This window comes from Triticum urartu, chromosome 1A (genome assembly GCF_056163025.1).
Source record: "Triticum urartu cultivar PI428250 chromosome 1A, HENAU_Tu73, whole genome shotgun sequence".
NCBI classification, from domain to species: Eukaryota; Viridiplantae; Streptophyta; class Magnoliopsida; order Poales; family Poaceae; genus Triticum; species Triticum urartu.
The window spans coordinates 97,523,520-97,595,608 of NC_141873.1; the positions used below are offsets into that span (position 1 = coordinate 97,523,520).

Genomic DNA, 72,089 nt, shown 5'->3' on the forward strand with positions numbered 1-72,089 from the left:
TCGATGACATTGTGGTGATGTCTCGTGAGGCAAGAACCCTGATACAAGACCTGGAAGAAACCTTTGCGAGCCTCAACGAAGTGGACCTACGGCTCAACCCAGAGAAGTGCGTGTTTGGAGTCCCCTCGGACAAGCTCCTGGGTTTCCTCGTGTCCCACAGGGGCATCGAGGCCAACCCGGAGAAGGTCAAGGAAGTTGAAGACATGAGCCCGCCAAGGACCCTCAGAGAAATGCAGAAGCTCACCGGGCATGTAGCTTCCCTGGGGCGCTTCATCTCCAAGCTAGGGGAACGAGCGCTGCCCTTCTTCAAGCTAAGGAAGAAAAAGGGCCCCTTCGAATGGACTGAAGAGGCCGACAAGGCATTCCAAGACCTCAAGAGGTACCTTACCAGCCCACCAGTGATGGTAGCTCTGCTTCCTCGGGAGCCCCTAGTGCTCTACCTTGCGGCCACCCCCTACTCCGCTAGCGCAGCCCTGGTGGCGGTCAGGGAGGAGCGCCGTGACAAGGCTGCATCGACCGTCCGAACTGAAGCAAAGCAGAGCCGGGAGGGCCTCGCGAAGGCCGCAACCGCAGACGGAAAGGAACAGCCACAGCAGGAGAACGCACCCGGAGTAGGAGAGGCCTCTTCAGGCGACCAAGCACTGGGGGCTCTGTCGTCTCAAGAGACGCCTCGACCTCTGGAGGACGCAAGCTGCGCCAGCACCCTCAACCTCGTCGAGCATCCCGTGTACTTCGTCAGCATGGTGCTACGGGACGCAAGGGCACGGTACCCCATGCCTCAAAAACTCCTCCTCGCGCTACTAGTGGCCTCACGCAAGCTGCGCCACTACTTCCAAGGCCATCCCATCAAAGTCGTCTCAGCATACCCCTTGGAAAGAGTACTCAGGAGCCCCAACTCAGCTGGGAGGGTCGCTGAATGGAACGTTGAACTACAGGCATTTCAGCTAGAATTCAGTACGACCAGAGTCATCAAGGGAGCTGCACTTGCGGATTTTGTGGCAGAATGGGCAGAAGCGCCGGGTCTCGAGGCAGGCGAAGACCGATCACTTTCCCCGGGAAGTGAAGCACCGGACGGTTGGGTCATGTACTTCGATGGGGCATTCTCCCGACATGGTGCGGGAGCTGGCGCAGTGCTTGTATCCCCTACCCGGGACAAACTCTACTACACCGTACAACTCTGCTTCCAGCATGGAGAAAAGGTCTCCAACAACATAGCGGAGTACGAAGGCCTAATAGCAGGCTTGAAGGCCGCAATTGCCTTAGGGGTAAAGCGCCTCATCATCAAGGGTGATTCGCAGCTCCTCATCAACTTCTCCAACAAGATATACGAGCCAAAGGACAGGCACATGGAAGCCTACCTCGCTGAGATTCGCAAGATGGACAAATAGTTCTGGGGGCTGGAGTTGCAACACGTGCCCCGAGGCACCAATCAGGAAGATGATGACATTGCCAAGAGGGCATCTCGGCGGCTGCCTCAGGAGCCTGGCATCTTCGAGGAACGGCTCTTCAAACCCTCGGCGGTGCCGTCACTGTCGAGCATGGCGCAACGAAGGGAGGAGCTCCCTCAGCCGCCTGCCTCAGGAGCCCCGGTCTGCGGCCTGGCCTCAGGGGCATGCCTTCTCCTGGCGTTAGAGCCTCAGGAAGGGTGTTGGATCCCGGAGCTCAAGGACTACCTAATGCAAGGGACTCTGCCGGAGAACGAGGAGGAAGCGGAGCGTGTGGCGCGGCAGGCCACAGCTTATTACATCAAGGATGGAGAGCTCTACAAGAAGCGACCAAATGACGTGTCCCTACGTTGCATCTCCCGAGAGCAAGGGAAGGAGCTACTGGCGGACATACACGGCGGAGACTGCGGGCACCACTCGTCGTCACGAACCCTATTCGGCAAGGCATTCCATAGTGGATTCTACTGGCCTACGGCGCTCATCGACGATGTTGAGTTGGTGAAGGCTTGCGAGGCCTGCCAGTTTCATGCTAAGCAGATCCATCAGCCCGCGGGGGGTCTACAGATTATACCCCTCTCATGGCCGTTCGCAGTTTGGGGCTGGACATTCCAGGCCCGTTTCCTCAGGCGCCAAGGGGCTATCGCTACCTCTATGTCGCTGTGGACAAGTTCACCAAGTGGGCTGAGGTGGAAGTTGTCCGCACAATCCCGGCAGGCTCCGCGGTCAAGTTCATCAAGGGCCTCGTGAGCCGATTTGGGGTGCCCAACCGCATCATCACCGACAACGGTTCGCAATTCACCAGTAATCTCTTCAAAACATATTATGCTAACCTTGGAACGCAGATATGCTACGCTTCGGTAGCACACCCTCGGAGCAACCGACAGGCCGAGCGAGTCAACGCGGAGGTCCTGAGGGGCCTCAAAGCCAGGACCTTTAAAAAGAAGCTGGAGGCCTGTGGCAGGGGCTGGTACGACGAGCTGCAGTCCGTGCTGTGGTCAATCCGCACAACTGCGAGCAAGCCGACTGGCGAGACCCTGTTCTTCCTCGTCTACGGAGCAGAGGCTATTCTCCCTCATGAGGTCAGGCGTCGCTCCGCACGGGTCCTGGCGTTCGACGAGACGCAGCAGGACACCATGCGGGGGATGGATCTCGTGCTGGGGGAGGAACGCCGCCGAGAAGCCGCGCTGCAAGTGGCAAGGTATCAACAGGCGCTGCGACGATACCACTACCGCAACATCTGCCCCAGAACTCTTGAGGTAGGGGATCTTGTACTCAGACGGGTTCTCTCCAGGGAGGGGCTGCACGAGCTCTCTCCCATGTGGGAGGGCCCATTCAAGGTTGTTCATGTCTCCAGGCCTGGCTCCGCGCGCTTGGAAACCACGGAGGGGGTAACCATCCAGAACGCCTGGAACATTCAACATCTCCGGAGGTTCTATCCCTAAGCGAGGCCTAGCCCCTAGGAAAGGCCCGGTGCCTGTGAAGAAGGCAAATGCCTGTGAAGCTGCCGTGTTTTCGGAAAGGCCCGGTGCCTGTGAAGAAGGCAAATGCCTGTGAAGCTGCCGTGTTTTGGCAAAGGCCCGGTGCCTATGAAGAAGGCAAATGCCTGTGAAGCTGCCGTGTTTTGGGAAAGGCCCGGTGCCTGTGAAGAAGGCCAATGCCTGTGAAGCTGCTGCATTTCAGGAAAGGCCCGGTGCTTGTGAAGAAGGCCAATGCCTGTGAAGCTCGCCTCCCGTGACACTCTCACGTAATAATGAGTGGGGCTGTACACGCCCCGGAGTCTCCGGAGTGCCGCCCTCGGGCCTCGGGGGCTCCCGCCCACGCCCAGTGGCAGCACTTAGCTCCGCGCTGGTGAGAAGACGTCAAAGACTAGAATAGGTGCCGGACGCGGCTTTCCCATTTGCTTTCTGCAGTTGGCTTGTTTTTTCCTGTTTGAAGTTTTATTGAAGCTGTTGACGTTCCTGGCTTGTGACTCTTTATCTTTTTCACTCGCTTGCCTCGTTTTCTCTCACACAAGTCTCACGAGGGAGGTTGGTGGGCGCCCTCGCGAGTGTTTTCTGCCCCGATCATTTGGAGCTTCCCTATCCGAGTCCTCTGCAGGAGCACCCCTCCTAGTACGTGCCCCACGGGCATCACGACACGAGCACAGGACCCGGCCGATCGCCCCCATAACCGAGACCGAAAGTTACCCCTCCTACTAATCCTTGCAGGGCATGAAGCGCACGGCGGGGACACGGCCTCGGGAGGCGAGGACCGCGTCAAGCCCCACCGAGCTAAAACAATTCTCGCACATGGGTGCACGGTGCGGAAACACGGCGCAGAAATAGCGGAAGCAGCGTGATGGTTAACAACAGCAGTTCTAACACGCCCCCGCGGGGCCCTATACTACCTTCTATTTCTGCGCAGGAAAAGAAGGAAAACAAAATGGGCGTGACTCGTCCTGCACCAACCCACAGCGAGCGTTCGAGCTCCTCACGGGGCTCAGGCAGATCCCTCCTCTCGCTTCACCGGGGTGCGACGGCGGGATGACCCACTACCTTCACCCAGGCGGGCGTGGCGGCGCGGAGGCTGGTCGCGGCCACCGCTGGAGGAGTTGTTGCCTGAGAGGGAGTCGCCGAAGCTCAGTGAACCCCGAGAACCGCTGCCTATACGCCTGTCGCCGTCTTCATCCTGGTCAGCGTCAGGGCTGGGCAAGCGGCTGCGATCGTCGTCTTCGGGGCAGCACCCAGCACGGCGACCGTCTTCCCCGAACACCCTCACGTAGAGGGTGGCGTCACCATCAAACTTGAAGTACAGGGTGCACCGCCGGCCCAGGCCGCGCGCGCGGGCAAACGTTTGCCAGGCGCGGGTCAGGGCCCCATTCCAGGAAACGGAGACCTCCGCAAAGCCCAGGAGGCCCTGCTGCAGCAGTCGTCTGCCTGGAGCCAGAGGCCGCACCGAGCGCTGGCCGGCAGTTCACCTACGAAGAAATGGGGGAGCTGGAGCTGGGTGCTGGTTGGGTCCGCCGACCACACGACGAACTCCGGCAGCACCTCCGCGGAGCGAAAGCGTGGCCTAGGGGGGCGCACAGCCACGGAGTGCCCCCCATCGGCAACAGGACGCTCACCACTGCGCAGGGAACCGCCTCCATGGCCGAGGGAAGCCACTACGGGGGGCGTGGAATACTTACAAGGGCGGCCTCGGTCGCGCTTGGTCGGGGGGGGGGGGAGTCAGGCCCTGCTTGGCGGGCCTTTCCTTTCTCCGCGACCGAGAATCTCTTTGGGGCCATGGGAACGGCGAGTAGCCAAGAAGAAGAAAAGAGCAGCAAGAAGGGATGGGCTGAAGGGGCTCATGCAGCCCCGTACTTATAGCCGGAGGAGGCCAACCGCCGAGAACCACGATCACGGGTAATCATGACCAGTCTCTCTGCATGCAGGGACTTGTTAAGTCCTGCGGCCGCCGAGGCGTCGTGGGGAAGCGCAGACGCCCACGTCCAATCAATTGCCACGCGCCGCCCAAGGCCGCAGGCTGTTGGGGCCCGTGGCGCTTCGCGCTTGACCCTTTGCTTCCCTGCCAGGCCAAGCCCGGGCACGCCTTGGGCCCGGGGGCTACTGTCGGCGTTCTGGGAACGGGGGTCCCCAGACTTGCCTGCCTACAACGTGGCTCGAGTGGGGGCCCAGCGCAGCCCATCTTCATCAGCTCAAGCTCAAGATCCTCGCGAGGGGCCAAGCCTCGCGGGGCGGACGACAGAAAGCTTCCTCAGAGGCAGCCTCATCAGGCAGGCTCGTGAGGAGGCGGAGAGATCAAGGCAGCGGTACGTCACGAGGATCCCGTGACGCAAGCCATGACGATCGAGACCAGGCGGGCGCCTGCCTGCGCAGTGTCCTTGTTTCCCCTTTGGTGCAAAGGGGGCAAGCACAGGCCGAGGCATCGGGCAAAGGTTACCATTCCAGTGCAACGGGACCAAGATCAATCGAGCGGTAGGACGGAGGTCACCGTGGAGCCCAAGACGGCGTCGTCACCAGTGCTTTTGGCAGCCGAAGACCACCTTTGGTCAGGATAACTTGTACTAGATGTTCCCCTTCAAAACGGCCAATTGTTGGCGCCCTTCCTGCTCATTATTTGGGGAGAGGCCCAGGGCCTATATAAATAGAGCTAGCCACCACAGAGTAGGGGGACATCTAGAGATCTGATAGAGCCCTAGCAGAGAGAGAGAGGCGACTGAACTCACCCAAGCAGTTCATCGCACCGGCTCAAGAACACCTCTCGCGAGGTTGTTCTTCCTTTGTACTGTTCATCATCAGCCCCTGAGGCAATCCACCACACCACACACTGGAGTAGGGTATTACACCACAACGGTGGCCCAAACCAGTATAAATCACGTGTCCCTTGTGTTGGTCATCGTTTCCAGCTTAGATCACGCGAGGAGATTGGATGTAGATCGGTAGGGGAGCGATCTCCGCGCGCACCCCAGTGTTCGAACCGCAAGGGTCTGCCGGAACCCGAAATCCGACAAACGCCCCAATAATCGTAAGATATGTATCCGACGGTGACAGCTATTGCACGTACATAGCAGTAGAAAACAAGTACCATGGCATATTACAAATTGCTACACCATAGCCGAGAACACGTGCCCACATTACGCCATCCGGGAATAGTGCCACACTTCGAAACTAGAACCGTCAATAAATTTTGAGCTTGTGTCTCGTCACATTGCAAATTACTACCACGCTATATTTAATTGCAAACCTATTCACACCGATCACAACCTAAAAGGCTTCCCACTTAGGAGCATATTAGTACTCGGTTATAAATACTACTATGCCAAGATGACTGCACATTCCTCCTCAACTCCTCATCCACAAAAACAAACAAGTCATTCAGCATTGTTCCCTTTTATCTGCCATGGCCAGCGTGAGTTCTGGGTCGAGAGATTACCACCAGGGAGAGGCGAGCATGGAAGCGGAAGCATGAGAGATGTCCCGCCTCGCCACGAAAGTAGCCGACATGTCCCGCCACGTGGCAGTAACAGCACAGAGGTCCCGCCGCGCCGCCGAAGCAGCATGGAGGTCCCGCCGCGCTATCAATGCAACAGACTGGTCTGGCCGCGCCGCGGAAGCAGCAGAGATGTCCCACTACATCGTGAATGCAGCTGAGATGTCCTCCCGCGCCACGGTGGCCTGGGAAAATTTCTCGCGGGTGACTCTTATAGGCGCATGCATGCGATGTCCATAGCCAGATGGATCAGATCTCCGGCTGGGCGAGGTTGCAGGAAGACATGAAAGCCTCATTTGAAAAGGCTACCGGTGTCATCCGGCAACTAGGGGAGGGAAATGCAAAGCTCCAGGCCGAGCGTGACCTACTGAGGGCGAAGATCGCCGCAACAGAGGAAACTGCTGCATTGGTTAAGAGGACGAGCGTCATTGTCAAGAAACTTATGGACGAGAATGCCATGCTCCGCATCGAGCGCAAAAGGCTGGTGGAGGAATCTGTGGATGCTACCAAGCAGCGTATTAAGGACATGAAACTGATGAAAGAGATCATCGCCGCTCACCGCGAGAACTAGTCTCCGCGACCTGCAGCGCATCAAGAAAGTAGAGATCAGCGAGCCAGGTCATTGTATGCATCTTCCTTCTTCTTTTGCCCTTGTGTTTCAGGCGTAGCCACATGTGGATTTTTTAATTATCTTCCTAAATATGTAAGGCAGTTATTATCCATTGTCGTTGTAATTATATATTCATCAGTCTTGCTATAAGTCTTACATCAAGATCCGTGCAAAATTTACTTTTCAGATTTTATTTTTTTCTCTCTTAAATCTTAGTCGAGTGACACATAGCCACGACAACAGGGGATCGGGCGCCATTAATGGAGACCTAGGGAGAGAGGTGGGCGGCAGTTGGAGGTCAAAGGGCTCTCCTACCGATAAGCACATGCAGGGGTCTGATCGCACGCCTCCCGTACTCAAATAACTACAGGGCATGGCGCCTCCTAGCTAATAAAAAGGGGCCACGTGGCGGCACATAAATGGTAAGTAGAACGCCCATGGTTTCAATAATACTTGTGTTTCCGATTCTAACGTGACAACACTTGTTCCAAAATGACTTTGTTGATTGTTAATGTGTGCGCCTTCACAAATCGGACAGCGGCATGTTGGTGCCATGTCATGACACCAAGCAAAGTTTCATGTTTTTCATGCATGTTTTGGATTTACAGGAATTAAAAAACCAGGTTTCTCAATGTTTTTGGCCGAGCCACGATGCCCAGATGTTTGAATTTCATTCCCATTTGTTGCATGGGACCTACAAATTTACCCGAGGACACACATGTGATTTTTCAACTAACTTTGGTCCACTGGAGCATGTGCTTGTAGTTCAAATTTGAACTATGCACATTAAATGACCAGAAACTCAATTAATGTATGAAAAGGCCAAACGAACCTAGAATAATTCCAAAATTTAACACGACACTCATACAGTTCTATGTTGCCTATGTAAAGAAAAAAATTAAGGGGTGGCATCGCATATCATTTCACACACAAAGGTGACACGTTCCCTCTCAGAACCACGAGGCTTCTTGAGAGAAGCTTCGGTTTGCAAGAAGCTTATACCAAAACTTGTTCCAATTCATCCTATTTTTTTCCACAACATGTTAGTACCATGACATGAAACCATGCCAAGTTTCATGGTTTTTTAGGCGTGTTTTGGATTTACAAGAATTTTAAAACCAAGTTTCTAATGTTCTCGGCCGAGCCACGATGCCCAGATGTTTGAATTTCATTCCATTTCTTGCATGGGACCTAGAAATTCACCCGAGGACACACATGTTATTTTTCAACCAACTTTGGTGCACTTGAGCATGTGCTTGTAGTTCAAAATTGAATTATGCACATTAAATGACCAGAAACTCAATTAACGTATAAAAAAGGCCAAACGAGCCCCGACTAATCCCAAAATTTAATACGACACTCATATAGTTCTATGTTGCCTCTGTAAAGAAAATCAATGGGGGCAGCGTATATCATTTCGCACACAAAGGTGACACATTCCCTCTTAGAACCACGAGCCTTCTTGAGAGAAGCTCCAGTTTGCAAGAAGCTTATACCAAAACTTCTTCTAATTCGGCCAAGTTTTTTACCACGACATGTTAGTGCCATGACATGGCACCATGCCAAGTTTCATGATTTCCAGGCGAGTTTTGGATTTATAGGAATTTAAAACCAAAGTTTCTCAATGTTCTCGGCCGAGTCACGATGCCCAGATGTTTGAATTTCATTCCCATTTCTTGCATGGGACCTAGAAATTCACCCAAGGACACACATGTTTGAATTTCATTCCCATTTCTTGCATGGTACCAAGAAATTGTGTCAATAAAGATTTTTTTAATAATATTGTTTGCTGATGTTTTTGGATGTGTGTATGAAAGATGCTTTTTTTCTCCCATTGCAAAGCACGGGATGTATTGCTAGTGTATAGAAAAGGCGAAACGAACCCAGAATAATTCCAAAATTTAACAGGGCACTCATATAGTTCTATGTTGCCTGTGTAAATCAGGGAGAGGCAGCGTATATCATTTTGCACACAAAGGTGACACGTTCCCTCTCGGAACCACATGGCTTGTTGAGAGAATCTCCGGTTTGCAAGAAGCTTATACCATAACTTGTCACAATTCGGCCAAAAAATATACATATGAAAACAGGGTTTAGATTATCCCGAACATCTCTCTACCTAGACCAGTGTACTGTGATTTGAATTCAACATAAAATGGATCCAAATATTTGAATTGGAGATCGTATGGTATATGTAGTTCATAGTGAAATATGATTACTGCTATATGCATGTCTTTTGTTATCAAGATAATATTTAAATGATGGTATAACTTGACAACAACAATTTTTCCTGGCACATTACTAAATCAGCTGGCACTAATTCACTTCTTTTTAATAGATAGGCCTTTTAATGTCGAATCGGGATTCACTAAGACAGAAATAAAGCATTGGATTGTATTCAAATAAGGAAAATTGATTCAAATTTAGTCCATATGGTAGACGACAATATATATGTTCATAGGGTGGAGTAAAATGTTAATATAAGATGGAAGATCAAAATGTAGGTCTACATCCATTATAAACCGCAAGGTCACCTAACGGTATATTCGAATCCAACATAACGTGGATTCAAAAATTGAAATTCGAGATCCTGGCATTTGTAATCATATAAAAAGGGACATGACTCTTTCTTGTGGTGGGAATTGATTTGTTTTTTGTTGTTGTTGAGGGAAGTGCGAATTGATTTGCTACTGTACATGGTAATCTTGTTCTCCCGATTTCTTTTACATTTTTCCTGTAGTTTTTTCAATGGCATTTATAGCGATATAGTAAAAGGGGACATGACTCTCTTGTGTCTTGTATGAATTTTTTTGTACATATTAAGTTTGTTCTACCGAACACAGAATCCGCACCTTGTTATCCCAAAATTTTCAAGCTTGAGTATCTTTTGTCTCTTCTGCTGTGAAACTCCCGCATCTTTAGCCCGCGTTGTGCCTTGTTATCCCAAAATTTCGACGCACGTGGAAACTCCCTCCTCAACCGAAATTGGTCCCATGGCACAGACACGTGAAATCTCGCCTCGACCCCTCAGCCGGAAATGCCGCCTCGACGTCGCGTGGTCAACACCGGTGGGGGTACATTCGTAACTTACCCTACATTTCAGACAAGCGCGTCCTAAGACATGGCTCCCCACTACCTTCCCCTTCGCCCCCCCATTCGTACACCGAGGCCGCCAAAATCCAAGAAACCCCACGCTCCTCAGTCGGCCTCCCGACTGCCCCCCAACTGGAAACTCTTCCCCGACGACGTCGTCCACCGCAACAGCTCGTCGTCCCTCATCCACCGCACAGGATGAGGATCCGTTGTCGATCTTGTCGTCCCACCAGATCAGCCGCCCCGTCCTCCACCTCCAAGGAGCTGCCCCGACGTTCGCCTCGTCCATCGCGCCACCTCCATCCCCACAGCACCGTCTTGACCTGCCCCACCGGAACCGCAGCACCCTCACCAATTCCTCCGATGAAGCCAAGGCCTACTCGGTGCTACCAAGGAGGTTCTGCACTCACTTCTGCATTTTATATTTTATTCGATCTCATGGGGCTGCCGGTGCTCAATACCGAGCAGCCATGGCGGGTCTCCATCGACGGCGCCGTCGTCGGCCACTTCATCCATGGCGTCTCTCCTCCATGTCTTTGCTTCCTCGGCGGCGACTTCCAAACTGACACTAGCTGTTGCTGCACCGGCTCTCGCTCACGTTGTTGCTGCTGCTCCAGCTCTCGGTCGCGCTGCAGCTTTGTTCTTGCTGTCAGTCGCACTGTTGCACTGCTCTTGCTTTCATTCACGTTGCTGCTCTACTCTGTTATTGTTGTCAGTCGCACTGCTGCTCCGCTCTTGCTCTCGTTCATGATGCTGCTCTGCTCTTGCTCTCGCTCGCGCTGCTGCTGCTGCTGCACGACCTCCGGTGGCTACAGGAGTTGCTACTTTAGCACTCGCTCGTAGTGCTTCTGCATGACTTGCTATCTGCTAGTGCGTTCCCTGCTCAAGCGGCTGCTGATTTAGATCACTGCTTATCTGCTACTAGTGCTCGAACGCCCTAAACTTCTATTGCAATGCTCTGCTACTAGTTCAATCAGTTTTGACAGTAAAATTCAATTTCGACTGTGAAGTTCAGTTTCTTCAGTTAACTTTAGAGTGAACAATATTTACAGCATCTGTCGGAGCGCCCGTGGTGCGGCTGATGCATTTTACATCTAGCACTTTTTGGTGATGTATTTTACATCATCTATTGCAGATGATATTAGAGTCCCACTTCAGATTAACGTTGTCTGTCTTGTCCTGCTTCAGCCTCGCCGTCGTACACCTCATCGGAGCTGCTCCAACGACGGAACCATCCATCATAGCGGAGCATTACCCTCGGCGCCGTATCCAGAGGCCTTAGATCTTCTTACCCGCATCTGACATTCACACCAGCATCACCATCCTCCACATCCAACCCAATGATGCTGAGGTCGACAAGGCTATGCCAAAGTGGTTGTACACTCATCGCATCACTTTGTTACTCTGCATTCATGTCGATCCCTCAGGGATCCTTTGGTTCAAAGCAGTTGCAAATCTAGAAATAAATGAATCGTGGTCACAAAGTTAATATGGAGAAAACTAAATGCTCTTTTGAACCACAATTTTAATCGGTTTAGCAAGATAGCCATTATATGATACTAATGTGGACCAAATCTAAGCTCACAAAATATTTCGAGGGCAGGCTTCAGCCTGTTGAAGACTGCCTACTAGAATCGCCACCGGTTCAAAGAAAAAGTGAAGGAAAACATAGGAATTGGAAACTTTACTATGGTACTACTATGTGTGCATTTGGTTAGAAGGAATGGAGCAAAGCAAAACTGGAGGATTTTTTCCTTTGGTGTCTCCTTCAAAGAAAAAATGTAGGAATTTTAATATCCACTTGGACGTCCTTTTCAAATTAATATGCATGAAGAACAGGACTAATTGCATTACTGGCATAATGAGATTCTTATTTTTTTTCATTTTCCCGTGGTTTGACTTTAATTTGACCATGTTTCTCCATTCCTGTGTTCTTCCAATTCATGTGAACCAAACACCCAGGTTGACAGAAATCCTATGTTTGCAAATGCTCTATTTTGCACGTGCATTCCTATCCTATTCATGTGTTTTCCCTGTCCCTGCGTTTTTATAACCCTCCAATTCTAAGGAGCCCTTACAGATTTACTTCATTTTCAGATAGGTGTCAAAGAAAACTCTGTGTGTTATGTCCTGCTCCTGCCGTGCCGTCATCCACCCCACTAGAGGTGCACCATTGACAAAAGCATTCACTGCAGTAGAGATTCCCCCTACAGACTTTCTTTCGCCGCCTCAGATCATCTTCCCCGTTGCCGGCAGCCACGCTAACTGCATTACCATCATCGACTGAGCAGATGAACCTGAGGACTACACAATTCTGGAAGAGAGGTCGCACTCTTTTGTGTCTGCTTATGTTATACATCGGTTATTATTACCTGCTACTTTATCGTCTTGTTCACCTCTTACACTCTGAGTCAAGTCCAAACTAATGTTCAAACTTGAGTTTTAAAATGCATGTGGGGCACATATCGAGGCAAGAACGAATAGTATCTGTCTACTACCTGGTTCATAGGGGGTCTTCTATGTGGTTCATGTTGGGTGGGCAACAAACAGTAGATGTTCCATTGTCTATCTTTTTAAACTGAAGCTATAATCTACCTGCTATCATTAGTTTTGGATCTATCCACTCGTTTGCTACCATCAGTTTTGATTTATGCATGCACCCCTTAGGCCTTACATGATAAAACTATGTTTTTTTATTATGCATGTCAGTTATTGTAGACAATCATACTGAACATGTAGAGAAAAAGAGAAGACCGTTGAGTGGGAATATAATGTCATGCAGACACCGCTCCATGGTAGGCGAAGTACCCCCCCCCTCCCGCCATTCCAGATTGTATTCCAGAGGAAGATAACTGTTCAGAGGGGGATTCAGAGGGAGCCGACCACTCCTATTTACCCCCTGAGGTGTTTGCTCTAACCTGGCAAGCTGATGTTGGTCATATCATGCATATGGCTCCTCGCATTGCTTACATTATACACCTTATATGTCATCAGCTTAGTTTAGATTTGCTTTGTGTGAATGCCACCTGTTTGGTTTCTATATCATACTCCCAACGTTCCTAAATATTTGTGTTTTTAGATATTTCAACAAGTGACTACAGACGGAGCAAAATGAGTGAATCTACACTCTAAAACATGTCTATATACATCCGTATGTGGTAGTCCATTTCAAATCTCTAAAAAGACAAATATTTAGGAATGGAGGGAGTATATGGTAATTATGCAATGCCATCTTCTTTAGCCAGGCATCATATACGTGAATCATGCAATGCCATCCTATTTAGCCAGTCATCGCATACGTGAATTGTATCATGCCATATTTTTTCATAATGTATTCCATTTGTCAACAATGCTTATACATTCATCTACTCTTCCTATGCATCAGCCATTTGAGTCGGTCATGGGAAATTTGGAGTGAAAACAAGGTCTTCTGAGCAGTCAGTGCTACCTGTCGATGCAGATTTCTTACTGGTTACAGATAGCTCCTCAAAGGAGGATTCGGAGATAGATGGCCAGTCATATCCCCCCCCCCCCCCGAGGTGCATGCTCTAACTTGGCAGGGTTATATTTCTCATATTATGCATATGGTGTCTTGCATTGCCATGCCATCTGCTTAGATTAGACATGCTTTGTGTGAATGCCTCATGTTTGCTTTCTATATCAGATATGTGAATTATGCAATGCCATGTTTTTCAGCCAGTTATCATATATGTGAATTATGCACCGCCATGTAGCCAGGCATCATATATGTGAATTATCTCATGCTATCCTTTTTTCATTACATATTCCATTTGTCGACAATCTATGTATATTGAACTACTCTTCATGTGCATCAGCCATTTGAGCCAGTTACGGAAAAATCAGGAGTGAAAACAAGGTCTCCAGAGCAGGCAATGGTACCTGTTGAAGCATATATGTCGATGGTTACAGGTAGCTCCTCGGAGGAGGATTCAGAGACAGATGACCAGTCATATATCCCACCTGAGGTATATGCTCTAATTTGCAATGTTTATATTTATCATATCATGTGTATGGTGTCTTGCATTGCTTAGTTTACACATCATATGCACAATATTCAATTCCATCTGCTTAGTTTAGAGATCATACATGTGAGTGCCAGCTGCTTAGTAGATGAATCAATTATGTCAATTATATCATGCCATCTTGTATACTTAGACAACATGTATGTGAATTATTTCATCCCAACCTATTTTAGAAAGACATCATATAGTTTTTTCATGTCATCCTGCTTAGATACTCATCCAATGTTGAATTATGCCACTATATCATGTTAAGTTATCCATCATATATCTGAAACTGTGTCATGCTATCATGTTTACTTAGCCATCATATATGTGAAATTGTGTCATGCTGTCATGTTTGGTTAGACAACATATATGTGAATTACCACATATGTCTATCATACGATGTCTGTACGTTCAATTTCTTTTCTTATTTATCAGCCATTTGAATTGGAGGGGGTGATGGCAGTATCTAAGGTAGGAAAACCAATTATTCACAAAAGACGGTGCTACCCGTCGATGCAGATGGAACCATGGTTGTACTGGCCCATGAACTAGCCCCACCACACATAATTGAGACTCTTTCAGATAGCACACTTACATCGTTAGACAGAGAACCAGCTACAACCCATCTAACCCCAACCCCAGCAGATTGTAACCCACTTCTAGTTGACTTAGCACCATGTCCACCACAGGGTACCCCCACACGAGCAGTTTGTCAAGCAACTGCAGTGTCCAAAGCACGAAGACCACCACAGCGAACCCAAACTCCATGTTTAAAGCAGAAGAGCAATTGTCCTCAGGTCAAATTCGATAGCTATGGTCCATACTCCTTTGCTGTTGCATCACTGTATTTACTCTTACCAACTACTTTATAATTTGAAGGGTCCAATTGAAACTCCAATGACTCAACAGGTATGTTAGAAACCTATTTCTTTAACTAGATTGCTGTTCTAACTTCTTGCTCTATGCTGATATCAGTTTCAGTTGTATAAACGGTTATGTTCTCATGTGATGCACATTACAAGCGTTGCCAGTGTTGTGTAGTTTCTCACACTTATATTATGTCTATGTTGTTGTGTCTTAAAAATTTATGATTTGAACTGTGTCTCTATCTTGATTAGGCAACATAAACTACAATGATATGGACAATACAGTGACCATAGTACATAGATATATGTTTGTTTCATGTTGTTATCATGTCCACCTTACTACTAAACCAGTTTACCAAAATGAGTTTCGTATACTACATACTAAACTTGTGATGTGTCTACTTGTTTCTCTTGTAGAATGCAAACAGAATATTGGAGAAGAGCACCCCACTATGCAATGGTAGAGAAACTAATGTAGATAAGGTTCAAGATAGTGAGACAACCCTGTTGGTCTCCAAGAAAGGTGATAAAAACAATCTTGTAGACAGTGAGAAAACCCCACAGTCCTGCGTTGATGTAGTGTTCGAGTTACTAGCCATTACCACTGACACAAGCTCTTCGAAGTCGCTGCCTGAATCACTTCGGCTTCTTCAATCTTAGCTATAAGAAGAAAGGCATCAGTCAGCTATGCTACGGCAAGAAGCCGAAGGACTGAGGAAGTTCCTGCAGAATCCAGATGCATACTTTCTGGTGCAATAGCAAGCGCTGGAGGATTTAAGTGCCAAACAAGAGAAAGTTAATAAGCTTGCTAAGCATCTTGCCAGCATTATGGGTACCCAGGATATTGTTTCTTGAGCTCTTTTGAAGTGGTTTCAGTTCTGGACTTGTTTTGCTACGGCGTTTATTTGCACTGGTCGCCAACTTTGACAACCAGTGTATGTGATATGTTGCTTTGTTCCCTATATTTGAACTGGTTCCGAACTTTGATGCCCAGTGGATGTAATATGTGTAATAGGCATGATAGCCTAGCATAAGTTGCTTGCTTATTTATTTCCTTGTTGTCTTGTTTATTTGTTTGCTTGTAGTAAGTACAGTTCTTTTTCCGCGGTTTGCTAGTGGCCGCAATAACCTATTTTTTAAAACTAGGCCACATTAACCATAGGCTACATATTTACTGTAGTGACCATGGGCCTCCTACGGGTCATAGAAAGAATGGGCCTTCTACGGGCTGTAGAAACAATGGGCCTTCTATGGGGTGTAGCATCGATGGGCCTTCTACGGGTCGTATGATCAATTGGCCAAATGTCGGCCAATAACGGACCGCATTATGGGTCGTAAACGGGCTAGAGTTGGAACCGTCCGTTCCTGGGCTGACCATAACAGGTCATCGTTAATCGGCCATATTTGATGACGCTATGAAAATGGACCAACTGATTAACTGGCCACATACGGGCCGACTGTAACCACGAGCTGAATTTGGCCCACAAGAAGAAAAGGCCTATAATGGGCCATAAGTAACCGAATGCTGGAAATGAGCCCAAGAATAAATGGGCCCTGAGAAGGCCGAAAGATAACATGGGCTAGGAATGGCCCAATGGAATAATGGGTCGTTAATGGTTATAAAGCAATACACTGTTCATTACGGGCCTGTTTCACCATAGGTCGCTAATGGGCCAAGAGTTACAAAGGGCCTCATATGGGCCGAAAGACGTCATGGGCCATACATGGGCCGGAAGTTACAACGGGCTGGAATCGTATTGGACGGCCCAGATGATGCTACTGGGCCTAATTCGTATAGGCCGTAACGGGCCGTGTGTTAGCGGGTTGCAAATGGGCTATATGCGAGCAGGCCCTTAACAAGCTGTCACCCCCAGGGTGTCATTCTAGAGTAAACTCATATTAATGGTGCCACATCATCATAATTAAATTTTGCTAATCATCACTTTGTCCCAAACCGACCTCAAACTCTAATTTAAAAGACAAGTCAAAATTATTTCTCGTCAAGCTATAAAACTAAAATGTTCAAATAGTTCTATACAATTTTGCTGATCAATGTCATGTTAAAACCAACTTGGTTTGACTCACAAATAAATTCCTAGGAAATTAATAACTGGTCCAAAAGCATTTAAATTGGCCTTTTCAAAATAAGAAAATATTTATAATTTTCCAAATGATGTGAAACATTGTGTGTGGTCTCAAATATTGCAATACTAATTATGTGGCCATCTACACTTTTTACAAAACTCTTTTGCTAACAAACTAATATGCAAACCAGAGTTATAAAAAAATAGAAAACAGAGAAGGGACAGAGGTTCTACTGGGCACTTTGGCCCAGCTAGCTACACAAAAGGCCCAGCCCACCCCCGCTTGTCCTGTTCCTCTCGCTATAGGGGGACAGGAGGGCCATGGCGGCCATCCGCCAGCGATGGCCGTGCGTGGCAGCCATCTGTCCCCTGCCCCTTCCTACAAATTATGTGGCCATCTACACTTTTTACAAAACTCTTTTGCTAACAAACTAATATGCAAACCAGAGTTATAAAAAAATAGAAAACAGAGAAGGGACAGAGGTTCTACTGGGCATTTTGGCCCAGCTAGCTACACAAAAGGCCCAGCCCACCCCCGCTTGTCCTGTTCCTCTCGCTATAGGGGGACAGGAGGGCCATGGTGGCCATCCGCCGGCAATGGCCGTGCGTGGCGGTCATCTGTCCCCTGCCCCTTCCTACAAAGCCCCCCCCCCCGGGCGCCCCCGAAACCCTAGCGCCCTCCTCCTCTCGTCCCCATCTCCCTCCCTCGCGCTCGGCCTCGTTGGTCTCCTCTGCCCCACCTCATCATCCATCATCATCGCGGCCACCGTCGTTGCCGTCGCTCGGCAGCACGTCAACGAAGTCCGGTGTGACCTGCTTCGTTCGTCCTGAGCACCAAACCGAGTCGGGGCGGCCCATATGCTCTGCATCGCCGTTGTCTCCTCGCCACGACCGCCGCCTCTCGTCATCAAATTTGACGCATCCCGGCCACCCTGCGCTCCCTGATCTCAACCACAAGCACCAGGGTGAGCATCCCCTTCGATTCCCCCATGTCTCCACTTTGATTCGTACCTGTGCACGCCGCCCTCCGTCATGGTCGAATCTCAGCGTCCGCGTACGCGCTCATGTTGCTGCCTTGCTGATGCTACTGGCGCTATGTGGCTTGCTGTTGCTACTGTCGTTGTGCTGCTAGCTGCCGCGCCACTCTACTACCACTGCTTGCTACTTGTACTGTTGCTGGCTGCCCCTTGTGCTGCCGCCGCTGCCTGCTGCGTCGCTCCTATTGCTACCGTTAGTTGTTGCTCTTAGCTGCTACGCCTGACTGCCGCCGCTGCTGTCCGACGCTGCTGCAACTTGCCGCCGTCGCTGCTCCGGTGCTGGCCTCGGCTGTGGCTGTGACCAGGGCCGAGCATGTGTGTGCGTCATGTGTGTGTGTGTGTCGTGTGTGTGCGCTGTGTGTGTGTTCTGCATAGTGTGTGTGCGTGCAGTTGGCCATGGCCGTGTGCGCATGTGTGTGTGCGCGCATCATGCGTGTGGCCGATTGGGCTATGCCCATATGGCCAGCCCCGGCTTAGATTAGTACCACTAGGTTTAATTAGTGTTAAGTTAGTCTAATAGTAGATGACATGTAGGCCCCTTTAAATAAGTTAGATTTGTTTAATTGTTTAGATAAATAGTCTATGACATGTGGGCTACACCTGTCCTTTGACTAGTCAAAAGTAACTTAGTCAATTCGGTTTAAGCTAAATATAATAATCCCAAGAATTCAATTAAACTTTGAAAAATAATATAAAATAAACCGTAGCTCGGATGAAACAGTTTTCTACATGAAACTTGCTCAGAAAAATCCAACGAATCCAAATACGTGATACGTTTACCTGTCAGGTCCCTCTAACTACATGAACATGGAACATTCCCCCTCTGGTCATCTGTCTGACATAGGTTCGGAACCGGGAAAACATTCCGGTTGAATTCCCCCTTCACCTTTATCGTGTAGCCATACGTTAGAGACACCCGACACATCATATTTCCATGTTATAATTTGTAATGCTCTATTTGCTTATATTTATTGTTTCTTCCCCCTCTTCTCTCCGGTAGACCCTGAGACCGATGCCGCCCCTGTGATCGACTACGTCAATGACACTTCTTCCTTTTCAACAGAGCTTCCAGGCAAGCAAACCCCCCTCGAGCATTCCGATATCGCCCATTTCTTTCCCTCTCATGCGTGCATTAGAACTACTACTGCTTTCTGTATGATCCTACTCTGATGCATAGCCTGTTTTTGTTACCTGCTTTCATACCTTACCTGCTTATTCTAAACTGCTTAGTATAGGTTGGTTAGAGATCCATCAGTGGCCCCACCTTGTCCCAGTTGCCCCGCTTTATGTTCGATGACTCGATCAATGTGATCGACGTCTAGGCCTCGACACCTGCACATCGCCCCCCTAGTTGTACGACTCTACAGAGTTACTATCGAGTGCCAAGGGTGACACCTCATACATCACTCCTGATGAGATCTCTATAGTGTAGCTATTCGGTCATGGTGATCGAGGGTGATTTCCTCTTTAACCACTTCCGATATGGCTCTGTCGTGCAACCCCTCAAGTGTGAACCTCGAGGGTGGATCCTCTTACGTTCACCTTGATGATTACATCGAGTGGAATTCACCGGGGGTGATTCCTCGGGTTTTCCCCTTGATATCTGGACACACGGATACTTGGACTTTACAACTGTTACTTGGAAAGGTGGGTCAACCATGAGAGGTACCCGCGAGTGATGTGGAGACAGGTTGACCTGGAAGGTACCCGAGAGTTGAACACGAGGCGTGGCCGGGCATTCTTAGCCCTTCGCAAGTACTCGAGACGGGGTGATGGGGTGACATTTTTTGCGAGTCTCTGCTTGTTACCGTGTGTTCCTAATCCACTACGCTTTGGATATTTAATCCGAGGGGCCTCTGGCCTAATAGCACTAACCATCACGTGGGCATAGTATGGGCGTTCTACGTCGTATGCATCAGCCGAAGCTTATTAGACGTCAGCGACTGAGCGGCGCGCGCCGGGTTGGACTGGTAAGCTCCTGCCTTTTTAAGGAGGTAGCTAGGTCTACTCACTGGCCGACCAAGCAACGTGCAGGAGTTCCCAGGGCGATGGCCCATGACCCCTGGGGGCATAGGCTTAGTCCAGCGTGATGACCTCTCTATTAAGCCTAGGTCGGGTTGTGGCGTATTGTTTGGCCGAGGCCGGGCATGACCCAGGAAAGTGTGTCCGGCCGGAGTTAATCGAGCATGGTGGGTAAGTTGGTGCACCCCTGTTGGGAACAAAACATCTATCGATAGCATGGCCTACGGTAACGGACACTTGGAGTTGTATCCTGATTGATACAACTAGAACTGGATACTTGAGGTGATAACTAGATAGTATGGCTCTGGGATTGCTTTCTCGCAGGGAGTCGAGAAAGGATCTCTGGCCGAGGTTGATAACACTACTACTACTTTACATTATGTTGATCTGTACTCTTCTATATGCTGCAATATGCTTGAAGATGCTTGAAGATGCTAGTCTTCAATAGGCTAGGCTTTCCCCTTCTCTTCTGGCATGCTGCAGTTTAGTCCACAGATACAACCCATTTCCTTTGATACAGATGCATACTTAGTTTAGATCTGATGTAAGTCTTGAGAGTACTTTGGATGAGTACTCACGGTTGCTTTGCTACCTCTTTTTCCCCTATACCCGATTATTCCGACCAGATGATAGATCCCAGGAGCCAGACGACACTACTGATGCCTACTACTACGTGATGGCTGCTGACGACCTGGAGTAGTTAGGAGGCTCCCAGGCATGAGGCCTTTCCTTTTCAATCAATGTTTCTTTTGTGCTAGCCTTCTTAAGGCAAACTTGTCTAACTTATGTCTGTACTCAGATATTGTTGCTTCCACTAACTCTTGTGTATTCGAGCCCTCGAGGTCCCTGGCTTGTAATATAAAGCTTGTATTATTTTATTTTTGTGTCTAGAGTTGTGTTGTGATATCTTCTCGTGAGTCCTTGATCTTGATCGTACACATTTACGTGTATGATTAGTGTACAATTGAATCGAGGGCGTCACAAGTTGGTATCAGAGCCAACTGCCTGTATGTAGCCCCCTTTCCAACTCCTTGGCCGAAGTCGAGTCTAGTCAGTAAAAAACCTTTTACTAACATGGCCGTGTGGCTTATGGGCCCACATCGCCATTGGATGGTATTAGGATCTTTTATTCCTTGTCTATACCCTGGAATTATGATCTTTCTTCTATTTCGGTTAACTGATTTTGCTAAAAATCTAACTTTAGGTTCTCGAAAATACTTTCTCCCAGAGAGCCCCTTCAGTCTAGATGATCGCTTGCTGCACTAGAATATTTGTAAGATACTCTCCGATGTTTCCCCGAAACCCTTGTGCCCTTCACCGTTGCAATTCCATATCACCGATAAATCCCTATGGATAGCTACATACACTTGTTGTCCATACATTCATTTCCAATTGTTCTTGTTATTACAAGATACCTTGAAATACTTTGAGATTTTCGAGAATCCTTGGTGCCTGCTGCCTTGCATCTCCTTTTCCACCTGAATACCCCTACGAATAAATCCTCACACTTATCGGGGATTCGTTCATCCCCAATTGTTCATATGTCTCACAAAATTCTTTGGAATACTATTCGATCTTCCGATAATCCTCAGTAGCCTATTGCTCTTGTTCTTCCTTATCGTCTTGCATTATGGTTAAATCCATATGTCTAGCAATATTCATTAACATCCTCTGTCCTTGTTATCCAGAGCCTATTGATTATTTATGTTTCGATTGCTCACAAGCATCAATCGAACCCTGAAATTTGAACTTCCTACTCATACGTCATTCTAGACATGAGTTGGATCTCGGCCAATCATGTTGTAATGATTGTCCACATAGTTCCCTTCTACTTGAACGTCGAATTATTCAGCTGTTTCTATAATCTGATGCCTTTGCATTCTTCCTTCTTCTGGTTGAGTATCGATACTCACATCAGATCCTATGTGGACCGCCAGATCCTTTGTTGGATTTTATCCAACAATGTCCATCATATTCAATAACCTTTTGAGCCTTTCCTTAGATACATATTGCCTTTGGTAAATTGTATCCTCTGCCTTCTCAACCATGCTCTGCCTTCGAGCTTGTTTTATTTTACTCGTGGAGTTTGTGGTATATGTTCCCAAGATGCCCCTATGGGTTGAACCTATGCCTTCCTTAATCCATGTGAACCCGAGAGTTTTCACGAGTCATACCCTTCTGGTGTTTTGCCAGATAACATTTCAACACTACAACTTCAAGTGAGAAGTAAATGAAATGATATGCATTAAAGAAGTGGGAGTCGACCTTGAACTTTGTGTTCATGCCCATGGACATGATGTAGATCTTATCATGGAAGCTTCTCTTAAAATTAATTATCCCCTTGGTATAAGATCATATTATATCTAGGATTTGATCCTTTCCAACCGTGGTTCTGACCATGATTGTTCCCCTTTGATTCCATTTCTCGGATAAGTTAAAGCACTTGTCTTCTGTAGATAAATGCATCTTTGCAATCTCTATTTTGATCTTCCATAGAGTATTACCCTCTGGTATCTCGAGAATAACAAAGAACCATGTTGCTTCCTACGAGTCTTCATCTAGTATTGCTTCTCATCAATTTTAGATTTCCCCGGGTTTGAGTTGTTAGTCACTCGAGAACGCCGATAAGTGAATCGATTCCACACTCCAATTCTATAACTCTAAGTAATTTTTGTTGCTTACGAGTTTAATAATCCTTCTAGTCATTCCTAGCCTGATTGGCTATATCATTACCATGCTAAATTTTAACTGTGCTACCTGGTCCTTCTTCTTGGAGCACAATTTTCGATGATGAGCTAAGCCTATGTCGATCTTCCTCGCCATATCATTTCGCCTTGAACATCAAGCTTAATTTTGAGTTTGTGTCATACCCGTGGTTCCAATAACCTTTCTCTTCATCATTCCTTTGACCTGATGTCATCGCCGATCGATTACATCTTCATGAAATCTCTTGACAAATGTGTCGTGATCATCATCAACATTCTGAGCTCTTCCAGGATATCAATCGAATTCATGATGAGAAATACAATCCTTGCCCCTCGATTATTTGTGTTATCATTGACAACATTCTTGTCTTTTCCCCAACACAAACTTGTTCATATAATTTTAGAACTACAAACATCCTTTTTGACATGTCGATGGATTGCAGCTGAACCCATCGGCCACATCCTTATCTTTTTCCTAGTAAAATTTATGAGATGTTCTAAAAATTCCCGATGGAACCTCGTGTTTCCGAAGTCCGGCCTTTACTTGAAGACCATGTCAATGCTATCTCAAAGCATGTCTGTGGTACTTCGATCATCAATAATAACATTTGAAGCATAATGCAAATTTTTCTTTATCAATTATCCAAACACCTTTGCATGGGTAATGTCATGAAATTTCTCTCCCCTTACCTAAAAGGGTTTTCTACTTTATATCCTATCATGGATATCATGCTCTTCTTGTCCTTGGGAAGGATATACCCCTAAATTATGTGTTTAAACACATTTTTACCTTTCCATTGTTCTATTTAATCTAATAATCACATTTTCATTTCCATTGTTTTGTTTAACCTTCTTGAGATTTATATGATCTAAGCAGCAATAAGTCATTGCTTTTGTAAGCACCTCGGTGTACAAGTCTGTCAGTAAGAACCTGTTACTATTGTTGATGACATTCCGGTATCCACCGATGGACGAGAACTTTGCCTAATGGTCCGCCTCGTTCAACAAGCAGGAAAATGGTTCTCTTCGTCCCTCGCCCTTGGTACCAACGTTGTTGTCAACATAACTGACAGTCTATCCTCTGACATGTCTTTCTATCATGACCGTGTAAGATGTCAACGGCCTTCCTACTTTTAACCACATGGTGGGCCCATAATCCTCAGGTCCCGGGATCAAAACCTGACCCTCCTGTACACCCATGTTGCCAAAGTTATTCCTCGCGCTTGATTTTCGTATTTAATTCATGGTTCATCTCCCTAGTAATCTACTTTGGTATCAGATGCAATGCTTATTCTCGTTGCTCTGGACCCCTTTCACACCTTGTTCAGGCATCGAATGATTGCCTACCCGCTTAAACTTCTCATGGCACCTCCTTACTTTGCTCTCAAATTTTTCTTAAGTTTCAGTTCGAGAGTTACTTTCCGCCACCTTCCCCCGATGTTAGCTACTAGGTAGTCAACCTTGCAGAGGTCCGTTCTTCCGGAATAACCACCCTTTATCCTTTCATAAGTACGGTGAAGATCCTGAAGGAAGGACGACAACTTCATCATGATGCATTCAGGCATAGGAATGAAGACATCAATGCTATGGATCGACCTCTTCAATAAGAGCAACCAAGACCGAGAAGATCCGTTAGAATTCCGTAACCAAAACTTTCCTCCTTACTCCACCTCTTAAATCTCGGGACGAGATTTCTTGTAGTGGAGGAGATTTGTCACACCCAGGGTGTCATGCTACAGTAAACTCCTATTAATGGTGCCACATTATCATAATTAAATTTTGCTAATCATCACTTTATCCCAAACCGACCTCAAATTCTAATTTAAAAGACAAGTCAAAATTATTTCTCGTCAAGCTATAAAACTAAAATGTTCGAATAGTTCTATACAATTTTCCTGATCAATGTCATGTTGAAACCAACTTCGTTTGACTCACAAATAAATTCCTAGGAAATTAATAAGTGGTCCAAAAGCATTTAAATTGGCCTTTTCAAAATAAGCAAATATTTATAATTTTCCAAATGATGTGAAACATTGTGTGTGGTCTCAAATATTGCAATACTAATTATGTGGCCATCTACACTTTTTACAAAACTCTTTTGCTAACAAATTAATATGCAAACCAGAATTATAAAAAAATAGAAAACAGAGAAGGGAGAGAGGTTCTACTGGGCACTTTGGCCCAGCTAGCTACACAAAAGGCCCAGCCACCCCCGCTTGTCCTATTCGTCTCGCTACAAGGTGACACGAGGGGAAAATCCTATTCGCCGCTTATTGTGGCAAACTGTCGAGCTGCCGCACACCCCCTCGTCTCGAGTGGGCCGGCCTTTTTATTTCCTCTTCCGTGCCCTTTTCCTCCCTTGCCCTGACTCGTTCATATTCAGAGTAGCCACAACTTTCCCTTCCTTCCTCACCTCGCCTGGATCCCCTTTTCCTTCGTTGCGGCGCCTGGTTCTTCTGCTTCCTCCGCTGGCCGCTGCTTCTTCTGCTCCCTCCGCCAGCCGCTGCTTCTTTTGCTTCCTCCGTCGGCCGCTGTTTCTTCGGCTCCCTCCGCCGGCCGCTGCTTATTCTGCTTCCTTCGCCGGCCGCTGCTTCTTCGGCTTCCTCCGCAGGGATCCTACTCCGCAAGAGACTGCGGCGCTCGTAAGCAGCTGGCGGGCCTCTCTACTCGCTATTCATCTGCGCCATCGCATCAGATCTTGCTGAGCTAAGCGCGTTGGATGTTTTTTTGCAAGTTTTCTGTGCCTCTGCTAGGGTTTCCTCAAGCTCGGCGTCGTCCAGGTCCCGGTGAAGCTCGGCATCAACTTGGTAACGCGCCCAATCCCCCCCACCCCCCGCCCCCCGTTGTGTTCTTTGCTCCCTGTGTTATACCGCGCGATCTAGCCATTTTTTTCATTCAGCATTTTGGTGAAGTGTTGCTAGGGTTTTGTAGGGGGCTTTGGTCGTAGTGGTGGTGTTTTGGATGTTATGGAGATTATACAAGGGGGTTTTGTTCAGAGATCTGGATTAGGGGGTTTGATTCAGCATGATGATGTTAGGGGGTTGTGTTTAGATATTTGGAGTCAGGGGTATGATTTTCAGCATGATGATGTTAGTGGGTTGTGTTCAGAGATTTGGAGTCAGGGGTATGATTTTCACCATGATGTTGTTAGGGGGTTATGTGTTCTGGTACTTGTCCTTGAGATTTTATGTTTTGTTTTGTTGATGATGGTAGGTGCTTTGTGTAGCATGGTCGTCTCTGTGTGTTTTTTGGATTTTGTAGTAGCATCTGAAGATGACATGGAATTTTTTTTCACATATGTTTGTGTAACTTTTTACTAGTACTGTATCTGTGCTGGATCATATTTTGACAAATCAAATTTCTGATTCCACTATGATTTGTGCAACCAAAGTGAAGGTTCTTCATATTTGATTTGTGCCTATGCAGAAACTAATTTGTTGGTTTATTGACTGAGTTTTTTGATTTCTTAATCAGGCTGGAAAATAATTTGCGTACATTTGCACCATCCAAGAAATTGTCCCTTAAATCATCCCCCCTCTCATTAATCTGGCAGCGTTGTGATGCACAATCGTTTTTCTGCGTAGGACTGATAGACATTTGATATGTGCTTATGCAGAAAAAAGTATTTTGTAATTGATAAGCAAAGTTGGAAATCTGTTTTTAACTGCTTGACTGAACGCATTCAACTGTTGCGTCACGTGTTTTATACTTTTATTGATTCCACGCCTATCCTTGTCGATTAATTCATAGATGCATCCATAAAACCCTATCCTAGCCTAGTGTAGTGAGTGGCAAAAGCGACTTTCAGGGTTTCGGCGCATGGGGTGTGGGGAAACGAAACGAACGTGAACGGTAGGAATAGGTGGAACCAACAATCAGTGCCTGCTTTTATTGTTTGTTTGCTGTGAAGTTATATGTCATTTCTTTTTGTTAATCTGATGTTTACTACAGGGGCTACTTTTTATTGTGCCCTTTTTTTGTTAATCTGTTTTCGAAGTTGTTGAACTTGTGGCATTTTTTTATACATTGATTCCTGTTAATTCGCTGCTTTTATATTTGATTGGAGAATCACTCTTCTCTTCTTTTTCACAATAAACCATGAAATAAGATATGAATAAGATTTGCTTAAATTACAGTTTTGAGAATAACTTTTGTGTGCTACCCTTTTTTCACATATGGATGGTTCTCATGTTAGTTTCATTTTTTTAGATGATTGTTATTACGTGATGAGTTATATATTCCATATAGTATGTTGTTGTGGTTTTTCATATATGATGTAAACCCAGTAATGCAAGATGAAACTTGCAAGATGTGGTACTTTTTAGGTTGATGTTTATAAACATTTTTTCTTCAAATGTGTTTACATGTTTTTAATATACTTTCTTCTGTGTGTTTAATTAGTCTTTGTTTCATGACCTTAGTTTTTTTATTTTTATACATGTCTCCCTCAACTCTAAACATGCCTAGACTTTACAAATATCCTGCTGGTACCATCAAGCACGGGTTTTCTACCATCAGGTGGCATAAAGCAGTTTCTGATTTAAGTGATAATCAAAAGTGTTTGTTAGGAAATATGAGCTCGATAATCTTCTGAATATTCATCCTCACTTAATGGTTCCAATACCAATCCTTCAATGGGTGGCGGACCACCTGAATTGCAATGGGACTGGAGTTTTCATAAAGGGTGATAAAATAATTCATCTTAGAAGACACATGGTAATTCAGGTTTTTGGCATCCGTTCTGGTTCTGTGCCTTTTCCTCTGGATAGCACAGATGCAGTTGTTGTGGCTAGAGTGTTACAACTTAGGTCTCAGTATCTCGGTAATGGCCAGAAGAACATTCAATTTGATAATATCATCACTATCATGAAGAATGACGAGACCGAGGAAGGATTCATGCGGAGATTCTTATTTATGTTCATAAGTTCTATTTTCTGTCCAACCACTCGGAATTGTGCAAATTGGAAAATTCTTTATGGGCTGCACGACATTAGCAAGTTGAGGACCCTTGATTTGGCTCAACTTTGCATTGATCACTTGAACAAAGAAATTGATAACTTCAGCACCAATCTATTCAATAGGACTGAAACTCCATTGAACAATTCAATCTATGTTGGTGGATGCTTACCTTTAGCTACTGTAAGTTTTATAATTTTCCCTCCTTTTCATTTTTTAAATGTATTGTTAAGTTATGCAATTTTTGTTTATATTTCACTGATTTGGTGTTTCATGTTCTCTTATGACTCCCAATATTCTTAGATTGTCTATCTGGACTTTGTGGACTTCACAAAAGCTTCTCAACAACGAAGTATCAATTATGGAGTCCCTAGAATGGCCTATATTCAGAATGATGACTTTGACTATCTAGCTATAGTGGACTTAAACCCAAGATCCAAGAAGACATTTGCATTGGGATTCTTACTAGTAAGCTTGTTCTATCTTTTTTCTGCATTTGTTTAAGTGACGACAAAAGTTGCAGAAAATATTTTCAAACAATAATGAGAAAATGTTTTAATTCTTAATTCTTTGGAATGACATTTTTAGGTGACTTTAAGAACTTTTTAGAACTGTTTGTTGACTTTGTTTTTTCTTTTCAGTTGAAAGACATTTCTATGACACCTTACGGTGCTCGTGCAATTGTATTGGCTCAAGAGAAGTGGTCCAAATCCCCACAGAGTTATGTTGCTGAGGAAAATCTCATTCCAAAGTCCAATGAAATCTCAAATGTTGCATCTACCTCGAACAGTAATCCAGAAGTATGTTTTATCTAGTTATTAACCTTTTTGTTTACCAATTCATTTTAGTCGTCTCACTTCAGTGTCATTGCGAACTAGGAAATCAGTTGCCATACGTCTATAGTCTGTTCACAAGAAAACAGATTACATAATATGCTCCTAGTATAACATAATAGAATGAGTTCTGCATTCATAAAATGAACATACTGTGTTCAGGATGTCAACTGAGGTAGGAATTTTGTTAGAGGTAATTTCCTCCTTGTCAATTAGGCGGTTCTCTATTGTATTGACATTGTATCAACAATTGACAAGAGTAAAATGAAACACAAGGAACAGAGTCTGACTATTTTTCATTGTTTACCAATGACATCTCACACGATTTTTTCAATGCATGAATCTGTTCCATGTGCAACATAGAATAGTCAAAGTATAAGAGTTGCAGTGTTAACAGTACAACATATGAGTACTTCAATGCATAATTTGTTCCTCTGCTTTGAACATATAATCATTTTACTAGATAATGATTTGGTCCTTCTATGTTTATATGCTTATTTTTAACCTTTTTACCAATATATTTTAGTCTTGTCATTTCACTCTCATATCACAACTAATACACATGTAACTTTTCTGTCCTGAAATAATAGGTTATGAATATAATATCTCAAGTTGTTGCAAAGCATGATGAAATTTGGAAGAAGCTTCATGAACAGCATATGCAAAATATGTTTTCAGATCTCAAAACAACTCTCATGTCTCTTCAGCCAAATACAAACAGCCAAGTAAACATTGCTGGTACTTCAACCATGAATCCTATTGTTCTTTCAGCATGCAGCAACATGAATAACCAGAATGAACCAATAAATGCAAACCATCGCCTTGTCTAGATAGTCAGTGAGCCAATTAGAGCATCTTTATTCCAAGATCATGTACAAGTTACTCCTACTCCTGAGGTTACCTTAATGCACAGCAGCAAGGACATCCAACTTGAAAAAGAGGTTCTAGTTAAAGAACAAGATTCAGTTCCTCAGCAAGTGCAGCAAACTGAGCAAGCACCTTCAGTTGTAAACATTGTTCAGAATGAAGAAATTTCACCTCGGAACAATGGTATTCATACTGAAAACACACTTGATCAACCTATTTCTTATAGTCAAATAAGTGACGGTACTCAATTTGCTGTTAACACTCTTATTGAGATCTCAGGTACCTTTTCTGAAACAATTCATACTCGACCAATCTCAGTATTGCAACCAGTGGACTGCGCTCAACATGCAGTCAATAGTGAGCCATATGAAATGGAATTTCAGCATGTGAACGCCACAACAGTCCATATTCAGGAAACTCCCGTTTCTGTGAGCAAAGAAACTCAGTTAGTGAATGAGCCTCCAATGAAAGAAGTGCCTTCTTCGTCAAACATTCTAACTGAAGATGCCATTATGCTAAGGAATGTGATCTCACAATCAAATGACAATCTGGGAGATGGCATTGAAATTGCCATGAAGTATGCTCATGACATTATAATCCCAGAACTTGATAAGACAGTCCCCAAAGGTACTTCCCATCTTTTTTGAAATCAACCGCTTTTCCCTTCTGTTCATTTTTGTTTGCTTTTCACTTTATTGAATTTTTACTTCCAATTTGCTTGTTTTAGTTTTTGGAATGTCCTGCCTTCTTTTTACACGCTTCATTGTTTTTCATACCAAAGCTTATTATATGTAATTGGTTCATTGGACAGGTCCTGTAGTACCTGAGGTACCTGAGCACAAATCATCTGATGCAGCATTGAATATATCTGGTCCCAGCACTATAGAGAAGAGAAATCGAAAGAAAAGGAAAGCAAAAGATCTATGCGCTCAAGATAAAATATCAAAGATAAGTGTTGAACCTCATGTTCAGGAGTTTTATAAGAAATACATTGGAAACATATTCTTCAAGAATGAAAAGTAAGTTTTTTCAGGAGCATCTTACTTTATATGCATGAAAAAATCTATCTTTTTGTTGTATATTCTATATGTTAACTATTTCAATTTTTGAAAATGCAGTCCAACCATTATTGACATCAATGGATTTACTGTCGAATATAAACATTTCTATAATTCACTCAAGGCAATAGGAAATGTTCACAGTGAAGTCTTCAATGCTTATGTCCAAGTTTTCAATTATGAGAATGAAAATCTAGATCCAAAAAGTAAGGAACCTTCGAAATACTGCTTTACTTCGTACTTCACGGTAAAGTTTCCTATTCCTAATCTATAGTATTTCCTTTTGTTTTTGTTCCGTGTTGAACTTTTTGCAACTTCTGTTCTTACTGTTGTTATCTCTTTTTTTTGGATGTGCAGGAGAAGTTACTTGATGATCCCAAGAATTTCAACTCTCGATCTTGTGTAAGAGAATTCAAGAAACTCAACTGTGGCAAGAACTTACACAAGCGTGATATGGTAAACATCAGTTATCAATGCAACTTCTCCAAATTATCACATGCTCTCTTCATCTGTACTGATTTTACTTCTTTGTTTGCGATCCAGCTATATTTCCCTAGAGTTGATTCATTCCACTGGACTTTGTTCTGCATTAACAATCTGTTTGAAACCGTCAATTTCTTTGATTCAAGGAGTTCTGTTCCTCAAAATCAAGTCAACAAGTTAAAATCAAATATGGTTTGTTTTTCTACTGTTTTTTAGTTTTTACTCTTGTGCCTATTGTAACATCAAGTCTTTTGTGACTTTTAGTTTTTACTCAGTAGTTCCTCGCAGATAACTGAACTACTGTTTTATTTTCTACAAAAATTCTGCACTGGTTGAATTCTTATACTTCTTTTAATATAGATCATCAACATGGGCACCATTCTCAAGTCTTCTAGATGCACATACAAGAATATTGAGAATTTCGACTGCATTTCTCCTGAGGAATACCCCCAGCAAGACAACCTGTGAGTAAAGCAACCATCATTATGCTGCATGCACTTTTCTGTCTTTAAATCTTATAATGAGTTAACATTCTGGCACCCAAGAAGTTCCTTTTGCTGAAATTTATGTATACCTTTCTACAGCCACAATTGTGCTCTCTATGCTATCATGTATATGGATATCTGGGATGGGAAGAACATGAAAGAATTTGATGATGTATGTCACTAGCAAATCACTCTTCATCTTTCTTGGTCTATAACTTCTTTCACAAATTATCCCCCCCCCCACCCAACAACATCGAGGGCTTGTTTGTATGCTTTTGCTAATGTGTTGTTTACTGTTTCATTTGTCGCAGGGAATTATTCCTCAATTTCGTCAGGTCATTGCTTACAAGCTGGCAAAGTGTGACATCAACGAAAAAAATGTTGAGGGACTTGAAGATGATGTTTCAACCAAGAAGAGGAAGAAGCGCCGCTAGTTGTGTGGAGAAAGCAAGTACTTTGAGTTTCTAGAATTGAATGTGCACCACAACTACTGATAACTCACCGGTGTCATTGCTTGGAAAACTTTTAAGTTCCCTTTTTCCCTTTATGTGGAAATCACTCTTTTGTGCGCAAAACATTTATGTTGGAGACTCAGCACAACTTATTTTTCTGTTCTTGTGTGAGACAATCAAAGAAACTTAGTTCTAGAATAACAATGAGGAATAATTAAAGGTGTGCTTGCTTTTCCATACCAACATGAGTGTCTTCAAGGATTTTTTTTCAATGAAGTGTGTTGTTTATTTCTTTTTCCCAAAGTAGATGTGTGATTGATTTCCATGAAATGGAAATTGTCTTACTTTTAGGGGGAACGAAAAATGTGCTTTTTTTGTAGCAAACAAGACGAAAGGCAACATTTGTCATTTTTTTACAAAAGCAATAGTAACTTCTCTTAGGAAATTTGGCATTTAGGAGGTATGGCCTCAATATCAAGAATATCTACTGTAAAAGAGTTTTTGTAAAAAAAATCCATTATAATTGTAGTCAAACAATTTTTTACTTCAAAAGGATGTCTACTTCAAAAAGATTTTCTCAAAAAAATGAAAAAGTCCCCTAAATAATGTTCCGTAAGCAATGTTTCCTAATATTTGTTGTTAACGTTCCCCAAATAATGTTTCTCTAAGAGAATGTTTGCTGAATTTTTTGTTCACTTTTTTTGTTTCCCTAAAAAAATGTGAATTCTGAGGGGATCTTATAACATCATTATGCACTTGCTCGGGTAATTTATTGGGATATTTGTTTTTGGACCCACACACGGGTTATGAATATAGTTTGTTTGGACTAGAATTTGTTTTCGCTTGTTCATACAACATTCTGTTTCAGACAACATTATTCAAGAACATTTTAAAATTTCAGACCACATTGGGTCTTTCGAAAGACATTTAGTCATTTTTTTAAGAAATTGTCGAGGGAACATTATTCAAGTAACATTTTTTTATCCTTGTACTAAACTTTTCTTATTAAAGGAAATTATCATTTTTTAATGTTCATTCAAAAATGTCCCTTTAATAATGTTCCTAGTTAATGTTTCCTTGCCATAATTGTTCATGCCGATGAGTAACTATTTTGACTAGAAGAACATATTCAAATTTCAGACAATATTGTGTTTTTCGAAAAACAATTTAATAATTTTCATTTCAAAAAATATCCCTTTAATAATGTTCCCCAATTAAATGTTCAATTTATTTTTGCTCCCCAAAATAATGTCCCTTTGAATAATGTTTCTTTCATATTGTTCTCCAAATAATGTTCATTCAAAACACAATAATGTTCCCCAAATAAACATTAAAAATGTTCCCCAAAAAATGTTCATTTTCTTTTTTTGCTCCTCAATAATGTTCCCTGAATAATGTTCCTACTAAAAGAACATTAAAAAAAATTCCCCAAAAAATGTTCATTTTCTTTTTTTCCTCCTCAATAATGTTCCCTGAATAATTTTTTAAGAACATTATTGTGGGAGCAGTATTCAAGGAACATTATTTTATCCTTTGTAGTAAACTTGCCTTATTCAGGGAAATCTGGTTGACCGAAGGGAACATTATTCAATTATTACTTTTTAAATCTTCATTTGAAAATGTCCCTTTAATAATGTCCCCAAGTAAATGTTCAACTTTTTTCTCACCTATAATGTCCCTTGATTAATATAATAATGTTTTCGCCAAATAATGTTTCCTCAATAATATTTTCCTTTAATTATGGCCCCAAATAATGTTCCCTCAATAATCGTTGATGCGGACATTATTTTACTTGAATAATATTTTTTAACCCATGAGAACATTTATTTGAGAACATTATTCAAGGAACATTATTCTTGTAGTAAACTTTCTTTATTCAATAATCCCCCCTTTAATAATGTTCCTCAAATAAATGTTCACTCTCTTTTTTGCTCCAGAATAATGTTCCCTGAATAATGTTTCTTTAATATTGTTCTCCAAATAATGTCCCCAAAATAATTGTACATACCAAGGAGTTATCATATTTTAAGAACATTTTTTAAGAACTTTGTTCAAAACACAATAATGTTCCCCAAATAAACATTCAAAAATGTTCCCCAAAAAATGTTCATTTTCTTTTTTGCTCCACATTAATGTTCCCTGGATAATTTTTTAACAACATTATTGAGGGAACATAATTCAAGGACATTCTTTTGTCCTTGTTCTTATTCAGGGTAACCTGGTAGACCCAAGGGAACATTATTCAATTATTACTTTTTAAATCTTCATTCGAAAATGTCCCTTTAATAATGTCCCCAACTAAATTTTCATTTTTTCCACCTATAATGTCCCTTGATTAATACAATAATGTTTTCGCCAAATAATGTTTCCTCAATAATTTTTTTCTTTAATTATGGTCCCCAAATAATGTCCCTTTCAATAATCGTTGATGCGGATGTAAATTTATTTTACTTGAAGAACATTTTTAAGCTCATGTGAACATTTATTTGTTTTGAACAGAAATTACCCACTTTTTAACAACATTATTCGAAGAACATTATTATATTCTTGTAGTAAACTTTTTTATTTTCAAGGAAATTATAATTCCCCCTTTAATAATGTTCCTCAAATAAATGTTCATTCTCTTTTTTGCTCCACAATAATGTTCCCTGAATAATGTTTCTTTAATATTGTTCTCCAAATAATGTCCCCAAAATAATTGTTGATACCGAGGAGTATACTTTAAGAACATTTATTATATTTGTACTAAACTTTTTTTATTCAAGGAAATTATCATTTCTTAATGTTCATTCAAAAAATGTCCCTTTAATAATGCTCCCTAAATAAATGTTCATTTCTTTTTGTTCCCCCAATAATGTTCCTTGAATAATGTTTCTTTAATATTGTTCTCCAAATAATGTTCCCCAAATAATTGTTGATGCCGACGAGTAATTATTATTTTAAACTCTTGAGAACATTTATTTATTTTTGAACAAAAATTACTCATTTGTTAAGAACATTATTCAAGGAACATTATTATATTCTTGTAGTAAACTTTTTTTATTCAAGGAAATTACAATCCCCCCTTTAATAATGTTCCTCAAATAAATGTTCACTCTCTTTTTGCTCCACAATAATGTTCCCTGTATAATGTTTCTTTAATATTGTTCTCGAAATAATGTCCCCAAAATAATTGCTCATACCGAGGAAGAATTATATTTTAAGAACATTTTTTTAAGAACATTATTTAAGGAAGATTTATTATATTCTTGTAGTAAACTTTTTTTATTCAAGGAAATTGTCATTTCTTAATGTTCATTCAAAAAATGTCCCTTTAATAATGCTCTATAAATAAATGTTCATTTCTTTTTTGCTCCCATAATAATGTTCTTTGAATAAAGTTTCTTTAATATTGTCCTCCAAACAATGTCCCCCAAATAATTGTTTATACCGAGGAGTTATTCTTTTTTAAACTCCCGAGAACATTTTATTTGTTTTTGAAAAAAATTACTCATTTGTTAAGAACATTATTCAAGGAATATTATTATATTCTTGTAGTAAAAAAATTTTATTCAAGGAAATTATAATTCCCCCTTTAATATTTGTTCCTCAAATAAATGTTCACTCTCTTTTTTGCTCCACAATAATGTTCCCTGAATAATGTTTCTTTAAAATTGTTCTTCAAATAATGTCCCCAAAATAATTGCTGGTACTGACGAAGAATTATATTCTAAGAACATTTTTTTGAGAACATTTTTAAGACCATTATTCACGGAACATTATTATATTCCTGTAGTAAACTTTTTTATTCAATAATTCCCGCTTTAATAATATTCCTCAAATAAATGTTCACTCTCTTTTTCGCTCCAGAATAATGTTGCCCGAATAATGTTTTTTAAATATTGTTCTCCAAATAATGTCCCCAAAATAATTGTTCATACCAAGGAGTTATCATATTTTTAAAAACATTTTTTAAGAACTTTGTTCAAAACACAATAATGTTCCCTAAATAATGTTCCCCAAATAAACATTCAAAAATGTTCCCCCAAAAAAATTTCATTTTCTTTTTGCTCCACATTAATGTTTCCTGAATAATTTTTTGAGAACATTATTGAGGGAACATTATTCAAGGACATTCTTTTGTCCTTGTTCTTATTCAGGGAAACCTGGTTGACCCAAAGGGAACATTATTCAATTATTACTTTTTAAATCTTCATTCGAAAATGTCCCTTTAATAATGTCCCCAAGTAAATGTTCATTTTTTTCTACCTATAACGTCCCTTGATTAATATAATAATGGTTTCGCCAAATAATGTTTTCTCAATAATATTTATTTATTATTCCTTGGGTAAGCGTTGCACCTGTGCACTTGAATTCTATAGAAACGGAAACAAATTTCAAACTCCCCCCAAAAAACAGAAAAAATACAAACATTTTTTTAGAAACTAGAACATTTTTTAAAATAATGTTCATTTCAAAAATATCCCTTTAATAATGTTCCCCAATTAAATGTTCAATTTCTTTTTGCTCCCCAAAATAATGTCCCTTTGAATAATGTTTCTTTCATATTGTTCTCCAAATAATGTTCATTCGAAACACAATAATGTTCCCCAAATAAACATTAAAAAATGTTCCCCAAAAAATGTTCATTTTCTTTTTTTGCTCCTCAATAATGTTCCCTGAATAATGTTCCTACTAAAAGAACATTAAAAAATGTTCCCCAAAAAATGTTCATTTTCTTTTTTGCTCCTCAATAATGTTCCTGAATAATTTTTGAAGAACATTATTGTGGGAACAGTATTCAAGGAACATTCTTTTATCCTTCATAGTAAACTTGCCTTATTCAGGGAAATCTGGTTGACCGAAGGGAACATTATTCAATTATTACTTTTTAAATCTTCATTTGAAAATGTCCCTTTAATAATATCCCCAAGTAAATGTTCAACTTTTTTCTCACCTATAATGTCCCTTGATTAATATAATAATGTTTTTGCCAAATAATGTTTCCTCAATAATATTTTCCTTTAATTATGGTCCACAAATAATGTTCCCTCAATAATCGTTGATGCAGACATAATTTTATTTTACTTGAAGAATATTTTTTAACCCATGAGAACATTTATTTGAGAACATTATTCAAGGAACATTATTCTTGTAGTAAACTTTCTTTATTCAATAATCCCCCCTTTAATAATGTTCCTCAAATAAATGTTCACTCTCTTTTTCGCTCCAGAATAATGTTCCCTGAATAATGTTTCTTTAATATTGTTCTCGAAATAATGTCCCCAAAATAATTGTACATACCAAGGAGTTATCATATTTTAAGAACATTTTTTAAGAACTTTGTTCAAAACACAATAATGTTTCCCAAATAAACATTCAAAAATGTTCCCCAAAAATGTTCATTTTCTTTTTTGCTCCACATTAATGTTCCCTGAATAATTTTTTAACAACATTATTGAGGGAACATAATTCAAGGACATTCTTTTGTCCTTGTTCTTATTCAGGATAACCTGGTAGACCCAAGGGAACATTATTCAATTACTACTTTTTAAATCTTTATTCGAAAATGTCCCTTTAATAATGTCCCCAACTAAATTTTCATTTTTTCCACCTATAATGTCCCTTGATTAATACAATAATGTTTTCGACAAATAATGTTTCCTCAATAATATTTTTCTTTAATTATGGTCCCCAAATAATGTCCCTTTCAATAATCGTTGATGCGGATGTAAATTTATTTTACTTGAAGAACATTTTTAAGCTCATGTGAACATTTATTTGTTTTGAACAGAAATTACCCACTTTTTAACAACATTATTCGAAGAACATTATTATATTCTTGTAGTAAACTTTTTTATTTTCAAGGAAATTATAATTCCCCCTTTAATAATGTTCCTCAAATAAATGTTCATTCTCTTTTTTGCTCCACAATAATGTTCCCTGAATAATGTTTCTTTAATATTGTTCTCCAAATAATGTCCCCAAAATAATTGTTGATACCGAGGAGTATACTTTAAGAACATTTATTATATTTGTACTAAACTTTTTTTATTCAAGGAAATTATCATTTCTTAATGTTCATTCAAAAAATGTCCCTTTAATAATGCTCCCTAAATAAATGTTCATTTCTTTTTGTTCCCCCAATAATGTTCCTTGAATAATGTTTCTTTAATATTGTTCTCCAAATAATGTTCCCCAAATAATTGTTGATGCCGACGAGTAATTATTATTTTAAACTCTTGAGAACATTTATTTATTTTTGAACAAAAATTACTCATTTGTTAAGAACATTATTCAAGGAACATTATTATATTCTTGTAGTAAACTTTTTTTATTCAAGGAAATTACAATCCCCCCTTTAATAATGTTCCTCAAATAAATGTTCACTCTCTTTTTGCTCCACAATAATGTTCCCTGTATAATGTTTCTTTAATATTGTTCTCGAAATAATGTCCCCAAAATAATTGCTCATACCGAGGAAGAATTATATTTTAAGAACATTTTTTTAAGAACATTATTTAAGGAAGATTTATTATATTCTTGTAGTAAACTTTTTTTATTCAAGGAAATTGTCATTTCTTAATGTTCATTCAAAAAATGTCCCTTTAATAATGCTCTATAAATAAATGTTCATTTCTTTTTTGCTCCCATAATAATGTTCTTTGAATAAAGTTTCTTTAATATTGTCCTCCAAACAATGTCCCCCAAATAATTGTTTATACCGAGGAGTTATTCTTTTTTAAACTCCCGAGAACATTTTATTTGTTTTTGAAAAAAATTACTCATTTGTTAAGAACATTATTCAAGGAATATTATTATATTCTTGTAGTAAAAAAATTTTATTCAAGGAAATTATAATTCCCCCTTTAATATTTGTTCCTCAAATAAATGTTCACTCTCTTTTTTGCTCCACAATAATGTTCCCTGAATAATGTTTCTTTAAAATTGTTCTTCAAATAATGTCCCCAAAATAATTGCTGGTACTGACGAAGAATTATATTCTAAGAACATTTTTTTGAGAACATTTTTAAGACCATTATTCACGGAACATTATTATATTCCTGTAGTAAACTTTTTTATTCAATAATTCCCGCTTTAATAATATTCCTCAAATAAATGTTCACTCTCTTTTTCGCTCCAGAATAATGTTGCCCGAATAATGTTTTTTAAATATTGTTCTCCAAATAATGTCCCCAAAATAATTGTTCATACCAAGGAGTTATCATATTTTTAAAAACATTTTTTAAGAACTTTGTTCAAAACACAATAATGTTCCCTAAATAATGTTCCCCAAATAAACATTCAAAAATGTTCCCCCAAAAAAATTTCATTTTCTTTTTGCTCCACATTAATGTTTCCTGAATAATTTTTTGAGAACATTATTGAGGGAACATTATTCAAGGACATTCTTTTGTCCTTGTTCTTATTCAGGGAAACCTGGTTGACCCAAAGGGAACATTATTCAATTATTACTTTTTAAATCTTCATTCGAAAATGTCCCTTTAATAATGTCCCCAAGTAAATGTTCATTTTTTTCTACCTATAACGTCCCTTGATTAATATAATAATGGTTTCGCCAAATAATGTTTTCTCAATAATATTTATTTATTATTCCTTGGGTAAGCGTTGCACCTGTGCACTTGAATTCTATAGAAACGGAAACAAATTTCAAACTCCCCCCAAAAAACAGAAAAAATACAAACATTTTTTTAGAAACTAGAACATTTTTTAAAATAATGTTCATTTCAAAAATATCCCTTTAATAATGTTCCCCAATTAAATGTTCAATTTCTTTTTGCTCCCCAAAATAATGTCCCTTTGAATAATGTTTCTTTCATATTGTTCTCCAAATAATGTTCATTCGAAACACAATAATGTTCCCCAAATAAACATTAAAAAATGTTCCCCAAAAAATGTTCATTTTCTTTTTTTGCTCCTCAATAATGTTCCCTGAATAATGTTCCTACTAAAAGAACATTAAAAAATGTTCCCCAAAAAATGTTCATTTTCTTTTTTGCTCCTCAATAATGTTCCTGAATAATTTTTGAAGAACATTATTGTGGGAACAGTATTCAAGGAACATTCTTTTATCCTTCATAGTAAACTTGCCTTATTCAGGGAAATCTGGTTGACCGAAGGGAACATTATTCAATTATTACTTTTTAAATCTTCATTTGAAAATGTCCCTTTAATAATATCCCCAAGTAAATGTTCAACTTTTTTCTCACCTATAATGTCCCTTGATTAATATAATAATGTTTTTGCCAAATAATGTTTCCTCAATAATATTTTCCTTTAATTATGGTCCACAAATAATGTTCCCTCAATAATCGTTGATGCAGACATAATTTTATTTTACTTGAAGAATATTTTTTAACCCATGAGAACATTTATTTGAGAACATTATTCAAGGAACATTATTCTTGTAGTAAACTTTCTTTATTCAATAATCCCCCCTTTAATAATGTTCCTCAAATAAATGTTCACTCTCTTTTTCGCTCCAGAATAATGTTCCCTGAATAATGTTTCTTTAATATTGTTCTCGAAATAATGTCCCCAAAATAATTGTACATACCAAGGAGTTATCATATTTTAAGAACATTTTTTAAGAACTTTGTTCAAAACACAATAATGTTTCCCAAATAAACATTCAAAAATGTTCCCCAAAAATGTTCATTTTCTTTTTTGCTCCACATTAATGTTCCCTGAATAATTTTTTAACAACATTATTGAGGGAACATAATTCAAGGACATTCTTTTGTCCTTGTTCTTATTCAGGATAACCTGGTAGACCCAAGGGAACATTATTCAATTACTACTTTTTAAATCTTTATTCGAAAATGTCCCTTTAATAATGTCCCCAACTAAATTTTCATTTTTTCCACCTATAATGTCCCTTGATTAATACAATAATGTTTTCGACAAATAATGTTTCCTCAATAATATTTTTCTTTAATTATGGTCCCCAAATAATGTCCCTTTCAATAATCGTTGATGCGGATGTAAATTTATTTTACTTGAAGAACATTTTTAAGCTCATGTGAACATTTATTTGTTTTGAACAGAAATTACCCACTTTTTAACAACATTATTTGAAGAACATTATTATATTCTTGTAGTAAACTTTTTTATTTTCAAGGAAATTATAATTCCCCCTTTAATAATGTTCCTTAAATAAATGTTCATTCTCTTTTTTGCTCCACAATAATGTTCCCTGAATAATGTTTCTTTAATATTGTTCTCCAAATAATGTCCCCAAAATAATTGTTGATACCGAGGAGTATACTTTAAGAACATTTATTATATTTGTACTAAACTTTTTTTATTCAAGGAAATTATCATTTCTTAATGTTCATTCAAAAAATGTCCCTTTAATAATGCTCCCTAAATAAATGTTCATTTCTTTTTGTTCCCCCAATAATGTTCCTTGAATAATGTTTCTTTAATATTGTTCTCCAAATAATGTTCCCCAAATAATTGTTGATGCCGACGAGTAATTATTATTTTAAACTCTTGAGAACATTTATTTATTTTTGAACAAAAATTACTCATTTGTTAAGAACATTATTCAAGGAACATTATTATATTCTTGTAGTAAACTTTTTTTATTCAAGGAAATTACAATCCCCCCTTTAATAATGTTCCTCAAATAAATGTTCACTCTCTTTTTGCTCCACAATAATGTTCCTTGTATAATGTTTCCTTAATATTGTTCTCGAAATAATGTCCCCAAAATAATTGCTCATACCGAGGAAGAATTATATTTTAAGAACATTTTTTTAAGAACATTATTTAAGGAAGATTTATTATATTCTTGTAGTAAACTTTTTTTATTCAAGGAAATTGTCATTTCTTAATGTTCATTCAAAAAATGTCCCTTTAATAATGCTCTATAAATAAATGTTCATTTCTTTTTTGCTCCCCTAATAATGTTCTTTGAATAAAGTTTCTTTAATATTCTCCTCCAAACAATGTCCCCCAAATAATTGTTGATACCGAGGAGTTATTCTTTTTTAAACTCCCGAGAACATTTTATTTGTTTTTGAAAAAAATTACTCATTTGTTAAGAACATTATTCAAGGAATATTATTATATTCTTGTAGTAAAAAAAATTATTCAAGGAAATGATAATTCCCCCTTTAATATTTCTTCCTCAAATAAATGTTCACTCTCTTTTTTGCTCCACAATAATGTTCCCTGAATAATGTTTCTTTAAAATTGTTCTTCAAATAATGTCCCCAAAATAATTGCTGGTACTGACGAAGAATTATATTCTAAGAACATTTTTTTGAGAACATTTTTAAGACCATTATTCAAGGAACATTATTATATTCCTGTAGTAAACTTTTTTATTCAATAATTCCCGCTTTAATAATATTCCTCAAATAAATGTTCACTCTTTTTTTCGCTCGAGAATAATGTTGCCCGAATAATGTTTTTTAAATATTGTTCTCCAAATAATGTCCCCAAAATAATTGTTCATACCAAGGAGTTATCATATTTTTAAAAACATTTTTAAGAACATTTTTTAAGAACTTTGTTCAAAACACAATAATGTTCCCTAAATAATGTTCCCCAAATAAACATTCAAAAATGTTCCCCCAAAAAAATTTCATTTTCTTTTTGCTCCACATTAATGTTCCCTGAATAATTCTTTGAGAACATTATTGAGGGAACATTATTCAAGGACATTCTTTTGTCCTTGTTCTTATTCAGGGAAACCTGGTTGACCCAAAGGGAACATTATTCAATTATTACTTTTTAAATCTTCATTCGAAAATGTCCCTTTAATAATGTCCCCAAGTAAATGTTCATTTTTTCTACCTATAATGTCCCTTGATTAATATAATAATGTTTTCGCCAAATAATGTTTTCTCAATAATGTCCCCAAGTAAATGTTCATTTTCTTTTTTTGCTCCTCAATAATGTTCCCTGAATAATGTTCCTACTAAAAGAACATTAAAAAATGTTCCCCAAAAAATGTTCATTTTCTTTTTTGCTCCTCAATAATGTTCCCTGAATAATTTTTGAAGAATATTATTGTGGGAACACTATTCAAGGAACGTTCTTTTATCCTTTGTAGTAAACTTGCCTTATTCAGGGAAATTTGGTTGACCGAAGGGAACATTATTCAATTATTAATTTTTAAATCTTCATTTTAAAATGTCCCTTTAATAATGTCCCCAAGTAAATGTTCAACTTTTTTCTCACCTATAATGTCCCTTGATTAATATAATAATGTTTTCGCCAAATAATGTTTCCTCAATAATATTTTCCTTTAATTATGGTCCCCAAATAATGTTCCCTCAATAATCGTTGATGCGGACGTAATTTTATTTTACTTGAAGAATATTTTTTAACCCACGAGAACATTATTCAAGGAACATTATTCTTGTAGTAAACTTTCTTTATTCAATAATCCCCCCTTTAATAATGTTCCTCAAATAAATGTTCACTGTATTTTTCGCTCCAGAATAATGTTCCCTGAATAATGTTTCTTTAATATTGTTCTCCAAATAATGTCCCCAAAATAATTGTACATACCAAGGAGTTATCATATTTTAAGAACATTTTTTAAGAACTTTGTTCAAAACACAATAATGTTCCGTAAATAATGTTCCCCAAATAAACATTCAAACATGTTCCCCAAAAAATGTTCATTTTCTTTTTTGCTCCACATTAATGTTCCCTGAATAATGTTTTAACAACATTATTGAGGGAACATTATTCAAGGACATTCTTTTGTCCTTGTTCTTATTCAGGGTAACCTGGTTGACCCAAGGGAACATTATTCAATTATTAATTTTTAAATCTTCATTCGAAAATGTCCCTTTAATAATATCCCCAACTAAATTTTCATTTTTTCCACCTATAATGTCCCTTGATTAATACAATAATGTTTTGGCCAAATAATGTTTCCTCAATAATATTTTTCTTTAATTATGGTCCCCAAATAATGTCCTTTCAATAATCGTTGATGCGGATATAAATTTATTTTACTTGAAGAACATTTTTAAGCTCACGAGAACATTTATTTGTTTTAAACATATATTTTATTTAATTCAACTTGCCCTTCTTTTCTTCTAGAAAATGGAAGATATATTGCCTCCGGCCTCTGCGTCATGGATGGGACACTTCTTTCTGTGAACCAGAGTTCCGTTTGGCTAACATGTGGATATGTTAGGTATACTGTGAACACTTGAGCATTTGAGGAAATTGTATGCATAGTTAATTATATGCATCCCAATAGACATGCTTATTTTCCTAGCAATATATTGACATTAACAGTACATATTGATTTTGTGAAAAAAAGATCTTTTGGGAATTCAATTATCATTTATTAGGAGATAATACACAATGTATATACACTGTTTTGGGATACCCGAGGAGTAATTATTTTTTAAAACTCCTAAGAACATTTATTTATTGTTAATGCATCTACTTAGCAAGGCATTTGTAACAACATATCTACATAACATATCAATGACCTTCTACAACAGTATCAAAACAGTTTTTCAATTTAGAAAATACATTTAGCACTTCCTGTGTCTCAAATCTAATTAGCAAGGCATTTGTAACAACATATCTACATAACATATCAACGAAACATATTTAGTTTTTAAAAACTTTTCTTATTACCACAGAATAAACTAAATAGCTCAAGCTCAACTATAGCTATAACAAGTGTAACTTATCAAAAAAAATATCAACACAATAATCAAAATCCATCTAAATTTTCTCAGCTAACAATGCAAAAAGTTCTTCATCGAGAGAAATTATCTTCTTCCTTGCTGCAAACAGAAATTATCTTTCTTCATTGGTGCAAACATGATATGAGCATCAACTAGTCTTCTTTTTTGGAGCCGCTTTCTTCCTAGATTTATTTTCAGATTGTGGCTTCAATCTTTCTCCTTTGTTCACAGACTTGGATGGCCGTATAGGAGGATCTTTCAACGAATTTTTCGACCGCACTTCCGGTTGCTGTTTCTTTCCTTGCAAGTACTTTGAATGGATTTGAGCAACAACATCCAAAAGTTCTTTGCTAAGTTCAGAATCTTTGCTAATGTCTGAGCAAGCTTCACCAACTTTACTCATCAGAATCTTTGCTGATGACTGCATTGTGTGACTGATCTTCACCTGTAAGCAGCACCATTTCCTTCTTGCACTTATCCAACTCTTTTTCTCGAAAAGAAATAGTCCACCTCTCAACAATCAGCTTATCTGGAATATGGGTAATGTCAAACTGCATAAAAAGTCTGAGGATATGGAAACAAACAATACCATCACGCTCAAACTTCCCACAGAAACATTTGAATGAACCAGTAGTAAGGTCCACATGGACTCTGAACATTTCTCTTATGAATTCTGGTTTCTCATACCTGATGTGTTTTTTCAAATCATACACTTTATCCTTCTCAATTTCAATAACTTTAAAAGTTGATGCATTCACTAATTCTGTCAAAAACTTCAAGTAGATTCCTCTGGTATATATTGCTGCTGCATGCCATTCAACAGCGTGATGACTCCAAAAGATAGGAGTCTTCTCATTCGACAAGAACCTGTCCTGATTTTCTATGTGAACAACATTCTCTTGGAATAGCACGTACTGTTTCATGAATGCCTCTATAGTATCTTTCCTCTTGATGTAATCTTTGAAATTTGAGTTGAAGCTTTCGCTACGGCTGGTTGACCTGATGAAAGGGCAAAACATCCCTTGAAAATAAGCAGGAACAAAGAAGGTCCGGTTCTCCCACATCCTTTTGATGTGAGCATGTTCAGCACACTGATACTTCAGAACAAATTTCTCCCATCTTTCTTCAAATTCTTCAACGGTAATGGATTGTAATAAACACTTCATCATATCTTTCTCCATGTTTTCCCTCATAGCCATGAAAACACTCATGTTTTCCCGCACATTTTTAAATATATGCCAAATATAGAACCTATGGAATGCATCTGGAAATACTTGAGGAATAGCAGCTTTCATCCCTGCGTCTTGGTCTGTCAATATTATCCCTGGTTTTTTCCACTGCATGACCTCCATGAAAGTTTCAAATAGCCACACAAAGGTATCTGAAGTCTCATCTTGCAATAGCGCCCATCCAAACACAATTGTTCTTCCATGGCCATTAATTCCCACTATAGGTGCAAAAGGCATGTTGTATTTATTTGTGCTATAAGTGGTGTCAAATGATATAATCTCACCAAACAAACGGTAGTTCAATCGGGAACAAGCATCTGTCCAGAACAAGCTGAGAATCGTGTTGTCTGTATCTCTTTGCATCCTGTAGCAGAAACCAGGAGTATCAATCTGCAGTTTCTCAATGTACTGCAATGTCCATTCAATATATGTGTTCTCCTTTTTGCGCACCCGTTCTCCCTGTTTCAAATTATCCAGTTTCTTCACATCAAAGGTAATGTTTCCCAGCTTCCCACCACAAAGCTTTTTGAATATGCTCATGATTCTTCTTGGTTTCACTCTGTGTTCTTGAAGCAGTTTTGACAACATGATTTCTGCCTCATTCATGTTTCTGTGGCTTAAGAAAAATTTGGTAAGTGAGGGAGACCTCACTAGATCATGGTTATGCTCGAGAGACATTGATGCAATATGCCACTTGTCATCCACCAACTTCACTATTATACTCATTGGACAATTTGTCCCTTCAACAATGTTTCTTTTCCTTTTCCTCAAACTAGTGTTGACACTTGGTCTTTTCCTACTTTTGTTGCACTGGAAATACAACTTCCTGTTCTTATAATTCCTTCCTTTTATCATTGCGAAACCATTCAACTGGGCATAAACATTTACAAAGCGGGAAGCTTCATCCAATGTTGAGAACACTTTACCAACTTCTGGTGTACTAGCATTGTGTGTTTTGTCTGGTGTAGGGAACACATACTCTTCATTCACCGTACAAGCTACTGTGTCTTCATCAGAATCTTCACTCTCAGAATTTCCTTCATAATCATAGTCAGAATTCTGAGCCAAAGAAAGTACCTACAAAGGGAAGGAACACAACTATTCGACATGAGAATAAGAATCTTTAGAAAACAAACTCTTTTTTTATTCTTTTCCCAGAAATGCAGAATCTTACCTCACGGCAAATATTTTCCACTTCTTCTGTTGTTGTCAAAGGTTCACTGCACATGTTCTCACCAACACTGTCCTGTAAAAATTTAGTTATGTGTTAATAGCCATATCATTTCTCAATTTACTTTATTTCCCAACACAATCACTTGCATCTTTTCCCTTTTTTTCTCACACTAACCTGTTTGCTCAAACTTAGCACTACTGCTGAAGATGATTCTGTAACATTGCAGTTGTTCTCATCATTTATGTCCATTGCCTGGCAAAAACAATGAAAATATACTTTCTGTCAAACACTACAACCGCAGTCAAGATCTTGCCACAATTTATGATTGAGAAAAATATATGCTAGAATTATATTTGCACTACCCAGTTTTGTAAGTACTTACAGTCTGTTCATTGTTATTTGACATTCGCAAATGTTCCGTGATGATGTTTGGTGCAGCTTCTTCTATTTCTTTGTCAATGCCCCCTAGGGATGGCAATTTTATCCACGGATCTGGTTACCCATGGATACCCGACCCAGTTGGGCAAGGGTATGGGGTGCATTTCTACCCATGGGTTCATGGATATGGATACCCACGAACAGTCGGGTTGGGCACGGTTATATTTTGTGCTCCATGGATATCCAATGGATACCTGTATGACATGTGGGGCAATATGACAGTGACAATAGAAAGAGCGAATCAATGGGAAATGGCAGGCAAGATGCAACTGGTGCCATAAGTTATATGCTACAGAATCAACCTCTGGTATGTCACACTTAAGGACTGATTGTATTACTTGTTGCCTACTTTTGCATGTAGTTTATGTTGTCATTTGTGAGTGAATGATGATGAGTTAATTTGACCTTTGGGAAGGCTTCATGCTGACTTTTCTATGCCCATGGAGCTCCATGGGTATGTGGGTATCCAGCGGGTTTGGGAATGGGCACAAGTTGTGCCCATGGATAATTTGGTGGATGGGCAGAGGGTAGGAAGATGGGTCATGGGTTGGATGTGGACCAGCTCCACCCGCCCCAAACCCGAGCCATTGCCATCCCTAATGCCCCCAAATAAATTGAACCCTATTTCAGCTTCTTGGCTCTCAATCAGTTCCTGGAACACCATTTTTGTGTGTTAAAATTTGTTAGTTCATATCACTTCCTAAGAAGAAATGCATTTTGAAATCACACATACCAAACAACCAACCTCAGTTTCTTTCCTCAAACTTTGATATTGAACAAACTGGTCAAATTCTTCCATCAAAGGACACCCCTAAGAGAAAAGTGAAAGGAATTTAAATGATTTTTTCATCCTAACGGAAATCCTACGTGAAGCGATGACTGAAAATCAAGGACAGTGACCTACCACAGTAGCAGGTTCTGCAGCACATTTGCCCGCTGTAGGTTCGAGCAACTTGTCATTATTGTTGTTCCTTCTCTTCTTCACTTCTTTTCCATTGGATCCATTTCTTTTGTAAGTTTTCTTCTGCATCCACAAGAAAACATCACACATTTTTCTTTTTTTATTCAGTTTTAAAATAACAGACTCAACTTGTACTTTTATAAACAAGAAACGTAGATGCTAACCTTCTTACTAATCTCTTTCTTCTTAGTAATTACTTGCTGGTTAGCAAAACTGCTTTCACCTTCCATCTCGATGTACCGTACGCTGCAACCATAATTCAGAATCATCTGTTACTTCTTTTAAACAAACAAGACAGTATGCGAAGTAAAACGAAATGGGTGACAGCAAAAGCAGAACAGAAAACGTGAACCCAATTACTGTTCATCGAACTCCAAAGCTGCATCTATCTATAATTCTAACAACAAGTGCAAATCAGACCACACGAAATTATTCACAGCATTAAACTAGGTATTTGTTCGCCAGATCAATAGCAACTAACTGGCCAACGTTCAACAACTCCCCAATTTTAGCTAAATCTTAAACTAGGTATTTGTTCGCCAGATCAACAGCAACTAACTGGCCAATTCTACTTGTTAGTCTTGTACAACTACAACTAAATTTTCTTCCACTTCTTCCGCCTTTTCCCCAACCATTCTTTATTCAATACACAATACAATTAAGGAAAGTAAAGGAAGTAGATCAAGAAGAGCGAGCGAGGTATTACCTCTGCGCTCGAGGAGCGCCGCCGGTGGAAACAAGATGGAGGCGCCCTGGCGGCGTCGCCGCTACCCTGCCGTCGCCGCCTGTCTTATCCACGGATTGTTGGACCAGATCGAGCCACGTACCGCCCAGGTCTTATCTCCTCGAAGCCTGTTTTTTTCCTCGTCTATTTTCTGTTCAGCAGCAGACAAGTGGGACCGTCCACTTACAACACTTTCCCCATTTCGCTTCTCTGTTCTCCCCCCTCCCCTCTGCTCGCCGTCGCCTCTCCTCAGATCTGAATCCTCCTTTGCACCGGATTTTCTCCGCTGTGTTGAATAGGCTCTAAACAAGAGGTTCGATCCCTTCTCCATTCTGACCTCCCCTAGGTTCTACTCGCCTCGAATGTCTTCATATGTGTATATTTTTCTTTTTTTCAAACGTGCGGAAGCATCATCGTGATTTACATCTTCTTCAAAGGATTGGAAGTTTTTTAGCTGGGACGCCGTGTTCTGATGAACCATTGTTAGTTTAATTCATACATACTCCATGGCCTAATTGAGTTTCTGTACTAGGGCATGGAACAATTTTCATCACAAATTTTTTTGTGTTCAATTCCATGTACAAGCTACATCTATATTTTTGTTATCTAACTGCATCTCTAATAGTAGCCATGTTGCATTTCATGAACAAGAAGTTAGTGGTTAGGTTTTTTTGCAGCAAGCCATGTAATGCAACATGTGGTTCTGCATCATCTTGCACCACATATATATATGTGGAATTGCATTACATGAAATTTTCAGCACCCACATAAGGAAATTAGAATATGTCAGTACTAGTAGGCTTGTTGAAATATTGTTATCTCCATTGGGCTGTACACTTTTGTAGGAGCCATTACTCAATGTCTCTGTTTTGGTCATGCCGGTTTTTCTACTCCGCGACTATGTTCATGGCAATTCACATGTTTTGTAGGAGCCATTACTTTTCATTGGAACAATTAATAATACTTTATTCACTGTAGATGGAACAAGGATGTACAAAGAAAAGAGAAGCAGAAGAGATTGTACATGCAAACAAAGCTCATAAGAGATCCAAGGTAATGTACTTATGCTCTATACCATTCTTTTTCCCAAATGAAAAAAACATCTAATATTTCCATTTCTTCCTTTATTTTTTGTCATGCAGTGCAATCAATTTCAGCATGATGAATCATTTATCAAGCTTGCATCTGAAATGACTGACAGTCACAAACAGTGTGTATGTAGAATGGGTTTTCAAACATTCCTACAAATAACCAGAATGTCCAATATTGACTCCATTTACTTCTGGCTTGCAAACCACCATTTCAACACAACTTCTTGCTCCATTGAAATGCCAAATGGATTCAAATTCCCAATTACAACTACAACTGTTCACAAGATTTTTGGCATTCCAATTGGTGGAGTTCCTGTCATCACGAAACCATCAGAAGCAACATATGAATTCATCAAGCATGAGTTAGGAACAACTACACCCACTATTGAGTACCTTTTCTCAATTATCAATGATGATCTTCCTCAAGACAAGTACTGCCGAATCTTCATTCTCATACTACTCTCACTGTTTGTTGCTCCTAATTCAAGTGGAGTTGTTACCAAGTTTGTCTACAATGCAATAGTTGACGTAGACAGTATTTCCCAATATGATTGGTGTCTGCTATGTTTGAGCTACATGGTTTACTCAATAAAGAAAGCAAAACTAAACAACTCAAGCACCAATAAGTTCATTCCTGGAGGAAGCAAATTACTTATGGTGGTAAGCATATTTCCCATGACAAAATTTCTTTAACTTTTCTTTTTCTATGTAGCATTCAATTTTTCTATGTCTATGACTAACACTTTTCATTTTTACCCAATATGTCTGAATTTTGTTTTCAACGTCAGATTTCCTATTTCAAGTTCCTCATAATAACTGAGTTCATGTTGCCAACCATTGAACCAAGACTACCTATTTGGTCAGCAACCATGCTGAATTCGTACATGGCTCTAGATGCACTCCATGGCGAAACTAACGGATATGGCAGACTACCGGTATATGGCCTTGTTCATAGTTTTTACTATTGCACATTACATAGTTCTATTCACTCTCTTCAATTATGATTTTGTAGTTCTAGTACTTCTTCAAAGTGCTGTGAAACATTATATATATATATATATTAAACACCCTCTTCTTACTCAACAGATAAAGCACATCTCCTCTACTCCATTCAATGATTCAGTTTACATTGAACTACCTGAAGAGATATCACAATATATTGGATCCAAATTCACAGATATAAGTCTGACACAAGTAAGTTACCTTGCTGGTTTTCATCTGTTTTCTTAGCAACAATAAACTGTCATTCTCATTTTTTCATAGTTTGTTTAACAAGACATGCTCCCTCATTTTAACAGGACAAGATAATTCTTCAAATGCAAGCTCAAAAATTCTACATGAATATCATCCGGAACTCAGCATCTACACTGAAGACCTATGTAGATGATATGCATTGTTCATTCATCAAGACCTTGACATCTTCCAACAGCCCAAACCTCCAATTTAAATCAACAGTTTCAAAGAATACTTTCAAAGTACCCAAGACTGAACAATTATTGGCTATAGAATCACTTGCAAATTTCCCAATGCTAGATGTTCCAACAATGGTTGATGAAAATGAACAAGTCAGCATCAATGAAATTCTTCGGGAATTGGTCATAGATTTCACTCAGTCTGTGAACATAACAAGCTCTAATCTCGCTCTACCTTTTAATGGTAGTCTACCATCTTTCAAAGAGCTTGCTTGTCCAGAATTATTTGTGAAGACATCAACTCAGAGAACAACACCTCCCACTGATGTTTTAGCTCTGTTGCATCATAAGTTTTTCTTTCATAGCTCTTCTAAGTATCTTTTTTTCTTTGCACCAAAATAGATCATGAAATAAATAATCACAACTTTTTTTCTGCAGGATACTTCTCTGAATCAAAACCCCCAATTCAAAGAGTACAAGAAACAAAATTTTGCTTACCATTGTTCAGATTCTTATTACCAGGAGAGCGTTTGGAAGGTCATTTCTCTTACCAAATTTCATTTTATCCAAAGTAATTTTTTCAGACATGTAGATGAACTGAGCTGTTAACATTTCCTATTCTTAATGATGTCTTCGTTTTTTTCAACCAGATTTCATGGATGGTGAACTGGATAAAGGCTCATTGATTGATGAAAATTTACTTGCAGCTCACAAAACTTTCAACAATACAATGCATGGTAATTCAAATGGAGAGGCTGGTACAGGCACTCAATATGAAGGCACAGGTTCCCCTTCATTTGATGCAATTACCAATTCAATTGACATAGTTCAGAATGTTCCATTTGTATCTCGTGCCTCTAATGAGTTCAGCCTGCCAGAAAATCAGTATAGCATGCATTCCAATACTCATACCAACGTGAATGTCCCTGGAACTCAGAGCCCAATAAGGGTAATGGACTTCCTATCTCCGAAACTCCCCAAGCAATATTGCCACACCTATTGAAGATCCGTTGCTACTTCAAGCACTCGAACAACATGAAGCACATTCCAGTAAGTTTTCAAAAGCAGAAACTTCAACTTGGCAACAACGAGTGAACAATTCTTTCAAATCTGCGACACTAATAATTCAAGAACCAAAAAAGGCTGGTAACCAGGTCATCTTTTCCGACGAAATTGAGAATGATTTCTACCAAACATTGGTTGGACTTCTACCCAAATTAACTTACAGGTATGTACAAAAATCATATGAATTTTTATGTGACATGTTCCACATAATTTCAACATAAAATAGTTTTCATATGCGATCCATACTGTTTTCTCATGATTTATTTTTCACTCTTCTTCATGATTTTCTCCTGCCATGAACAGCCAAAGGATATTTGAGATTGAAGGAGTTTGGGTGGATCAGAAAACTATAACTCTATCATTCAAGCCTGGTGGCTGGATAAATCCCCGGGTTGTTGGGTGTTTTTCAAAACTAAAGAACAAAGACCAGCTGGACCGAGGAAGAAAATGCCTCATGCGAAACAGCGAAATACTGGAGCACATTCTTAGCATTGACGACATGGTCAGCCTATATTTTGAATTCATCTCCTGAGTTATCACTTTCACATCATTGATATTTCATTTTCTTAACTATCAATGTTCTTCTGGAAACAAACATGCAGGAGAAGCTAATGAACCCAATGCTAAATCATTCTGATGCTGCAAACCAACAAATCTTACAGGAAAGTAATGTTGGCTTCAGTTTATCGAATGCTTCCTTGGTAAGACAAGTTCTTTTGTACAAACTACTCTTATAGTTTTTCCTTCTTTAAAGAGTTACACTAATAGATTGTAACTTTGCACAATTCCTTAGGTAAAAATGCCCGTATTCAAGGAAAAACAATGGATTTTAATCATTGCTAACTTTAGAGCCAAAAATTTAGATATCATGAACCCATACTATAGTGGTGATTCATTCCTACCAGCAATTAGCGCTGTTATCCACAACTTCAAGGTTTTGTTTGCTGCTACATACGGAAATTCTAGTTCTTTCAGCATACGAAATTTTGAATCAAGATTTGTATCAGCTCCCAACGTCAATTTCAGGTGGGTTCTCTATGGAAATCTCCCATTTTACAAGATTTAAACCAGCCACCAGCAACTTTTTGGTTCTTTCTCCAAAAAAAGCTGATTAAAAGTAATTTAATTCACAATAATTTTCATACTAAGTATGTAACTGATTATTTTCATTTTTTTTCTTTGACAGGTATGACTCAGGTATTTTCCTTCTTCAGTATGTTAGCAAGTACAAAGGTCTCGGTTTAGAAGGTTTCTCTAATGTAAGTAATAGTCATATCTTTTATTTTTGGGTCATTACTTGTAACATATCAGCAATGAAGCAGCAACTTTTTCTAAAATACTGTAGGAGGATTTACATGCTCTACATCAAAAATTCCTTTTTGAGATTGTTACTTGCAAGCACAATGAAATTCAGCTCCCATTAGTAACTTCTTTCCTGCAGAGACATGTAAGTTCTTTTTTTATTTTTTTTCCCAATGACATAAAAGAGTTGTTTCTTTCTTAGAGACTGTTGTTTCCCAATTTCTTAGAGCATGTTCTTCTTTTCTTGTAATCACGTGTACGTTTCAACAGGGTTTCCGCATATTGAAGTGAAGCTTACTTGTTCTGCACATGACAGTAACCTGAGGTAAGTTCTCAAATCAACATGTAAGTTCAATTAACATCCTTATTCTTTCTATTCTGAAAGGTCTCATTAATTTTGTTAGTTAGTCTAAAAGGTTCAAGCAAAAAGAATCCCAATGATGAAATGTTCTGCCCCTGTGTTTCCAATTAACATATTTCTTCTTTCTATTCTCAAGGGTCTTATTAATACTGTCACCTTCAATGGAAGTTGCACTGGAAGATTCAACTCAAAGGAATACTTCGATGCGAAAATTGTTTCCTTAACGATAGAGCTATCTTTTTTGTCGAAATGGTCCAGTGATAGTTTTTTTGCAAGAAATTTGGGTGTAAAGAATGTCTGGAAACAGCAGAAACAATTTTCTAAACAGGAAACCAATTCCTTTGGGAAAGATATTTCCCTTTTTAATTCTCTTAATGGTCCCAACGCAAGAATTTTTTTCAACTCAAAGGGACAATTCCATGAGGAAACTAATTTTTTAACATGGTTCCCTAGTTATATTTTCTTGCATTACATTCAATTTTTAATAAGGCTTAAATCTACAAAATAAGTTTGCAAAGAAGCTCAAATATTTATATTATTATTTCCATGTATTTTTTTCTGTATGTATTTTTTCTTATACTGATTCTTTGTTGCACTTCTTCTTTTACTACTGTTTGTCAAGTTTATTGGAACAGTTCTTCCTTGGACAAAGAAACAGTTCTCTTTGTTGGAAAAAAGTTTGCAAAATAAGTTGTCATTATTTTTATCTTTTCTTGGAACTGTTCTTCCGTTTGACAAAGAAACAGCAGAAGCAACAGAGATAAATAGTAGAAGAAACGAAACAGAGAAACAAACACACGCGAAACAGAGAAAGAAGGCGTCCGCGAAACAGTACGAACGGTTTTCAAAACGCGCGCCCAACAAAGAAATAGAGAAACACGGCCCAAATAGCCCACTATCGAACCCCCCTGTGCGAACGCCCGACACTTTGACGCAGAATGCATCGTATAGGAGTCCCGACAGGAGGGCCGTGGCGGCCATCCGCCGGCAATGGCCGTGCGTGGCGGCCATCCGTCCCCTGCTCCTTCCTACAAAGCCCCCTTGGGCGCCCCCGAAACCCTAGCGCCCTCCACCTCTCGCCCCCATCTCCCTCCCTCGCGCTCGGCCTCGTCGGTCTCCTCTGCCCCACCTCTGTCGTCATCATCACGGCCACTGTCATTGTCGTTGCTTGGTAGCACGTCAAGGAAGTCTGGTGTGACCTGCTTCGTCCGTCCTGAGCACCAAACCGAGTCGGGCGGCCCATACGCTCTGCATCGCCGTCGTCTCCTTGCCACGACTGTCGCCTCTCGTCATCAAATTTGACGAATCCCGGCCACCCCGCTCTCCCTGATCTCAACCACAAGCACCAGGGTGAGCATCCCCTTCGATTCCCCCATGTCTCCGCTTCGATTTGTACCCGTGCACGCCGCCCTCCATCATGGTCGAATCTCAGCGTCCGCGTACGCGCTCATGTTGCTGCCTTGCTGATGCTACTGCCGCTATGTGGCTTGCTGTTGCTACTGTCGTTGTGCTGCTGGCTGCCGCGCCGCTCTACTGCCGCTGCTTGCTACTTGTACTACTGCTGGCTGCCCCTTGTGCCATCGCTGCTGTTTGCCGCTGCCGCCGCTGCCTACTGCGTCGCTCCTGTTGCTACCGTTAGTTGCTGCTCTTAGCTGTTGCGCCTGACTGCCGCCGCTGATGTCCGACGCTGCTACAACTCGCCGCCGTCGCTGCTCCGGCGCTGGCCTCGGCTGTGGCTGTAACCAGGGTCGAGCATGTGTGTGCGCCGTGCATGTGTGTCGTGTGTGTGCGCTGTGTGTGTATTCTGCATAGTGTGTGTGCGTGTAGTTGGCCATGGCCGTGTGCGCCTGTGTGTGTGCGCATCATGCGTGTGGCCGGTTGGGCCATGCCCATTAGTGGCCGGCCCTGGCTTAGATTAGTACTGCTAGGTTTAATTAGTCTTAAGTTAGTCTAATAGTTTGTCTCAAAAAAAAGTTAGTCTAATAGTAGATGACATGTAGGCCACTTTAAATAAGTTAGATTTGTTTAATTGTTTAGGTAAATAGTCAATGACATGTGGGCCACACCTGCCCTTTGACTAGTCAAAATTAACTTAGTCAATTCGGTTTAAGCTAAATATAATAATCCCAAGAATTCAATTAAATTTTGAAAAATTATATAAAATAAACCGTAGCTCGAATGAAACAGTTTTTACATGAAAGTTGCTCAGAAAAATCCAACGAATCCAAATACGTGGTACGTTTTCCTGTCAGGTGCCTCTAACTAGCTGAACATGCAACATTCCCCCTCCGGTCATTTGTCTGACACAGGTCCGGAACCGGGAAAACATTCCGGTTGAATTCCCCCTTCACCTTTATCGTGTAGCCATACGTTAGGAGACACCCGGCACATCATATTGCCATGTTATGTTTGTAATGCTCTGTTTGCTTATATTTATTGTTTCTTCCCCCTCTTCTCTCTGGTAGACCCCGAGGCCGATGCCGCCCCTGTGATCGACTACGTCGACGACACTTCTTCCTTTTCAACAGAGCTTCCAGGCAAGCAACCCCCCCCCCCACTCGAGAATTCCAATATCGCCCATTTCTTTCCCTCTCATGCTTGCATTAGAACTGCTACTGCTTTATGTATGATCCTACTTTGATGGATAGCCTGTTTTTGTTACCTGCTTTCATACCTTACCTGCTTATTCTAAACTGCTTAGTATAGGTTGGTTAGAGATCCATCAGTGACCCCCACCTTGTCCCAGTTGCCCCGCTTTATGTTCGATGACTCGATCAACGTGATCGACGTCCAGGCCTCGACACTGCACATCGCCCCCCTAGTTGTACGACTCTACAGAGTTACTATCGAGTGGCGAGGGTGACACCTCATACATCACTCCTGATGAGATCTCTGTAGTGTAGCTATTCGATCGTGGTCATCGAGGGTGATTTCCTCTTTAACCACTTCCGATACGGCTCTGTCGTGCAACCCCTCAATTGTGAACCTCGAGGGTGGATCCTCTTACGTTCACCTTGATGATTACATTGAGTGGAATTCACCGGGGGTGATTCCTTGGGTTTTCCCCTTGATGTTTGGACACACGGATACTTGGACTTTACAACTGTTACTTGGAAAGGCGGGTCGACCCTGAGAGGTACCCGCGAGTGATGTGGAGATGGGTTGATCTAGAGGGTACCCGAGAGTTGAACACGAGGCGTGGCCGGGCATTCTTAGCCCTTGTCGCAAGTACTCGAGACGGGGCGACGGGGTCACATCTTTTGTGAGTCTCTACTTGTTACCGTGCGTTCCTAATCCACTATGATTTGGATATTTAATCCGAGGGGCCTCTTGCCTAATAGCACTAACCATCACGTGGGCATAGTATGGGCGTTATGCGTCGTATGCATCAGCTGAAGCTTATTAGACGTCAGCAACTGAGCGGCGCGCGTCGGGTTGGACTGGTAAGCTCCTGCCTTTTTAAGGAGGTAGCTAGGTCTGCTCACTGGCCGCCCAAGCAACGTGCAGGAGTTCCCAGGGCGATGGCCCATGACCCCTGGGGGCATAGGCTTAGTCCAGTGTGCTGACCTCTCTATTAAGCCTAGGTCGGGTTGCGGTGTATTGTTTGGCCGAGGCCGGGCATGACCCAGGAAAGTGTGTCCGGCCGGAGTTAATCGAGCATGGTGGGTAAGTTGGTGCACCCCTGCAGGGAAGAAAACATCTATCGATAGCCTGTCCTACGGTAACGGACACTTGGAGTTGTATCCCGATCGATACAACTAGAACTGGATACTTGAGGTGATAACTAGATAGTATGGCTCTAGGATTGCTTTCTCACAGGGAGTCGAGAAAGGATCTTCTGCCGAGGTTGATAACACTACTACTACTACTTTACATTATGTTGATCTATACTCTTCTATATGCTGCAATATGCTTGAAGATGCTTGAAGATGCTAGTCTTCGATAGGCTAGGCTTTCCCCTTCTCTTCTGGCATGCTGCAGTTTAGTCCACAGATACAACCCATTTCCTTTGATACATATGCATACTTAGTTTAGATCTGATGTAAGTCTTGCGAGTACTTTGGATGAGTACTCACGGTTGCTTTGCTACCTCTTTTTCCCCTATACCCGATTGTTGCGACCAGATGACGAATCCCAGGAGCCAGACGATACCACTGATGTATACTACTACGTGATGGATGCTGACGACCTGGAGTAGTTAGGAGGCACCCAGGTAGGAGGCCTTGCCTTTTCGATCAATGTTGCTTTTGTGCTAGCCTTCTTAAGGCAAACTTGTCTAATTTATGTCTGTACTCAGATATTATTGCTTCCGCTGACTCTTGTGTATTCGAGCTTACGTATTCGAGCCCTCGAGGCCCTTGGCTTGTAATATAAAGCTTTTATTATTTTATTTTTGTGTCTAGAGTTGTGTTGTGATATCTTCCCGTGAGTCCTTGATCTTGATCGTACACATTTGTGTGTATGATTAGTGTACAATTGAATCGGGTGTGTCACACAGGCTTTCCGTGGGCCGGCCCGCTACCTTTTGACCAAGTCAAACGGGCCAGCCTTTTCACAGGAATGGGCCTCTGTTGGGCCATGCCACGTGTTGACGTATCATAGGCGCCTTCAGTCCAATGTGTGGATGACATCTGTCCCAACGGTGAGCCGGTACGTGGTTCCTCTGGCCATTGAGAATTTTACACGTGGAAAATCCCCATTGGTCCAGGATGTTAACGGGTTATCGGATCCAAACCGGAACCCCATAGCTTAACGGCAACCCGTTACAGTGGATGCCACGTGTTGGTTACCCTTGACGAATGCAATTCTATGATGCCCGATTTGTCATCATGGAAGTGGACACTTCCGTGATGATAATTTTAGTAATGTCATGGAACACTTCTACGACAACACAAGTATGACTATCTTGATTCTGTCATAAAATCGTCATGGATGTACATGCATGACATAAAACATGGCCTACTATGACAAACACATATCATCACAGAAGTGTATTTTTTTGTAGTGCGTACGGCACCTCCACGTTCAGCACACATTCAGCTCCATGACATCCTCGCCTTCTTGATCCAGCAAGAAGGGCGAAGTAGTAGATGAGTTCCGGCAGCACGAGGCATGGTGACGGTGATGGTGAACTCTTTCCCATAGGGCTTCGCCGAGCACTATGAAGAAACTGGACGGAGGACTAAACTGTGGAGAGGGACGCCGCACACATCTAAGAGATTATCGGCTTCTGTGTGGCGCCCCTCCCTCTCATATATATAGGTGGGGGGAGCGGAGGCAGCCTTGGATGCGCCCCAAAGTGGCCGCCTGGCCCCCTTGGGTTCCTGCCCTTTGGCGCCCCCCTCCTTGTTTAGCGCCAGGGAGAAGGCATGAGGAGGTGGCGCCCCTCCCCCTTTCCTTTCTCTCATGAGGAGGGGGAGGTAGGAGGGGCTAGCCCTCCCCCCTTTCCTTTCTCTAGGGTCGACGGCTAGGGAGAGGGAGCGCCTGCACCCTTGTGGGCTGGTGTGTGTCCCTCCCCTTGGCCCATTAGGCAAATAGACCTCCCGGAACCCCTTCTGATAATCCGATGAATACCCAGTTCACTCTGAAACCTTTCTGATGTCCGAATGGCATCATCCTATATATCAATGCGGAGCTCCTCATCATGTTCGTGATCTCATCCGTGACTATGAACAATGTTCGGTCACCAAATCACATAACTCATATAACACTATATCGTCAATGAACGTTAAGCGTGTGGACTCTATGGGTTCGAGAACTATGTAGACATGACCGAGACACCTCTTCATCAATAACCAATAGTGGAACCTCCCATATTGGTTCCCACATATTATACGAAGATCTTTATCGGTCGAACCATTATGACAACATATGTAATTCCCTTTGTCTGTCGATATGTTACTTGCCCGAGATTCGGTCGTCGGTATCTTCATACCTAGTTCAATCTCATTACCGGCAAGTCTCTTTACTCATTCCATAATACATCATCTCGTAACTAACTCTTTATTCATTTTGCTTGTAAGCTTCTTGTGATGTGTATTATCGAGAGGGCCCGGAGATACCTCTGCGATACACGGAGTGACAAATCCTAATCTCGGTCCATGCCAACTCAACAGACACCTTCAGAGATACCTGTAGAGCATATTTATGATCACCAAATTACATTGTGACGTTTGATAGCACACAAGGTATTCCTCCAGTATCCAAGAGTTGCATGATCTCATGGTCGAAGGAATATGTATTTGCCATTAAGAAAGCAGTAGCAATAAACTGAACGATCATGTGCTAAGTTAATGGATGGGTCTTGTCCATCACATCATTCTCCTAATGATGTGATCCTGTTATTAAGTGACAACACATGTCTATGGTTAGGAAACCTTAACCATCTTTTATCAATGAGCTAGTCTAGTAGAGGCTCACTAGGGACACGGTATTTGTTTATGTATCCACACATGTATTTAAGTTTCCGATCAATACAATTCTAGCATGAATAATAAACCTTTATCATGAAAAAGGAAATATAATAATAACAACTTTGTTATTGCCTCTAGGGCATATTTCCATCAGTCTCCCACTTGCACTAGAGTCAATAATCTAGTTCACATCGCCAAATGACTAACACCGTACCCAAAGAGTTTACTAGAGTCAACAATCTAGTTCACACCGCCATGTGATTAACACCCAAAGAGTACTAAGGTGTGATCATGTTTTGCTTATGAGAGAGGTTTAGTTGAGGGAGTCCTGGATTAGGGGGTCTCCGGACAGCCGGACTATGTCCTTTGGCCGGACTGTTGGACTATGAAGATACGAGATTGAAGACTTCGTCTGCTGTCCGGATGGGACTTTACTTGGCATAGAAGGCAAGCTAGGCAATACGGATATGTATATCTCCTCCTTTGTAACCGACCTTGTGTAACCCTAGCCCCCTCTGGTGTCTATATAAACCGAAGGGTTTTAGTCCATAGGACAACAACAATCATACCATAGGCTAGCTTCTAGGGTTTAGCCTCTTCGATCTCGTGGTAGATCAACTCTTGTACTACTCATATTATCAAGAACAATCAAGCATGACGTAGGGTATTACCCCCATCAGGAGGGCCCGAACCTGGGTAAACATCGTGTCCCCTGCCTCCTATTACCATCCGCCTTAGACGCACAGTTCGGGACCCCCTACCCGAGATCCGCCGGTTTTGACACCGACATTGGTGATTTCATTGAGAGTTCCACTGTGTCGTCACCGTAAGGAAGGATGCCTCGTCTCGTTGTTAAAAACAACATTACTGCCGAGGGAGCCCTGGCTGTCAGCCAAACTCTCCGGCTAGGCAGTTTCATCATGACCGCCCGTTCGGCTGCTGCACCGACGATGACTTCTCGGGTCATCGAAAACAGCCTCCACGTCAGCCCGGAATTTGTCGAGCAGATGGATCCAATGGAGCTCTCATCCCTAAACAAGCTCTTGGATCGCATCGCCGCCTTGGGAGTCGCTACGAACTATGATCAGATTGGGCTTAAACCCGATCAAAGGGAGATTAACTCTCGACCGTTCACCCATCATATTGTGGTGGTGGAGGAACAATGTGGCGATTGTTCCTCTATCTTGAGGACTAACTATGTCCATATTCCTGAGCTCTCCGAGCCGGATACCTGTTTACGGGAGGACATCACCCTAGCCGTGAACCTAGAGTCGGGCGGCGGGCCAGACTTATCGGGCAACATCCCGAAACCCGAACTTCCAAGATTGGAAACTCCTCGGCCCCTGGGTCTTAGATCGGGTAAGGGTTCGGACTCAAAGCCACCCACCCACCCAAGCATAAACGATCTTTCCCACATCAGGCAAGCGCCCTAGGAAACAGTACATCATTATTGGGCCAGATTCCTCCTTGTGATGAACAAGGTTAAGGACTGTCGCAAGGAAGATGCAGTCTCATTTTTCTACAATAATTGCACGGACAAGGGAATCCTTAACGCCATAAGTTGCTGTGACATATCACGCTTCACCGACTTGGCGTCCATAGTACGAAAGTACTGTGCTATGGAAAGCGCCTGGAAAACCGAAACGAAATTTTGGGATAATCCGGCCCCGAATATACACCCAGTCCAAAGTAACAGGGTGCACTATCATAAGACACCCGAGTTAATTAGAAAGAAGCAAAGACCCTCTACAGGGCGTGGAACTGTATTCGAGGGATGGCTCAACGGACCCTGCAAAATTCATAGTACAGCGGATACCATACCAACACACAGCCTTAGAGCATGTTGGGTACTCCGGCAGGTGGCCAAAAGTGGTGAGGATCTTCTCATCCCAGATGCCATAGAGCACCACCCTGGGGATAACAATACAGTATTAACAGTCTTTGAAACCTTCGCATCAAATAATAGGCGCAAGCGAACACTCCGCAGCCTTGCCGAAATCTGCCATGTGGCAGCAATAAATCCATGGAGTGACACGGCTATTACCTTCAAAGCCAGTGACGAACCTAAATTCCGAATAGCCCGAGCACCAGCTGCACTGGTCCTCAGTCCAATTGTGGACGGCTTTCGACTCACCAAAGTACTCATGGACGGCGGTAGTGGATTAAACCTCATCTATGAGGAAACTCTTCAAAAATGGAAATAGACTGGAACCGCATTGAGCAAAGCAGCACAACCTTCAGAGGAATCATCCCCAGTCGGGAAGCACGCTGTGCTGGGAAAATCACACTAGATGTGGTATTCGGCACGGAGAACTATAGGTCCGAAGAAATTACATTCCAAGTGGCCCCGTTCAGTAGCGGATACCTTGCCCTTTTAGGGCGGGAGGCGTTCACGTTCTTCCAAGCTATACCCCATTATGGGTACATGAAGCTCAAAATGCCCGGGCCCAACGGAATCATCACTCTCGCTAGTGATCCGGACACAGCACTCCACGCCGAAAACAAAACAGCCGCATTGGCCCTCGAGGCATTATTCGAAGCCCTTGCGGCCGAGGAATTAACGGCGCTGCGCTCCATAGTGGACAGGAGCGACGTCATACTTGACAAGAAACCCAAGTCCACCTCTTTTAAACCAGCGGATGAAATAGTCAAATTCCAAGTCCACCCAATGGACCCTACAAAAACAGCCTTCATCGGGGCATAGTTAAACCCCGCTGAGGATGCCGCACTACGAGAGTTCCTGTGTGAGAATTGGGACATATTCGCCTGGCACCCCTCAGACATGCCAGGAATCCCACGCAGGCTGGCCGAACACAGCCTTAATATTCTAAAGAGATTCAATCCGGTCAAGCAGACTCTTCGGCGTTTCTCTGAACCTAAGAGACAAGCTATGGGAGAGGAACTAGCCAAGTTATTGGAGGCCGGATTCATTAGAGAAATAAAACACCCGGACTGGCTAGCAAACCTGGTGATGGTACCAAAGAAGGACAAATCCTGGCGCCTATGTGTCGATTTCAAGGACCTCAACAAGGCATGTCCAAAGGATCCCTTCCCCCTCCCCCGCATCGATCAAATTATCGATGCTACCGCATGACACGATTCATTGTGTTTCCTCGACGCATACTCTGGCTACCACCAAATCAAGATGGCGGAATTCGACCAAGCCGCAACGGCACTTATCACACCATACAGCCCCTTTTGTTTCAACACAATGCCTTTTGGGCTCAAAAACGCCGGCGCAACATATCAGCGCATGATTCAGACATGTCTGGAGAAACAAATCGGCAAAACAGTAGAGGCATACATAGATGATGTGGTCGTCAAAACCAAACACGTCGACTCTTTAATAGACGACTTGAGGCTCACATTCGACAACCTCCGAACATACGACATCAAGCTCAATCCGGAAAAATGCGTTTTCGGTGTACCAGCCGGAAAGCTCCTGGGTTTCATTGTCTCCAGTAGAGGAACTGAAGCAAATCCGGCCAAAATCCGAGCTCTGTCACAGTTGGCTATACCAACGGACCTCAAACAAATCCAGAAATTAACTGGATGTGTGGCGGCTCTAAGCCGCTTTATCTCCCGCTTAGGAGAAAAGGCATTACCCCTTTATCGCCTCCTTCGGCACACCGAACACTTCAAGTGGACGGACGCTGCCACAGCCGGATTGGAAGAAATAAAAGCCATACTGGCAACCAACCCAATCCTGGCCGCGCCAAACATCGGCGAACCAATGCTGTTGTACATTGCGGCAACTCATCAGGTTGTAAGCGCAGTGCTCATCGTCGAACGAGAAACGGACGGGCATACATTCCCCCTTCAAAAGCCAGTATATTATGTATCCACTGTCCTCACTCCATGAAAATCACGGTACCCACATTATCAAAAGATAGCCTATGCGGTATTCATGGCATCTCGAAAGCTGCGACACTACTTTCAAGAGTGTTCAATTACAGTAGCCTCGGAAGTGCCACTTAATGATATTATAAACAACCGCGACGCCACGAGCCGGATTGCCAAATGGGCCATTGAGCTCCTCCCGTTCGACATAACATACAAACCCCGGCGAGCCATTAAATCGCAAGTATTGGTCGACTTTGTCGCCGAATGGACAGAAGCCGAACTCCCTAAAGAGTACGGCGCATACTCCAATTGGATCATGCACTTCGATGGCTGCAAAGTGCTGGCTGGCCTGGGGGCTGGCGTCGTCCTGACGTCCCCAACCGGAGATACAGTTCAATACGTACTATAGATACTGTATACAGACTCCAACAACGCAGCCGAATACGAAGCCCCGTTACATGGTCTTCAGACGGCCGTCTCCATGGGCATTCAACGCCTGGAGGTGCATGGGGATTCGAACCTCGCAATATCCCAAATAAATGGAGACTTCGATGCCAAGGATCCGAAGATGGCGGCCTATCGCAACGCCATCCTAAAGATGTCAGCTCGGTTCAAGGGGCTCGAATTTCACCATGTGGCTCGGGAAAACAATCAGGCGGCGGATATCCTCGCCCGCATCGGTGCAAAATGCAATGCGGTCCCCCGAACATCTTTTTGGAGAGGTTGTTTAAGCCATCCGTGGTATGGGAAGGGGACGCCGGTAACAATAGTCCGGACCCGGCCAAAATGCCCGAAACCAAACACTCTGACATAATCAAAGGCTCTGCCACCGAAATAACACCTTCAGCCCACATAATAATGGCCATCATCGCCCTGTGGACAGAACCATTACTGGCCTACCCAACTAGGAAGGAACTTCCCGAGGACCAAAATGAGGCATGCTGCATAGTGCGGCGATCTAAAGCCTACAGGGTCCACGAGGGAGAGCTCTATAAAAAAAGCACTACCGTAGTCCTTCAAAGGTGCATCTCCGAAGAGGAAGGGTGGAAGCTTTTGTAGGAATTCATGCCGGACTCGGCGGCCACCACGCGCAGCCCGGGCCCTTGTAAGCAAGGCCTTCCGTATAGGTTTTTATTGGGCGACGGCCCGGGCAGATGCACATGACTTGGTCCAACGTTGCGTCGGTTGCCAGCTTTTTGCAAACCAAAGCCACATGCCACCCACCACCCTCCAAACAATCCCCATTACCTGGCCCTTCGCGGTCTGGGGGCTTGACATGGTTGGACCCCTTAAAGGGGGAACCCATAAGAAAAAATACTTACTGGTCATGGTGGACAAATTCACCAAATGGATAGAAGCCAAACCTATTAGAACGGCTGAATCCGGACCGGTGATAGACTTCATATCCGGGGTTGTACACCGTTATGGCGTCCCCCACATCATCATCACTGACAACGGCACGAACTTCACGGCCAACGAGGTAAAACTCTGGTGCATCAACATGGGCATTAAGCTCGATTATGCCTATATCTATCACCCACAAACTAACGGCCAAGTTGAGCGAGCAAATGGACTTATCATGAGCGGCATCAAACCCAGATTAGTGGGGTCCTTAAAGGAGTCTAACACGCACTGGGTAGAGGAGCTCGACTCTGTACTCTGGGGGCTGCGGACCACGCCGAATCGTACTACCGGATACACACCCTTCTTTATGGTGTATGGCGCAGAGGCGGTTCTGCCCTGCGACATAATTCATGACTCACCTCGAGTGCGCATGTACGAAGAAAGAGAAGCCGAGCTCGATCGGCAGGATAGTCTGGACACCCTGGAGGAGGAGCGCGACGTGGCAAAAGCCCATTCCACATTCTATCAGCAACAGGCTCGCAGGTACCAAAGCAGAGAAGTACAGGCCAAAACTTATAACGTTGGCGAGCTAGTTCTACGCCTGCCGAAGAAGAAAAAGACCAAGCTCGAGCCCAAATGGGAAGGTCCCTTCATTATTGACCAAGTTCTGACCGATGGAGCATACCGTCTGCGGGATGCATCGAATAATCGACTTGAGCCGAACCCATGGAACGTAGCCAGGCTCCGAAGATTCTACGCCTAGTGCCGGACTCTATGTGCGTATCCTTCCTCTGTCCATCTTTTGCATATACATTATCTGTCTTTTTTCTCTTCCTTTCTTTTATTCTTTCTCAAGGCCTTCAAGGGCCAAATTGTGCCTTGCTTGCACACTATTGACACGCTAACCGCGCTCATTATACCTGGGGGCTTCTTACATAGAAGCTTAATTATTTATCTGGGCTTCGTGCCCGCACATGTGTTATTGTTCCGCATGTACCTTTTCTTCGCCATTATATGCATCGATATGACTTAAGTTTTGGCCAAGCTGGGTTGCATGGCTCTTGTATTTATGCCCTACATTCCCGTTAATTCGGCTAGGGCATAAGGGAGCACCTCTGCGATTGTTACTGCCGGGTCAGCCGGATGTGTACCTCAGACTGGGTGAAGCCGAAAGCTAGCGTTCTTAAGGGAATATTCGGTTGGTGAACAAAATATGATTTTTATTTTCCATATGTGCCCCAGATGTTTTTGCCTGCGTCTCCTCTCGCAGTCTGGACATGCACTTTAGGGCATGCGTACCCAGGGAAAGGAACCCTTAACGGAACTATTCTCCTTGGAAGATGTTTCTTACTACCCATGTAATATAACATAACCAGTTGGATACTTGTCTGTTCAAGCACTAATGACCCCTACGCCTGGTTTCCATGCATACCCCGGTTTTTATATAACTGAGCGGGAATTCGGATACACTCCGGACTATTGGGTCCCGAGGTTGAAGCGAAAAGGTCCGCCATGACAAATGATTTACAATCCGGCTAGAAGGCATTATACATGTCACTTTAATTACATAGTCATATAGACTGACTAAATTCCTCTTCTATACCATCCAACAGGCTGTCTAGCCTACAATCCTGTTGGGAATACTTTGCAGCTAATTCTACTTGCCCATACACTAAGCTAACGGGGATCTCTTTCCCATCAGGGCCCACAGGTCCGACCTCGGCCATGTGGTTTGGGTCAGCCTTGGTATACCGCGTCTTCACCATGGCCCAGGCTTCCCTGGCACCTTGACGGCAGGCCGATATCTTCCATAATCGGAAGCGCCGCCGTGCTCCCTTGAGCTTCTCCGCAAGCTCTCCAATGCCTTCTGGCAGGGAGACGGATGGCCACAAGGCCTGGGAAATCCCTTGCATCACCTGCCGAACTTGTTCATGCAGTTGTGAGAGCTCGGGTAGAAGATCACCCGCAGACCCTGGCATCTCCTCCGCGGGACGACCCATCAGCATACCTGCAGACATAACTCTTTAGCCGGCTTCTCCGCCACACCCTTTTAAGGGTTCGTTCAAGCACTTACTGAAAATGCCGCGTCGAAGCCGCTTATTCCCCTTCTCGGAGTCCGCAAGCTGGGCTCGAACATCTTTCAGTTCCATGCTCAGCTTGGTATTGGCATCTTGGAGATTGTTTTTCTCCCGCCTGACCTTAGTCAGCACGCGTTCGCCAGCCTTTAGCTGTCGTACGACATGCTGGTCCTCTGGATTCTCTCCGGAGTCATCTGCAATATCTACTGTTAGATCTACAGCCATGCTGCACACTATATGGTACCTATCATTCTTTGAAACAAATGTTACCAGCTGGGGACTTTTCAGGTTCCATCAATGCGGCAATGGCGGCCCGAAGTTGGGTCTTGCATTCCTCCAGCTCATGTGACAGTTGAGTATTCTTCTCTGTAAGAACCTGCACAATAAATGATCCTTAAATCAGTTGTGCCAACTGTTTCAAGTCTCAGGGGCTATAGATACATATAATCGTCAGATTTGCTTACCCGTACATCCCTTACATACTGGTCCGTGGCTCTAGCTAGACCATTTTGAGCAGCACGGAGGTACGCGTCTCCAGAATTGAAGGCATCAAATGCCTCTGGTGAGAAGGAAGTGTCACGGAGTACGGCCCGGTGACGCCTATGATTCATGGTGCTCTCCACTTCTGAATTTGTAGCGGATAGTCTATCCGCATCCTCTATAGGAGGAGTATCTGACGTCCGCCCCATGTTGGCTTCTGCCTCTATGTCCGGCCCTGGAGCCCGACTGGTGGAAGCATGATCGGCAGCCTCTCCGGACATATTCCGGCGAGCGTTTTTTCTATTAAAGAAACATGGACGACAACCACGAAGCGGGGTTTTTTGTCATACCTCTGCACCGGCGCCTCCGTCCTGACCGCCTTCCTTTTTGGCCTACCCGGCCTCGGTGCCTCTTGTTGGCGAGTTGCTACAGGTTCGGCACGGCGTCCCGAATGCCTTCCCTGTAAAACACCATATGTATATGGTAGGTGAAGTGTCTAAAAGGGGATCCTAGTTTTTGGCGTTGGGATTTTGGTTTTTCTTACGTGCGACGCAGGGAGCAGTTCGGGATAGTCGGCCGTAATGGCCACCATGGCGTCATCACGGCTCAATTGATAGAACTGCCTGTCTATCAGCTCCACGAATATGTTCGGACCTTCTTCGAGTTCGGGACCGAGGGCCCAGTCAGGGTCCTCTGGTTGTGGAGATGGGTTGTTGACCTCCCTTACGGCTTTTCGCAGTTCCTGTCGTAAAATGGCAAGGTGAGTACCTACGACAAAGAATGCGGGAAGAATGGGAGTAAGGAGATATAACTCACCCAATTTGGAGGGTTGTACATGGAGAATCCATCCCGTGGCTTGATGCGGATGAACTCCTCTTCCTCTCCCTTAAACAACTCGGACAGAATTTTTGCTAAAGCAGCAGCAGTGTCCGGTCCCTTACGCCCGCAACGGGTGGCATCATATTCCCTGTTAAAACACCACAGGGGGTGCCCTCGATATTGAAGTGGCTGCACTCCCCGCATTTTGCATATTGACATAACCTCGATTACTATCAATCCTGATTGAGCCAGCGCTTTAATCTGGTTCATCAGGTAAAGGACTTCTCCGTTGTCTTCCTCCTGGGGGCTTTGTGGGCGCCAGCTTCGGTGTTTCTTTAGAGGAGCATTGTTGAACTCAGGAAGACCCCGCCGAACAGGGTCCGGAAGGGGGACGTCCTCCATATAAACCATTCCGAAGGCCAGTCCCCGGACGTCTTCTTCGGAGTACCGGACAAGTATCTGGTTTCGGCGATGCGCCATATTTCGGCTCCGCCCACTTGATAAAGTGACCCCTTCTGTGTGCGGGGGACGAGGCAAAATAACCTTTTCCACAACTCAAAATGAGCCTCGCAGCCCAGGAATAACTCACAGAGGGAAACGTAGCCGGCGATGTGTAATATGGAAGCAGGGGTAAAATTATGTAGTTGGATGCCATAAAACTCCAGGAGCCTGCGGAGGAACGGATGAATTGGAAATCTGAGTCCCCTTAATAAGTAAGGAATAAGGCATACCCGCTCCCCCGTAGAGGGGCTGGGGAAGCTCTCCGCTTGCTCCCTGCCATTGTAGGCGGCGAGCCCGGCTCGGACGGGAACCATAGACGCTGGAGGGAGAAATCTCTGAGTCTGCAGTTCGACTAATCGACTGTGTGAGACAGAAAACCTCTCCCAATCACCGGGCTTAGGGCTACGGGGGCAAGAGGAGGAGCTGCGGTGGTCGGCCATGTTGGAGTGGATTTTTTCGGAGCGCGCTCCGATGGATTCTCGCTGTGGGAGGATGGTATGGATTGGATCTAAAAATCCCCATCCCTTTAATAGACAATTTATTTATCTGGCTAGGGGGGCGAATGTAAAAACGCCCTGACTCCTCGTATTCATTCGACGCGTGGAAGATAGCCCTTATTGGGCGCGGAAGCCAAGAGGTCCAACATTTATGGGGCCAGACACTACTTAACGAACATTCAAAATTTGGAGAAGAACCCGCCTTGCAATGCCAAAGACAATACTGCGTGTCGGACTTGACGTCATTGAAGCCTGGTTCGGGGGCTACTGAGGGAGTCCTAGATTAGGCGGTCTCCGGACAGCCGGACCATGTCCTTCGGCCGGACTGTTGGACTATGAAGATACAAGATTGAAAACTTTGTCTCGTGTTCGGATGGGACCTTACTTGGCGTAGAAGGCAAACTAGGCAATACGGATATGTATATCTCCTCCTTTGTAACCGACCTTGTGTAACCCTAGCCCCCTCCGGTGTCTATATAAACCGGAGGATTTTAGTCCGTAGGAAAACAACAATCATACCATAGGCTAGCTTCTAGGGTTTAGCCTCTTCGATCTCGTGGTAGATCAACTCTTGTACTACTCATATTATCAAGAACGATTAAGTAGGACGTAGGGTATTACCTCCATCAAGAGGGCCCGAACCTGGGTAAACATCGTGTCCCCTGCCTCCTGTTACCATCCGCCTTAGACGCATAGTTCGGGACCCCCTACCCGAGATTTGCCGGTTTTGACACCAACATTAGTCAACGGGTCCGCCACATTCAGATCTGCATGTATTTTGCAAATTTCTATGTCTACAATGCTCTGCATGGAGCTACTCTAGATAATTGCTCCCACTTTCAATACGTATCCAGAACAAGACTCAGAGTCATCCGAATTGGTGTCAAAGCTTGCATCGGCGTAACCCTTTCTGACGAACTCTTTATCACTTCCATAAACGAGCAACATTTCCTTAGTCCTCTTAGGTAACTAAGGATAATTTTGACTATTGTCCAGTGATCCACTCCTGGATCACTATCGTACCCCCTTGCCAAACTCATGGCAAGCCACACAACAAGTCTGGTACACAGCATGGCATAATTTATAGAACCTATAGCTGAGGCAGAGGGAATGACTTTCTGAAAGTGCAACTATCCCTAGGTGGTTTTGGTAATTCATAACAACATATAGCTCATTGAGCTAATGCTATTCCAAGATGATTATTTCAGGAAAGCTCAATGATTGGCATGGCATGGATGTGAAAGTGGAACCCTCCAAATGCTAAGGACAAAGGATTGGCTCAAGCTCAAAAGCTCAAGACTCTTCATTTTATATTTTAGTGATCCAAGATCACATTGAGTCTTTAGGAAAAGCCAATACTATTAAGGAGGGATGAGGTGTTGCTTAATGAGCCTCTTGCTTCATGTGCTTAGTGATATGCTCCAAAACCCTCAACTACTTTCCCATATCCACATATGACCTAAACCCTAAGCCAAACTCGGTCCTACCGATTCTTACTATCCGGCGCCACCGAGTTTCACTTGTCATTAGCCACTGCCAAACCCTAGCAATTCGGTCCTACCGATAGGGATCTCGGTCTCACCGAGATGGGGTTGCAAACTCTCTGTTTCCCTTTCGTAACTTTTCGGTCCCACCGAAAGAGCGAATCGGTCCCACCGAGATTGCAATGTAAACTCAGTGTTTCCCCT

The 72,089-nt window shown here is 42.1% G+C and overlaps 2 protein-coding genes and 1 pseudogene across 2 annotated transcripts; 2 read left to right on the forward strand and 1 right to left on the reverse strand.

Annotated features, from left to right (window-relative positions):
- Window positions 1-29,555: 29,555 nt before the first annotated feature.
- Window positions 29,556-31,526, forward strand: LOC147990224 (uncharacterized). The gene is made up of 5 exons (XM_087525385.1): window positions 29,556-30,144; window positions 30,338-30,536; window positions 30,636-30,822; window positions 30,933-31,250; window positions 31,419-31,526. Exons 1-5 carry the CDS (start codon window positions 29,556-29,558, stop codon window positions 31,524-31,526), a joined length of 1,401 nt encoding a protein of 466 aa, XP_087381511.1.
- Window positions 31,527-44,817: 13,291 nt separating this feature from the next.
- On the reverse strand, window positions 44,818-47,126 carry LOC147990225 (protein FAR1-RELATED SEQUENCE 5-like; annotated as a pseudogene).
- Window positions 47,127-50,173: 3,047 nt separating this feature from the next.
- On the forward strand, window positions 50,174-54,650 carry LOC147990226 (uncharacterized). Its single transcript, XM_087537569.1, has 11 exons — window positions 50,174-50,248; window positions 50,338-50,946; window positions 51,075-51,221; window positions 51,585-52,045; window positions 52,138-52,235; window positions 52,349-52,469; window positions 53,649-53,789; window positions 53,950-54,022; window positions 54,109-54,210; window positions 54,293-54,390; window positions 54,563-54,650. Exons 1-11 carry the CDS (start codon window positions 50,174-50,176, stop codon window positions 54,648-54,650), a joined length of 2,013 nt encoding a protein of 670 aa, XP_087393695.1.
- Window positions 54,651-72,089: the final 17,439 nt, after the last annotated feature.

What these genes read in the sequence shown, in the direction of transcription:
- LOC147990224 (XM_087525385.1), top strand. Translation starts at nt 29,556, where the DNA reads ATGCACAGCAGCAAGGACATCCAACTTGAAAAAGAGGTTCTAGTTAAA. An exon ending in TGATAAGACAGTCCCCAAAG is followed by an intron (nt 30,145 to 30,337) that starts GTACTTCCCATC and finishes CAGGTCCTGTAG; the next exon opens with TACCTGAGGTACCTGAGCAC. An exon ending in ACAAGTTAAAATCAAATATG is followed by an intron (nt 31,251 to 31,418) that starts GTTTGTTTTTCT and finishes CTTTTAATATAG; the next exon opens with ATCATCAACATGGGCACCAT.
- LOC147990226 (XM_087537569.1), top strand. Translation starts at nt 50,174, where the DNA reads ATGGAACAAGGATGTACAAAGAAAAGAGAAGCAGAAGAGATTGTACAT. An exon ending in ACCAGGAGAGCGTTTGGAAG is followed by an intron (nt 52,236 to 52,348) that starts GTCATTTCTCTT and finishes TTTTTCAACCAG; the next exon opens with ATTTCATGGATGGTGAACTG. An exon ending in GCACATGACAGTAACCTGAG is followed by an intron (nt 54,391 to 54,562) that starts GTAAGTTCTCAA and finishes TCTATTCTCAAG; the next exon opens with GGTCTTATTAATACTGTCAC.